We start from the raw sequence: 72089 nt of genomic DNA on the forward strand, positions 1-72089 counted from the left end.
TTTCAGTGGTTTTAGATGTACCGTCATTTAATTCTGTTCAAACCAGGATGTGTGTTACCCATCACCGTTAACAAGGTGCAACATGTTTAAGATAATTTCCAGCCCAACTTAAGAGCCAAAACAAAAAAGGGAGAATAACATTATACAACAGTTCTCACCAGTTCATTAATTTGATTGGTCAAGCATTGGACTTTTTCTATAACCACACTGGGACATTTAACTCTGTGTGTGTGTGTGTGTGATTTGTCCATGTCCACCATGTAACATTTCACTTTCAAGTTCGAAACAGGTACTACGGTACTATTAGCAACATCATCAGCTGACATGGCAATAATACTTTTCAGAAATCAAACTTTTTGCTTGAAATAGTAAAACTCTTTAGTTGAAGATTTGACCAGATGGAAGTAATGGAAATGGAAATAAATGGGAATGTACAAGTCAACATGAGCTAGCTAGCTAGCCAACTATCCGACGTATCATAAAGCAAGTGTAGCTTTTAGAGTGTAACAGGTAGGGCCAGAAATGTAATTTACTCAATATTAATTCCCTCTTTAAAGAATTGTTGTATAAAACTAATATCGCTTGCACAATTTTGTGGTTATACTAAATACTGGCACTGCGGTGATTATTCATGGTGAATCAAAGTCTGGAGTGAAAGTAGGTTTAAATTCTTGCCAGTCCTACCACCATAACTTTCTTTGCATCATATTGGTCACTTCTTCTTGGCTTCATGCAACCTAAAAAGTTTCAGTATATTTATATCCATACAAAGTAGAAAAGAAATTAGAAAAGTTTGACACTGCGTGTGGCAAAATATTAGATTTACTGGTTAAGGTGCAATCTTTAACAGGCTTATGTGAAAATTGACAAAATTAAGCGCACCCTTTTTACAGATGCTGTGTTTGGGATGACCATGCGCAGTCGCATACTGTTTCACAAAGAGTTCCTGTTTGTCACCTCACACACAGCTTGTTTGAGATGCTGTCAGTGTTGGAATAAAACAGAATATCATAAACCATCACAACGTATTCTGTTACACATTTTACTTGGGAGTTTTTGCTTCAGTGCGTTGGTGGAAACTTGTACTCGTTAACTAGCAGCAATGAAAGCTCAAAACACATCACGGATGGTTCCGAGGCAATTCAGGTCGATTTAGAAGCAGCTATAAAGTGTTGTCTAAGATGACATAACGTTATCAGATGTGTTTACTTTCTGAAAGTGTTTCAATTAGTGCTTTTGAATGTGGGTTTTCAGTACTGCGGTATGCAATACCAGACAGTCCTGGCCTATTTTCACCCATGGTCACAGTCATGCCGAAATTCAGTAAAGCTGCAGTCGTTCTCATGCAGTATTGCTTACATAGAAATGGCTCTGTACCTCAAAGGCACACTGCATGGTTATTTGCTGTAAAACATCTCGATGTTCACAGAAAAATAATGTTTCCTTAAACCTGTTAAATGAGGCCAATTAATTAATAGTAGTGCCAATAAATTTTGCACTACTTATTTTTGAAACCAATACATGTAGAAGCTTGCTACTCCATAACTGCACAATGTATTTGGAGCTCAGTGAGTTAGGGCTCGGGGTTACTGACCAGAAGGTCAGCAGTTCAAGCCCCAGCTCCAACAGTCTGCCATTGTAGGCCCTTGAGCAAGGCCTTTAACCCCGCCTGCTCCAGGGGAGCTGTATCATTGCTGACCCTATGCTTTGACCCCAGCCTCAAAGCTGGGATGTTCAAAGAAATACTTTTATTGTGCAGTGGGTTATATGTAAGAAATAAATGTTTAACTTAACTTTAAAGGTGCACAAATAAATGAAAGATTGGGCTTATGTCAAAATGCACCATTTTTCTAAACTCACTGGTCACGCCAATAAGGTAGTTATGTATTTATTATTTTTATATGAAATTTAGGTTGTATCCTTTATGCTAAAATGTATGGAAACATGAATGAGGACTTTATACACACACACACACCGATCCGCTATAACATTAACACCACCGTCAGGTAAATTGAAAAACACTAATCAAGTGGCAAGATCATGGGCATATAAGGCTCATCAATGCCTGTGGGCTGCAAAAGCCAGCCTGTCCAGTCCAGTTCCACAGAAAAGCCAACATGACACAAACTGCTAAATGAAAAAAGTTAACGATGACTATGATAGAAAGTTATCAGAAAACCCAGTGCATCACAGCCTGCTGCATATGAAGCTTAGCAGGCAAAGAGTTCAAGGTTATTGATCCAGCCTCCAAATTCCCCAGATCTCGATTCGACTGAGCATTCATGGGATGTGCCGGACAAACAATTCTGATTCTTGGAGAACCAACCTTACAGCACTTGAAGCATCTGCTGCTGAAGTACCAGACTGCACAGCACACACCCGGAGGTTTTGTGGGGCCATGCCTCGAGGTCCTAGGTGATTTTAATGTTAATATTTTGAATGTTATGGCTGATCTTTGTATATAGCTTGCTTTTGCTTCAAGATGGCACTGTGCCAAGCTGACTTGTGTCAATCTTAAAGGCCATTGCCTTTATAAGGGCTGAATTGAACTCGTTCTCACTCATCTTCTATACCGCTTTTTCCTGTATTCAGGGTCGGGGGAGGGCGGGGGACACCCTGGACAGGGTGCCAATCCATCGCAGGGAACACACACATACACACACTCACGCACTAAGGACAATTTGGGAGTGCCATTCATACTAACCTGTGGGAGGAAACCGGAGTACCCGGAGGAAACCCACCAAGCACGGGGAGAACATGCAAACTTTATGCACACAGAGACAGGAATCGAGCCTGGCCGGAAAACGAACCCGGACCCTAGAGGACAGTGCTAACCACTATACCACCGTGTCGCGCCAAATTTGCCTTATCGGTCCTAAAGCTCAAGCATTTGTCCTTAAGTGTCACTAACCTGAAAGTCTCAGGGATGTGTCAGTAGAAACAACATTTATTGTGAGCGCTGAAACAAAACTTGCTCGCAGTTCAAATCCTGATGGCAGAACAAATAAAAGTTGCATCTACTGTACGTGTGTGGAGAAATATCAGAGGAGTATGTTGCACTAATGAATGCTAATCTACTCATTATTTGGTCTGTGGTTTCAGCAAGATAAAGCGCACTGGCGCTCTAAAATGATTCAAGAAACGCTTATCCTTTCGTGTACAGATCACGCTTAAACTGTCACATCGTTATTATTGCATTTTGAAGATATCCAGTTATGTTAATTCAGCATCTGCCGCTTTCGATGTTGAATTGTTCTGGCACGATGTTGATGAAACTGCCAGGATTTGTCAGGAACACTATGCACGGTAGGGAGAAAGTGCGAATGTTGCAAAGCGAGTTTCATAAACACACGATGACTGTATTAAACGCTGAAGGATTATGACAAGTGGTGGAAAATGCAATCGGCGATGTTTTCCTACCTCCTGCGACACTGTGGTGAGTCCTCGCTCAACATCAAAAAACAGAATCCCGAGGCAAAATGCATCTGCCTGGCAGTTAATGTGGTGAAACTAATGCTGTATACCTGAAACATAACTATAGATCAGCCAAGACCTGCTGCGAACCACAGACTCATCCAGAATGATGTTTGCTGTGACCTCTAACTGATAAACTCATTAATGGCTCAGCTTATTATTCAGCTATTTATATTAACGAGTGCTATTTTAGGATTATAATGAATTATTCATTTACACTTTTGTTGGAATTGATGTCGAAAATTATTACCCTATAACTGTGGTGAAACAAATAGGAAATGTACAGTGTCCTCCACAATTATTAGCACCCTCAATAAAAAAAACTTACAACTAATAAATAAAAAGGAACATGTTCGAATTGGGTTTAATGTGGGATATTCCCCTCTTCTCTAATTGCTGTTTTAATAATAATCAACACCTTAAAATTAATATTCTGTTGGTCCTTCTCTTGAGAGAAGACCTGCGATTCCTGAGTCTCTTCCTGTAAAATTTAACAAGATTGAAAACACTTTGAAATGTGACAACCACAAAAAAAACAACAACAACAACAAAGTGGGTAAAATTCTACGAGTGGTGTTCAAGTCAAACTGGGACTTGTGAATAAAGGCGTAAAATCATGACACAATAATGAGCCTTTTAGCTGCAGTAAAAATATGAATGGTGCAAAAGTTTTCAAGAAGGTCATACATCCTTGCACGATCCTTTAAGCCCGATGCTGTCGTTCCACTTGAAAATTGATGGATAATTTGCAGAAGAGTTGCATCTGTTTGTGGGAACTGTAAATGCAATCATTGACAAACACTACTTGTGCATTACTCAGGTGGGAGGTATCACCACATCCTCCATGCAGTCCTGACCTCACTCCATTTTCTTTGGAGGCCAGGCAATCCGATCATGCCTCCGGCTTCCTGAGAAAACTTTCTATCTTGATGGCATCCAAGGACTTGTGAAACGCTGGGATAAGTGCACGAGTATAGCAGAAATAAAGGCAGCTTTTATTTTCAACTGTGTGCTGCACAATCAAAAGTCCGGGTTTGACTTGAATGTCCCTCGTATTATTGTGATCCTCGAGTACATTTTCCTTCCCTCATCATCCTCCTGACTGAGTGAGGTGACAGTGTGTGCTTGGCTCGCATTCTTGGGTAACTTCAAACACTTTCAGACATCTGAAACATTTTTATTATGACTGTAATCAAGTGTATGTGTATTTTAGGTGCTTAAGTGTTTTATATCCGTTACCTGATTTGTGTAAGACAACAAACAGTTGTCGCCTTCACGTTCAAGATCTTTGGTTTCCTCCCGTTGGTAAATGAATACGTTAGGGGATAAACAATATAATGTTCATACCACAGTGAAACAAAACATGATTGAAGACAAGAACAGAATTTCTGGGGGGGGGACTATAATAAAAAAAAAAAAAAAAAAAAAACAATAACAAAAAAAAAGTAACTGGTTTAAATTTATGTAAAAGTTTCCTTACTGCCAGAACAAATGTTTGAATAGAAACTTTGAATTACTGTATAGAAGGTTATTTTTATACAATCATTTCAGCTCAATTTAAAGAAGGGTGCCAATAATACTGGAGGGCACTGTAGTTATGAGATTTAGGAATATAAGTCTGAAGCAGCTGACACATTCTGAGAGTTTAAAGAGGTTACGTGTGCCCTACTTGCTCCGAGCAAAAGTAGACACTACATTCTGAGCCAAGTAAACTCAAATATCGGTGAAGACATCGCATGGCTGGTTGTTGTGTCTACAGTCTAATAAAAGCTGATGAAATGTTGATTATTTTGTCTTTAAAAGACTTCATGCTGGGTTAGGGCATCATAATGTATCAAAAGTCTCAGTGCATAGATGAAATATGTTAGAATCTGTGTTTTTTTATGGCAAGGTGTGATGGAACATTAGAAATGGAAGCATTCTTAACCCCACTAATGTGATGTGACGGGAATTAAAGATGTACAAGTGAGACAAAATCCTTTGCATAGCCCAGAACTACTTCTCCTACCCCAATGGACAGAGCTGCAGTTTGGATATGGTGACTCAAATGCTTTTCTTTATGATGATATGAAAGTGTAAACGTCCACAAAAAGACTGGTTTGAAATGCAGGGGGGGGAAATGGTGAAACCCAAAACCCGATCTTCATCACACGTCCGTCATCTCATCCTCGATATCGTCCCCTTCCGTCTCTCCCTCCGCCTCGTCCTCATCCTCAGAGGTCACATCCGCGTCGTCCATCTGTGCCATGCACTTTTGACACGAGCACACGAACAAGTAGTTTTCTCTGAAAAAAGTGGAGGGGGAAAAATAGATGTCTGTAGTGTTTTCATAAGCTCCTCAGGCATCCTAATGTACCAACAAAAAATATCTCCTAATAACTTGAGTATAAAGAATCTGACTTTGAAACTCATGGAAAAATCCAAGGTTCAACTAAAGATGCACTAATCCGGTCTTATTAGTATCAGACCCCTGATGCCCTGAAAACATCAGACTCAGATTTGACATTTTCTGACCCTTTCTTCTGCCTGCTTTTTTTTTCCATTCCCAAATTGGATGACCATTTTTATCTTTTAAGGCAGAAAGTTGAGTTGCTAGGGTTGTTATTATTTTCTCTCAACATTAACTGAAAGAAAATGTCAAATTATCCTGAGTTTGCTCTCTCAAACATACACCTTCTCACACACTTTTCAAACACAGATAATATGCATATGACAGATATCCTGAAACAAAAAAGTGTAACCAATCTAGCTGTAGTTTTAACCAAGTGGTGTACTGACATTTTTTTGTTCCTTGTTTTTCCCCATTGCCAACCATTTTTAAAATCAAGTTTAATCATTGGGAATTCCCATCCACTAGTGAGTTCTTCTCAGTTGTATGACCGCTAAAAGGGTAAGGACCAGCACAAGCTTTGTCTTTGCATCTTCACACACTGTTCCTCACCTTGCAACCAACTGCCCTCTTCCACATACTGTACATGATAGTTGCCATGGCAAGTGTTCTGCTAATTGACAGGGATGAGGAACGTCATCCTTCCTGCCAAAACCTAGCTCTAGTTTTTGAGAAATGTGTGGAACCATTAGGTTTGATCTCGCAAACTCCTAATTTTGGGGGATACCACAAGATACTGAAACTACATACAGATGTGTTGTTAAGGAATTTAAAGAGATCAATATCGTAAGCCTGCTAACCACAAAGATGTAAGCACACCATTGTCCAAAATGTCTTTGCATGCTGTAGCATTACAGCTTTCATTTACTATAAAACATTAGGCCAAAAACTTTTCCTGCATGCCAATTCGTGCTATGCATGAAGCAAGCTCCATGAACACATGGTTATCCAAGGAAGAGGTGTAGAACTTGTCCTACACAGATCCCTGATATGACCCTACTGAACACCTATGGGATAAACTATCTAAGCTGAGTGCACCACAGGCCTCCTCGCCCAACATTAGTATCTGACCTCATATGATCACAAATCCCTGTTGCAAGACTCAAGTATCTAGCAGAAAGACTTCCCCAAAAAATAAAGGTTATTATAACAGCAAGGGTTATTCTAAATCCAGAATTTGATGAATAAGTACATACGGGTGTCCATACATACGATGCTCCTGCTATATGAAACAAATAGTCACCTCATGGTTAAAGACATTGAGAGAGAATAAAGACACTACCTAGCCAGACACTGGATACACTCATTCGGGTGCTAAACGAGTGCATACCAAGGCACAGTGTTGCTTTTAGTATTTCAATTGAGAAACACCACACGAGCAAGAATGCATTTCTAATTTAGTGCAACTTCGAACTTTCTGAAGGTCTCGCAAACCCTGCAAACACATGAAGCATCAGTAATAAAGCAGTCAGCATTTGCTTGAGCTTCACAGCTGGAGACGTCGGGAGCGGCGTCTGAAGCCGAAGTGAGGCGTCTCACTGGGGGGAAAACTGAATATGTCTAAAATTATCTGGAATTTCCAAACTAACCCGCTTTATTTTCCTCCATCAAATAAACAGTCAATATATAGGCAGGCGATCAATATAGAGCAAGGGGTCCAAGACTAATCCCAGTTCCTGCGCTCTCACTAACACAAAGACACCGCATGGCAATTGATCCCTTGTGGAGGGACGTATGAATTCTTAAACAAGCTGTAGCATTCATTACCTCAGGATCCTGTGCCGGCTATGACGGCTCCTGTCTCGTTGGCAACAGTCCAAGTAGCTGATGCAGATTTCCTACGGGGCGCCGAAAAAGAAAGACTTTAATGAGAACAGAGTAACAGTCAATTACCAACTCGCTTTCCGACCAAAGTCAAAGTTAACTCAGGTGATGAGTAGCCATAAAGAGATTTCCGCAGCTTTCAGGCCTTTGGTTACGGCTCGGTTATAAGCCAAGAACACAGATGCGCTTTGTTGGCTCTGATCTGATCTGACTCACACTGAATGGATTGTTTTAATCATGGAAGGTGGAGGATGCAAGACAAAAAAACATCCACAGCACATCTGTCTGACATGCCACATCTAATCAGTGGAAAAAATGATATCATAATCAGTGTACACATAATATTCAAAATTTGGATACAAAATAAACAAAATCAAGATAGGTTTAAACATATTAACAGCAAACATCTGCTTCCTTTAAACATATTTCCTACAGCACCGTACAGTGAACTCAATTATAGAACCACTGGCCGGTTAATTGACCAAAAATTACCCACAATTACCTTTCAAGATAATAATTTCACATGCAATTAGTCAAACGTTTGCCCAGCATGAGGTTCATTTACAAGAGGTCTATAAAAAATTTTAATGTTATGCTAAAGATACGAGTGAAATCTAATCTTTAATCAACTTTTATTCAAAAAACATAAAACATGTTTTCATATATATTGTATACAGTACTGTGAAAAAGTCTTAAGCCACCCGTCATTTCTTTATTCCTTTGCTTTCAAGGAGCCAGCCTTTCTTGTTATTTGTTTATTTCTTTTTTTTTTTTCAATGTAGTCTTGAGGAACCGTTCCCCAGGTTTCCTAAAGGACTCTTCGTCTCTCATTCTCAGTCCAGTCCCTGTAACATGACCAGTTTCAGAGAAATGTTTTTGCTTGTTAAGCCAGCCAGTTAGCTGTGAATCATTCAAGCAGAAAAAACACCACAGGCATGAGCCAGTGAGTAACAGGTGCATTTGAAGACGGAAGATGCAATCAATTATTAACACACTGGTAATGCTAATTGCTGAGATGAGAGGGGAAATGAGGTCGCTGCTGACGTTGTTAACCAACAACCAATTTTTTTAAATGACATCTGCAGGCACTTGGCAGCTTAAAATAAAATTCCATTTCTTTCATTTCTAATTAACATGATTTCACTTAATTCGATAAGAGGGGTGGCTAAAAACTTTTGCACAGTACTCCATATTTAGAGGAATGTTAATGATTAATCATTAATTGCATTAACAATTAAATAATATTAACTAATAATGCTTGTTTTATATAATAATATTCTTCATAGCTCAGATATCTATTAACTTGTCATTCTGATAGAATGTAAATATTCAATATTGTATTTTTAGCAGCCTTGTTTTCCATAACTGAAGACAGAAGATCAAGAGCGGTATTTTTGACAAGGATTATTATTATTATTATCATTATTATTATTATTATGTTTACTTTTGTTTCTCACTTACTCATTCATCTTCTACCGCTTCATCCTGTATTCAGGGTCACGGGGGCCTGGAGCCTATCCCAGGAAGCTTAGGGCGGTGGGGTACACCCTGGACAGGGTGCCAATCCATCGCAGGGCACACATACATAGACTTATTTACACACTACGGGCAATTTTGGAACAACAATCAACCTAACCTACATGTCTTTGGACTGTGGGAGGAAACTGGAATACCCGGAGGAAACCCACCAAGCACGGGGAGAACATGCAAACTCCATGCACACAGAGACGGGAATCGAGCCTGACCGGGAATCCAACCCGGACCCTGGAGGTGCAAGGCGACAGTGCCAACAAGTAATTTGTTGGGATTGACTAACTAAAACTGTTTAAATAAAACTTGAACATGCATCTTGTTATAATACAATTAACAATTAATTAATCAATTTTGTGAAAAAATTCCAACCCTAATTATTGGAGATTAGAAGCAAAATCAATAGAGTTGCAATTATTTTGTGTGGCAGTCCATGTATTGCCACACTGAGTGCACAATATATGTATATTTATTTTATACATGTTTGAACTTGAGATTCCACCATTAATCTAACAGGGGGTGCGCTCTAAACTATTCACACATTAAATTGACATGAATGCCATTTGGTAGACTCTTTTATCCAGTGCGACTTGGATTTTTTTAAATCGAATTTTACATCTGAGCAGTGAAGGGTTAAGGGCCCAGCACAGTTGGCAACTTGGTGGTAGTGGGGTTTGGACTGGGATCTTCCGATCAATAGTCCAACGACTTAACCACTGTGCTTTCTCCTGCCCATTGGCTCTGCCACACATTGGCAGGCAACACTCAGGCTTTAAATTGTACTCAAATGTGAAAAAAATAAAAATAAATCGGAATATTTACAAAATTGTGATACTAACAGATTTGCAATACAAATCGAATCATTAATCATTAACCATACCTCCCCCTAGTAATTATACTGTATATAAAAAGAACCAAACTGTAGTTGTGTCAATTTCTATTCATTCTAAAGTTGGCATAAAAGTTAGGAAAATTCTTGTTTCATGAGAATGACAAGGTCAACGTGATGCCCGACAAAGATTAATGTGTTGTAGGTCTCGATGTTCTCAATCTTTACTAATGTTTCCAATCTAATATTCTTAAGGATACATTTGCTTTCTTACAAACATTTGCACCCAGGCTATCCCTCTCATTTGCTTTGACCAATAACCACGGGCGTACAGTACCACATAATATCATGTCGGAAAGCTGTGAAATTTGTCCTAAATGCTCCATTTTATGTACCGAATACAAATTTCCCTCAATTACATTAAATGATGATTAATGTATGAAAAGGGACCGCGTGAGTCATGGCTACATGCACCACCTTGCTCAGAACCTGCAAGTGACTCATTGCAAATAGAGCCCGTTTATCATAAACGATTATTACCAAGTCTTTATGAGAAAGTATAAGGATTTAACCAGTCATCTATGCCTAGCTATGTTTCTTTGGAACTCTAATATTAAATAATACAATGAGAAAAAAACAAGTTTTTGCTTAGGATTTCAGCTATTCCTGTACAAATGTCAGCTACTGATGTGCAAATACGAAGCTGAAAAAGAATTCAGTAATTCAAAAGGCAAGAAAGAATGGAGCTACAGTAACATGATTTACCAAATCTAATTTTACAAAAACCTTCGCCTTCATGAAAATAGGACATGGATGTGTCCACTCCTTTTTAAAATCTGGCACCACACACACACTGAATACGCTTGTTCGGTTTGATCTGTCATTTTGAAGAGACAAAAACCTAAGCTTTTGGAAGTGAACACCACACCGCTTAGGGTGGAGCACATCCCATCTCAAGGCACACCCCCTCTGACCTCGCCAGGGCTGATGTCACTCAGGGCGGTCAGGTGAAGCAGGAAGTTGTTGTCGGGGAAGGACGCCTCCGCGTTCGGTATGCAGCTGTGGTTGCCTTGACGACAAAGCACATGACTGGAAGTGACCTTTCGATGTCTTTACTTTTATAATAATGTTTGTGTAAGGTAAAGAGACTGAAAAAAAAAAAAACAATATTGGTTGTTATTCTTACATGAGCTCTGAAGAAGGAAGAGACCGGATCCTTCACAGTTGAGGAAATCGCCCGTTTCTGTAAGACGAGTCAAAAAAGAAAGGACTCTGTGAGTCTATGGAAAACCTTTCATTCATCAAACCTGTTTCACATTTAACTAGATCAATACATGCATTTCAAACATAGTATCAGGATCACAAATAGTGAGTGTTTCGATCTGGTCACATTTCCAGCAAAGTGGTGTGTGTGTTTGCTTATGTGCGTGTGTGTGTGTGTGTGTGCGTGCGTGCGTTTGTGTGTGCGTGCGCATGAAGGAAAAGTGACCTTTATCAATGTCCTTGTATAACTGGTCAATAAAAGCATCCAGCTGCTCCCTCTGCTGGTGAGGCAGCTCCAGCGCATCACACGCATGAACCCACTGGCTGAGGGAACTGAACATGGAACCAGAGATTAGAGACGGAAAGTGGAAAATCATACCATACAGCTAATACATGTACAAGCAAAAAAAGTTCTTAATCACCAAAAATCGCAAACACAATCACTGAACTCTATTTTCAGCATCATTCTCAATTCTGATTAGTCATTAGTTATCTGCACTTTTCAGTTCATCCGCACGACAAGGTCAGGTGTGTTCTAGCAACAATGACTACAGAAGATACACTACAGAAACACGTTTAATTAATGCATGGAATTGCGGATATGGAGGGAGTTTTATGTTTAGAGATGTTCATCTTGCATTTATAGAAGGATTCTTCAGTGTCAGCACTTTGTAACAATCAGAGTTTTACAAAGTCTTCAGGAGAGAGGGTGTTTTGGGGTTTGGGTTCGTTAAGAACATGAAAAATTCTGTTATTTTTAGGGTAATTTGCTTTGTGGGGGGTTAAAAAAACAAATAAAGATATTGGTAAGGGAAGTACTATAATGGAATGTAAATGATGCACAAGAGTTTTTGGACATTCCACATTGTTAATATAACTAGAAATTGATCAACATTTGTCATTTCTGACCTGGTTTGACAGATAAAGTGGGAAACTCAGTTAAGTGATGTGTATTCAATAATTCATTCATTCATTCAATTATTCAGCATTTCTTTATTTAATAGCTAGACAGATAGATAGATAGCTAAAATAATAATAATCATTTTTTTAGTCAACTTGGCTGATGATGATTATTTTCCTATAACAGCACACCCCAAAGACTTTTATATCTCGCTAAGCGTTCCGCTTGGTGTAAATAAAAGTATGAAGGAGATTAATTTGTTTTTCAGAATATTGTTTATAATAAAATATTTGTTCATTTAATGATCTTGCAGGATAGTGCACTTTCTTTTGATTTGCTTTATTTCCTTTTTTGCTTCTAACAAGCTCCCAGGGAAAAATAATACACAGACAAAGCAACATGAGCCACGGCCAATACAACCTGTGGAGATTTTTCTTCCTATTGAAATTAATCTTGTCTAAATACAAGGGCAGCAACAGGATTAATGGCGTTTAAAATGTTTTTATTAACCATATCTTGAAATTCCCATTCATCTTTTTCTTTAAAAAAAAAATCATTTGATTTCTTTTATTATTAGTCTTTGGAATCTCTCTCACAGGAAAACAGAAATGTTATTGCTTTGTATGTAAATAACCTGATGACATAAAAATGCTTTGTGTGCTTTGAGTACATCACCAAGACGGAAGGAAAGTAATCCGCATTGATTTCCTTTTCCTTCATTTCCGTGTCAATGCAAATATAGTGCATACTTTATTGTGTGTTTTTATGCACAATATCATTGTTTAGATCATAACGGTATACCGCGAAGCCTTCTCCCCACATTCCAATATTTGATCCAGAATCATTTTGAATACAGGTATGTGTTGCAGGTTCATAGGTCACATGTATACAGGTTGCTGTTAAATCATAGCGGTTCTTGATGCGTCTAGATAACTTTGTATAGTATGCTATATGCTGATAGCAAACTAAGAGATGTCTAAGTTACTAAGATAAAGACGTAAGATAAAACAGACAACACAAGTTTTTAGGCAGTTCACAGTAAGGTTTTAGCTTTACTATAGTAGGGGTATTAATTTACACGCACCTATTATAGTACTTTTGGTGTAGTGTCTGTTGTGATCCAAGTAAATACAGTCTAACTTTAACCATTACTAGGGGATTTTTTATTTTGTAATGGTTGAAAAAAATTAGATGAACTAATCTATTTACAACATAATTTAGCGTTACATCTTAACTGATCATTTGACGGTGAGAATTATTTAATTTCTGACGCCCTTTTTTTGACAGATGAAGAGGGAAAACTGGACGTCACCATGCTAGGAAGCTAACTCTGGTGAGTAATGAATGAATAAATGAATGAATTTACATCATCTAAACCGATTTATCCTGTGTACAGGGTCACACGGGGCCTGAAGCCTATCCCAGGAGACTTGAGGAACCGGGCGGGGTACACCTTGGATGGGCTGCGCAGGGCGCACGCACACACTCACATGTGCATTTACACACTACGGGCCAATTAGCCTAGTCTGCATGTCTTTGCACTGTAGGAGGAAACCGGAATATCCAGAAAAAACCCACCGAGCACAAGGAGGACATGTAAACTCCATGCACACAATCGCCGAGACAAGAATCGAAAACTGATCTTTGAGGTGCAAGTTGAGCGTGCTAACCACTAAGCCAATGTGCTGCCCTTGTGACGTGAATAGCCAATTTCACCAAATTCTCAAAAACATATTTGGCACTGTGGTTTTGGCAACTATTTCACTTCTCCTAATTCCAGTCCTAATTCAAAGATTTCACGGAGCCAAATGGGAACTTGAAATGACTGGAATTTCCTTTGTACTTCAAAAGAGATTCAGAAAAATTGAAAGCGACATGGTTCCGACCTGGTCCCGATGCCCTGCCCGTTGGTCCCGACGAGCGCGAAGAGAGAGCGAAAGCCATCTGGAGTGAACCACTGCAAAGCAGAGGACCAATAAAATGTTCATTAATTATTAATGCACACTTCATTATTAACGTTATTAATGTTATTAAACTTATGGCCTGTTATACTTGTTCCACTGATATGAATGTTAGAGTATCGTTAAGAAGTTACTGTTATTAATATTGTATCTTTTTTATAATAGGTATCCTGACAGTATTAGCATATTTCTACTGTATTTGCATTTTACATTGTTGCATTTTACATCGCCCTTACTAATGTTCACACCTCTTACACTGTTATTACTGTTACAGGCTTTCATTATTTTAGATGATTATTAACCTTATATCCTTTTACTATAGTTACTATGCAGATATTTACATTACAGGCCTCTGCATTTGGTATACAGGTGTTAACGGTAAATACTTTCATACTCGCTGTGATATAGTGATATTATTTACTGTTTCAATGCAATCACTGCATCTAAGAAATTTAAAAAATAAATAAATATCTAAATAAATAAACACTTTTACATAAGATCCAATAAAATGAAAAAAAAAAAAAAATCCGCATGATGTTAATTATTTCAGGAAGGCTTTTTAAAAACTTCTCTCTTATATATGATCGAGGATTAGCCAGCCATTTATCCACATTATAAGTGTGTCCTTTAAAAATAATTTATTTGTCCAAGGTCTTGTTAGCACTGAAAGCAAGTGGGGATTCTTTGTAAGTTCATTAGCTGCTGAAAAGGAGACTTTACATTTGATTACAAGCTGGATGTCTAATGATTTGAATAACAGTCGTCTGGATTCTGACCTGACTGAGGTGATCGTCGTAGAGTGCTGTGGTAAAAAGGTTCCGCAGCAAAGCCAGTTGGCCCTGAGGGAAGGGGAAAAAAGTAAAATGTATTAAAATGTTGAGAGAATTACACACAGACACAAGTGGACATACAAAAAGGTTAAAGATTTAAAACTCTTAAATTCTACCTCGGAGAATCACAATACAGTGGAACCTTGGATTACGAGCATAATTCGTTTTGGAAATGGGCTCATATTCCAACACACTCGTAAACCAAATTGAAATTTCCCATAAGAAATAATGGAAACTCAAATTATTCCACAGCCCAAAAAAAAAAAAATATGCAAGAATAATTAAAAATAAAACAAGTTAACCTGCACTTTACCTTAAAAAAAAAGTTTTAAAAAATCCCAATACTGTGTGTGTGTGTGTGTGTGTCTGTGTGTGTGTGTGTGTGTGTGTGTGTGTAAATCTAAAGTAAGATCCCCTCTACCCCTTTTCGTCTTACACAGTTACCCTTCCTCCACTCTTTTCACACACACCCGCACACAACGGAAACACTGTTTTATTGAAAAAAAAAAAGAAATCTCTCTAATGAAACTCGATTGAGCGACACACGAACTAACGGAATTACTGCGGTAAAGTAAATGCACTTTACCTTTGAAAAGAATCGCGACAGAGCAGTATTTCTGTGTAGAGCAGAGAGAGTGTGTGTGTGTGCCTGTGAAGGCGAAAGTAGGAGGGGTCTCCATTTTCTCTCTCTGCACTCACTTCAGCAGAGAGAAAAAATTTATTTTTAACATTTCTAATTAAACTTGCTTTTGCTTTACACGCACACTGTACGCACATACAGACACAGTGGTCACAGTGGTATAGTAAACAGTACACACGTGCACGGATGTTGATTATCAACCAGTAAGAGACACGCACTAAGATTCAGCAGAGAAGACGATTACCCACAATTCCGCAGCGCAAGAGAGAGAAAAACAGTTGGCTCAGTTGTGATCACGTGACGCTCAGCGTCAAAACAAGAAGCGTATGCGTGATGCATGATACTCGGTACTCATAAACCAAGACTTACGTTTTCCAAGTCAAAATTTATTTCAAAAATTTTTTGGCTCGTCTTGCAGAACACTTGCAAACCGCCTTACTCCCAATCCAAGGTTTCACTATAAATGTATCACCATTTTGATGGCTGAATGTTAAATCGATTACTCAAGTTTTTTTTTTTTTATTTAAAGTTTGTGTACAACATGACAAAACCCTCAATTATAAATGCGTTTTTCAAAAATAGAAGGGGAGGCATCAGTATCCAGCCGATATGATATTGATTTTGCTGATTCTTTTTGTATTGTGATTCTGTTAGTATCATGATTTCATAAATAGCCTGATTTGACGTTTCAATTTTAAGTAAACTTAAATAGTTTGATCATTATTCACAGAAGTGCTATAATTTCACAACACATGTATTACTGTATTACAGAGGAACAGCAACATTTTACCACCTGAAATGTAAACATCACTCACTCTCTTACTTTACTGTCGATTTATCCTGAATACGGGGTGGCGGGGGGGCCTAGAGCCTATTCCAGGAGACTTAGAGTATGAGGTGGAGTACACCCTGGACAGGGTGCAAATACATACAAACTCCATGCACAAAGACCCGGAGCAGGAATCTACAGTAAAATCAACAGTGCTAAACACTAAGCCACCGTATCGCCTAAATGCAAACTTACTGTATATAAATACAAGATTTATTAACATACAGTATATAAATAAAACATTTGATTTTGGAGTTAGTGTTGCGATACAATTACCCAAAAAATCGTGATACCTGACTGAATTAATTTGATCCTCCCAGTCCTTATTTTTTGCTGTGGCCATTTTTTTACATGCATTTCCCGACAGGCATACTGTACTTAATCATTATAATATTAAAGGAAGGAACTTCCTGATAGTTGTGAACAAAGGAGACAAAATAAGAAAGGTAAAGTTCAAATACTTTTAAATCAAATCAAAGTAGAGTTCATACAAGAGAGCAGGGGTAGCTTAGCAGTTAACGCATTGGACCACTGATTGTCAAAATCAGTGGTCCAATTTACTGATTGGTAAAGTGCTCGCCCTATCATCCGGGGATCGCTGGTTCGAACCCCGGGTGATGCTGTTTTCCTCTCACAGCCGGAGGCACAGAGAGAGCTGATTGGCCGAGCTCTCTCAGGGGGGAGGGATGAGAGGTACTTGCGCTCCCACATTAATCACGGCTCTACAGCCAATCAGGGGCGTCTGTGAGCTCACGCACGCGGAAGGAGCGGCTAGCGCTTTCCTCCGAGTGTGTTACTCCGCCCCTAACGGTATATGAGCAAGCAGTTCGAAAAGATGCGGTTCACGCGGTTCGGAGGAAACACGGGATAGTCTTCGCCCTCCCAACTGAGTGGTAGTAGTAGGCTTAATGTGGGAGCCCCCTAGTGACGGGGAGAAATTGGCTACGATGACTATTGGGGAGAAAATTGGAAACCCCCCCCCAAAAAAAAAAAAATCCAAGTTGCTCTGGATGAGGGTGAGTGCCAAATGCCATAATGTAAATGTTGGAACGATAGCGATCGTGTAACCCTTTACATGAATAAAACATGTAAAATGTCCATACATCTTTGCACAAAAACATGTTATGCATCTTATTTGACATATACTGTAAGTGAAAATCTCGAGAAGATACACAGAAAACATCTTTAAACAACCCATTTTTTATACCTGAAACTTCTCTCCTAATAGTTTGTGTGCTATTTCCTCCTGCTCGTTGGCTGCACGGCTGCAAAAGTGAGAAAACAGCCTCTGCCAGCACCCCTTGTCTTGAGACTGATAATCAAAGACCAACAAAAAAAAATCATCATCATCTGAAACAAGCACTGAAAGAAAAGTTGAAAGTTAGGAAGCAAATGGATGATTTGTCTATAGCAAAAGCCATTCTCAGCACTCTCAGCCAAAAAACCCTTCTCCACAATCAGAGCTATTACTCTGAAAAGGAGCAAAAAGAGAAAGACAATTACCTGCTTGACAACAGCAACCATTTTAGCCATTAGCATGATGCTGGAGGTTTCTGGAGGGTAGTGTGCACTCCTTAACAACAAGACACGTTTGCACGCACACACACACACACACACACACCCACACACACACAAATATATTAAAGTTCCTGTCAAAAGTTTAAACACACCTTCTTGGTCAAAGTTTTTATTGATTTCTAACATTTTCAACATTGTATATTAATGCTGAAGACATTGAAATTATGGAACAATGTAGTCAGCAAAATCATATTAAAAAACATAAAAATGTTTTATCTTTTCGATTCTTAAAAGGTAGTCATTTCTTGCTTTGATGACAGCTTTGCACACTCTTGGCCTTCTCTCAGTCAGCCGCATGAGGTAGTCGCGCTGGATTGGTTTCTCAGATGTGTTGTGTACTTTTTGGCTGCTTTTCAATCACTTTACAGTCCATCTTATCCCAAACCAGTACTCAATCACTCTCCTTCTTGGACAAATAGCTCTTGCATGACCTATAGGTGCGTTTGGAGTCATTGTCCTGTTGGACAAAATGATGGTCCCACTAAGTACAAACCAGATGGGATGGCACATTACTGCAAAATGCTGTGGTAGCCATACTGGTTAAGGGTACCAACAGTACCACCAGCAAAGCGCCCCCACACCATCACTTCTCCTCCTCCATGCTTTACAGTGAGAACCACACACACATCCAGGAACATCTGTTTACCCCGTTCAAACATCTCAAAATTGGACTCATCAGACCAAAGGACAGTTTTTCACTGGTCTAATGTCCATTCATTGTCTTTCTTGCCCCAGGCAAGCCCCTTCTGCTTGTTGATCTACGGAAGTAATGGTTTCATTGCCACAATTTGACCATGCAGGCCTGACTCACTCAGAAGAACATTAGATGTTGAGATAAATGCTTCTTGAAGTTCTAATCTGTGGGTTCTAATCTGAGGTGCTGTAAACTGGTGGTTTCTGAGGCTGGTCATTCTAATAAATGTATCCATTGCAGCAGAGGTAGCTCTTGGTCGCCTGTTTCATCATAGCATTTGATGGTTTTAGGACTACACTAGGGGATATATTCAAAGTTCTTGAAATTTATCAGATTAAGTGACCCTTATATTCTTAAAGTAATGATATGGTGTCTTTATTCTTCTTGTCATCACTTGGCACAGTAGCTCTAGTAGCACTAATAAGGCTATTGACTCTGTACCCATCTCTTTCTTTGCACAAGACAACTAAAAGTTCTAAAGCACCTTAAGAAATGTCACGAATTAACGCTCAACAAGGCACACATGCGAATTGAAACTCATTTAAGGTGACAGCCTCATGAATCTGATGAGAGACTGCCATGAATGTGCCAAGCGGTCATCAAAGTTAAATGCAGTTACTTTTGACAATCTAAAATATAGAACCAAAAAAACCACTCTTCTGTTTATGTTTAAGCATTCTTTCATAGTTTAAATGTCTTCATTAATAATGCACAATGTTAAAAATATTAATAATAAAACTAATAGAAAGAAAAATACTGTAAAAATATAATATAAAATAAATATAAAATATATATATATATATATACACACATATTATAAAGGTAATGATGCCGAAGGATAATCATCATATTTACTTAATTTTAAAAACTTTTTTTTAATCAATGCAGTAACTTTTTTCACTTTAGCACAATTCTACATTCTATTTCGCACTAACATTACAAGCATAGACATATTTTTGGCACATAAGATTTTTTTTTCAATTGTCTTTAGCAATTTTTATAACAGAGATGACCTTACATATAAAACATAGCTAAAAAAGAAATTAATACAAAAGTTTAATTACTGACAATATTTAATGTCAGTCAAATGGTGCTGATTAACTGACAAGAATTTAAGGAAAAAAGAAATTATTGTAATGACGATCATCCTAGACATACTGTAACAGATGTCTTATAGCAGCACTGTTATTTATTTATTTTTTACATTTTGAAAGGCTTAATCAGTTCACAGCATTTAAATCTGGATTATTACGTATATCTTTTTATTTATTTATTCATTTATTTTTTTCAGTTTCTCACCTCCATGCATCCTGCAGCTTGTTGACTGGATGATCAGGATCATTATGTGAAGGTCCCAGACACAGGACCTGGTGATATTGATCCCACGCAGCCTGCCTGCACTCACTGCTACAGTACATCACCTACAGGAGACAGCAAACATAACACAGGGATAACCAACGAGAAGCAGAAACACAGGAGTAGACAGTTTATTACCACAGACCTAATATTAACATGATCAATCACACACAGGAGGCTGCGAAGCAGAAGAAGGATGACTAAGCAGACACATACAGTATATGAGTGTGGTGGTTGATTCTCAAGTGGATCTGGTGCTGTAAATCTGTTTGCTCCATTGAATAGATTTTTATTTTACCAACAGTTTTTAACTATATAGTTAAAATGGCCCTGCAATGACAAATTGACATTTTGTGTCACAACAAGATTTTACATTCAGTTCTTATATCTGAATCCGAAAAAACGTAAATGAAAAAAACTAAAATGAAAAATAAATACAGTCCCCCGACTTACAAACGAGTTCCGGTCTGGAAGAACGTTTGTAAGTCAGATTCATTCGTAAGTCTGACAAAGCGAGTCTTATACACTGTTCACACAAATATACAGCGTAAAGCATACATGGGTTTTGGACCGGGCCTCCAAATTGCAAGGGGAATCTCAGTGACACAGCAAGGTCAGCTGATCTTGTTTAAAGGCAGTCCAAGAAGACATCGCGGGGAGGACAACACTACATGGTGTTTACTGCATGCTTGAACGGACTATGTACGCTGTCTCATTGAGGTTTTTCCAAAATTGGGATTATTCACCATCAGGACAGCCATTTTCTATCATCGTGCTTCCAGACTGATTCATTGAAAAAGTGAGGCCGACTCATTTCTCCCGCACGGAGAAGTAATGACTGTTCGTAGATCCACTGTCTGTTCGCACCTGCGGAAATTCTTTAACTCAAATGTTCGTAAGTCAGGGATTTACTGTATTACCAAAAATAAAAAATAAAAAAAAATTTTAATGACGTAATGAGGTGTAAAAAGTTGGTGTGTCATTAAAACCGATAAGCAGGAAGAGTAAAATAATGATGACTTAAGAGACATGATTTCCGTGTTTCAGCCCTGTATGTAAATATTTTGAACAAGTAACGGGAATTCCGTCTCTTTTTGTTAAGTCATTTAAAGAAACAAAGGTTTTTCATGATTTAATTGATCTCCTTTTTTGTGATTGTAAAACATCTGAATTAAAACTTAATAAACATACTGTGTTGTATTAAAGAAGACAAATATCATAATGTTTTACCCTCACCCCTACAACTAATGCACATTTTCTAAGATATAGATGCCCAAACATAGCCTGTCTACCATAATTCTGCTTCTTAGAAATCATAGGCATAATCATAATATCCTAATCCCTCTGTCATTACTCAGAGTATCTGTATTTGTTATATTAACACTTAAAGAGCTTGTATTATGCAAAAATCTGCTGTTAGTCATTTTCAGATATTAAGAATGGTCTGCAGTGTGTGTAGCAAACCACAAATATGATACCATTCCTTCCTTTTGTCTATTGTTATATTTGCTGGGGTTTAAGCCAGCCAAATAGATTTTCAACCTATTGTGACCTCATACAAGAAGAGCCCCTCCCACCTATTTGTTGAAGAATGAAAAAATGCATTATATGAGGGGTATTTCAGCAGGAGCATTAACACACACACTTTCAGGAGAAAATAAGAACTATTAGGTGATGGAGTTCGGTACCTGGCACTGTGGGCAGGCCTGGTGCACCTCGGGCCGGACCTTACACAACTCAGGATGGGGCAGACTGAGGGCAGGCAGAGCACCGAGTCTGCGTGCATTTTCCTCTGCCGTCTCCAGAGCCCGCAGACAATACTCACACGCTGCAGAAAGAAACCATTAACTGATTAACAAAACAACTCAACCACATAGAAGTCTGAATCAATTTTAATAGCCAAGTGTGCCAGCATATACATTAAATGAAGTGACTTGGTGTGCCTTCACAAAATAGTGCCAGCTACTATTGCCACATTTACTGGAGACAGTATTTAATACATGAAAGTGTCCATTCAGCTCTTATGTATTTGTTTTGTACATATTGTACATTATGTGTAAGTATTCACACCACAACATTTCTATAGTTTAAAGTGTTACCTGGAAATAATATGAACCTTTACCAATAGATTGAACTGATACAGTATGTCTGCCTTTTAAAAAACTCAATACTTACAGTAGGTGAGACACAATACATCATTAATAAGATTAAATATTCAAACATCATATAAAGCTAATAAATATTGGTTTCTGTATGCTAATGTATTAGATTATGCTTCATGGCCAAAAATAAATAAATAAATTTAATAAAGAATTATATACCATTTCAAAATTTCAAATTATCGACTTTTACAAATCAAACAAAACCTTAAAATGACCAAAAGTGGGTTAAGATCTATCCCACAAGTTATATAAACCTGAAAGAATGGTGCTGAAAAGAAAGAAGAGGTTAAGAAGAGGTTTGAATAGAGATTCCTTAAATGCTTGATTAATTTTTAGCACTTAAAAATAGATCACAGCTGCATTTATTTATCAAGTTACAGCCACAATGCAATGGGTGCATCAGGGTAAAAAAGGAAGCGCATCATGCACAGTGCCCACTGTACAAGCCTCTGGAGACAGCGTTATGATCTGGGGTTGCCTAAGTTGGTCAGGTCAAGACTCTTCAGCGTTACGTGGCAATAAAATAATGTCAGCTGACGACCTGAACCAGGTAATGACATCTATGGAGTTATTCTTCCCTGATGGCACAGGCATACAGTGGGGCAAAAAAGTATTTAGTCAACCACCAACTGTGCAAGTTCTTCCACTTAAAAATATGAGAGGCCTGTAATTTTCATTTAAGGTATATCTTAACTATGAGAAACAAAATAAGAATTTGTTGCCCTGGCGGTGTGTTTGGGATCATTGTGATGCTGAAAGACCCAAACACGTTTCATCTTCAATGCCATCTTCATCTTCAATTTGAATTTGAATTTGCTCTTGCTGATGGAAGAAGGTTTTCACTCAAAATCTCACAATACATGGCCCCATTCATTCTTTCCTTTACATGGATCAGTCGTTCTGGTCCCTTTGCAGAAAAACAGCCCCAAAGCATGATGTTTCCACCCCCATGCTTCACAGTAGGTGCTCTCTGGATGCAAGTCAAACATATGGAGTTTTTAACAAAAATTCTATTTTGGTTTCATCTGACCATATGACATTCTCCAAATCCTCTTCTGGATCATCCAAATGAAATTCTCTCTAGCAAACTTCAGACGGGCCTGGACATGCACTGGTTTAAGCAGGGGGACGCGTCTGGCCCTGCAGGATTCGATCCCTGGCGGTGCAGTGTGTTACTGATGGTAGCTTTTGTTACTTTGGTCCCAGCTCTCTGCAGGTCATTCACTAGGTCCCCCTGTGTGGTTCTGGGATTTTTGCTTACAGTTCTTTTTATCTATATAAATAAAAATTGAGCTGAATTTTGACCCCACGGGATGAGATCTTGCGTGGAGCCCCAGATCGAGGGAGATTATCAGTGGTCTTGTATGTCTTCCATTTTCTAATAATTGCTCTCACAGTTGATTTCTTCACACCAAGCTGCTTATATATTGCAGATTCAGTCTTCCCAGCCTGGTGCAGGTCTACAATTTTGTTTTTTGGTGTCCTTTGACAGCTCTTTGGTCTTGGCCATCGTGGAGTTTGGAGTGAGACTGTTTGAGGTTGTGGACAGGTGTCTTTTTAAAGATAAGGAGTTCAAACAGATGCCATCAATACAAGTAACGAGTAGAGGACTTAAAGAAGTTACAGGTCTGTGAGAGCCAGAAATCTTGCTTGTTTGTAGGTGACCAAATACTTATTTTACAGAGGAACTTACCAATTAATTCATTGTGATTTTCTTTTCTTATTTTGTCTCTTATAGTTGAGGTATACCTATGATGAAAATTACAGGCCTCTCTCATCTTTTTAAGTGAAAGAACTTGCACAATTGGTGGCTGACTAAATAATTTTTGCCCCACTGTATTCCAGGACACACATCGTAAAAGAGTGGTTCTGGAAGGATAAAGAATCATTTGCACACATAAATTGTCCAGCACACTGCATGACGTGATCAAAGATGAATTCAGACAAACAAAATATTAGTGTGTGCAACTTGTTTCTTTTGGACATGCAAGTCAGTATTGGATCAGTATTATATGTTGACCAAGTATTGTTATCAAAAATGGGCAATCTGCAATCACTTTTGAAGATGAAGTACACCGTATCATTCCTGAATGCTTGTATGGATATATGGGACTTCCTGAGGCAACTATTTGCATGCTGACCAACACCACACTACTCACCTTTATACTTGTACAAGGCATTCCACAAGAACTGGGCAGACACAAGGGGACGCTCAGTAAAGATGGTCTCGCCTTTTTTGAAAGGTCTTTTGGCAAACAGTCCTTTACCCTAAAGAAAATGACAGAAAATGGAGTACAGGTTTAATGCTGTGTGACTCAGGCCTGCTTTAAGGCACTGAGACCAAGTAGCACTAATCGATTTAATCTAGAAGCAATATAACTACAAAACGATTACAGTAATAACGTCTCAATGACTGGCAAGTGACTGGTCTAATATTCTAATATAAAATTTTTGTAAGGTACCCATAGATCTCCGGTTTAAAACATTTAGGAGCTTGTCTATAAAGAACCGCTTGGCAAAGAAAGTCAGGAATGTTAGTGTGAAGCAGATTTATTACAGATACCCACCTTGACATTGTCGATAAACCGGACTTCAACGCAGTTAATAGTTTTACCGGGATCAACGCATCGAGAAAACATGTCATCCAAGGGAGCCGCCATGTTGGAAATCACGTGTCAACTTTGACCTCTGTACGGATATCCAATCGGATGCTTTTTTTTTTTTCGACGGGAGTTGACGTCAGACACGAACACATAAGGAAATGTTTTATATGCATGAATAATAATTACGAAGGTTTATATGTTTCATTCAGAAAACATTTTATAAAAGTTTATACATCCTTTTTTAAACATTTTAATTGGCGAACAAAAAGGGGGGTGTAATCGGTGTTGACGTCAGCAGATGAGGGCGGGACATGTAAGAAGATTGACCAATAAGAGATCAGGGCGAGTTTTTAATATTTCTTTTTCCCCGAAACAGTCAGCTGCTGTATTTCTGTTTTGTTTTGTTTATTTGTTTTTATTATTGTTTCTACATTATTTTAAAATGTACATAGTTTATTTAATTTAAGATACATTTTGTTAAACGGAAAGGGGACGGGTCAGAACGCTTCTATAGTGGGCAGGGCTTGTTGGTGTTTGACCAATAAGCAGTCAGGACGACTTCTTAAATTTTTCCGGGGCAACCAGCTGCTGTGTGTGTTGTGTTGTTCTGTTTTATTTATTTATATATTTTACTATTGTTTAATATTTTTACTATTGTTGTCAAGCTCTAAAAACGCGTATAGAGTTTAACTTTCGGTTGTATTTTTAATTTATTCTGTTTAACCGCCGGTTATTTCGGAATGTTGTTGGAGGACGTGAGGAAGCTGAAGGTGGCCGAGCTGCGGGCCAGCCTGCGCGAGCGTGGACTCGACTCCAGAGGGCTGAAGGCTGAGCTTGTGGATCGCCTGCTGTCAGCCATTAACACTACACAACATGAACAAAGTGCAGATTTAAAGCATTTAGACTCTCAGACTGTAGAGGAAACATGTCAGGCTGAGGTGGCACCTGAGACAGCTTTAAGAGACAGGGTGCTAACCCTGGAGCAAAACCAATCACGTGTAGGAGATCAAATCTGGACAGAAACGCGGTGTTTTGTCGATCAGAGCACACAGACAGAGAATGATTCAGCAGTCTGCTCCAGGTGTAAGAACAGAGAAGAAGAAGAAAAAGCAGTGCAGCTCAAAGCCCAGGGTGTCCTCAACAGCTCTGATGTCCATCAGGAGACAATCCAGTCCACACCATTGTACACCAGTCCTCAGTGTAAGGAAATTTTTAGATCATGCATAAACCTTTATCAGTTATGTTTATTTATATGTTTATTTACTATTGCATAGTATTGTACGAGGTGGTATCAAAAGGTTTCGTGAAACACGCCAACAGACGGCAGCACCAGGCTGCACGTACCGTCACAGGGACCTTCATAAGTCAGTTTGCCAAAAGACATTGTTCTGTTGCACATCAAGAGCTGACCATCTGCATTACCGTACTATGTCCACTCTTTCATCATGGATGCCAAGTTAGAAAAAAATCTTCGTCTTACGGCTATTCCCTTTCAGGCGTCGCCACAGCGAATCATCTGCCTCCACCTAACCCTATCCTCTGCATCCATAAATCTCCTCTTTGGTCTTCCTCTAGACCTCCTGCCTGGCAGTTCCAACCTCCGCATCCTTCTATTAATATGCTCACAATTTCTCCTCTGAACATGTCCAAACCACCTCAATCTGGCCTCTCTGACTTTCTCTCCAAAACATCCAACATGGGTTGTCCCTCTGATGAATTCATTCATGATCCTATGTATCCTTGTCACTCCCCAAGAGAACCATAACATCTTCATCTCTGCTACCTCCAACTCTGCCTCCTGTCTTTTCTTCAGTGCCACTGTCTCTAAGCCGTAGAGCATCGCTGGTCTCACCACTGTCTTGAACACCTTTCCTTTCACTCTCGTTGATGCTTTTTTGTCACATAACACACCTGACACTTTTCTCCACCCATTCTAACCTACCTATACCCGTTCTTCTGACACTCTCTGTTGCTCTGGACCGTGGACTCTAAGTACTTAAAGTCCTGCACCTTCTTTACCTCTGCTCTCTGTAGCTTTACCATTCCACTTAGGTTCCTCTCATTCACGCACATGTATTTGCCAAGTTAGAACAAATAGCAGACATGAAATTCTGCATAAAACTGGGCAAATCTGCCGCAGAGATGTTTGACATGATTCGGCAAGTTTTTACGGGCGAGCTCAATCCCCAAAAATGTCAAATGTTTAACAATTTGTGCATGATGATCCTTAGAGAATGATCCACAACCTGCTGCCATTGTTGCTGTGTCATACGGAACTGTCCAGGCAATCCTTCTGTGTTGATTTGAACACGTGTCGTGTTGCTGACAAGTTTGTCTCCAAGTTGCTGACCCAGGAGCAGATGGAACATCATGTCGCAGTCTGCCAAGAACTCTGTCAGCATGCCATGGATGATCTGTCCTTCCTGTCGAGGATCATTACTGGTGATAAAACTTGGGTGTACAGCTACAACCCTGAGATGAAGCAACAGTCTTTTGACAGTGAAAGAGCCTATCATCTCCATGACTGAAAAGGCGAGGCAGGTCCACACCTTGATCGGCATTGTGCATCAAGAATTTGTCTCCAGTGGCAAGATCAGGTTTTAATGTTTTGTTTTTTTGTTTTTTTTTTATAAAAGGTTCCAGTCTGTGGAGTTTGCATGTTCTTGACATGCTCAATGGGCTTCCTTGTGCTTCTTCAGTTTCTTCCCACATTCCAAAGACATGCCTTCTACACTGAGAGAGAGAGAGAGAAAGAGAGTGTGGTGTAAAAAACGGTGTCCTCAGCAATGTATCTTCCCCTTACAACAATGATCAGAGGCATTAAGTCATATTTCACTGAATGCCAAATCAATGAATCAAATAGTTGATATACTGTTTCCATGCACACTTATATAAATGTAATGTAATGTAAAATTACTAATCATAGCCTGTGTGATTTTCTTCGCCTAGTGTAAAGTCACCCTCATTACGCCACCACTCACCAGGCTATTTCTGTAGCACATAAAACACTTCTCTGGATTTCAGTGTGTCATGCGTTGCTGCAAGTTCAGCTAGGTTTAGACTGTGGAACAACCACAGTGTGAAGATTAGTTTTTCACATTGTATGAAATGATACCTGTATTACATTGCCTGAGCAAAATCACACATGAAGATTTAGCTTTGATTACAGCACACAATGTGGTGCACAGCTCATGTGTAAAAATGGTTCTTCATGTTCCCAGAACCACTTTTTCACACTCTGAGCTCTGATCATAACAGTGACTCCAGAGGCTTGTACACTGGGCACTATGCATGATGATTGCATCGCTTCATGCGTTTCCTTTCTCACCCTGATGCATCGATTGCTCTGGAATAGGCTCCATCTGGACTCATCAGACCAAATGACCTTTTTCCAAAGTGCAATCTTTATGCTCCCTAGTAAATTGAAGCCTTTTTTTTATTAGTCTCAGTAACAAGAGGTTTTTCTTATGGCCACACAGCTGTTTAGTCCCAACCCTGTTCGTTCTCATCATATTATTTGTATAGAAATGCTCTGACTTATACCAAACATCTTTTTTTTTTTTTCTTGTAGATTTTTCGACCATGCCACTTCAAGTGTTCACAAAACCATTCATGATTTTTTTTACCCCCAGACTACATTTCACAAAGTTGACCTTTCAGCATTATCCTTCCAGGTTTTGATCATGTGTTGAAGGTTTCTCAATCCAGTTCCAGTAATTTCAAATCTCCCTAGTTGTTTTCTTTTCTTAAGTCAGCCCAATCATTTTACCCTTCTAGAATGACAACCTTTTATTTTTGGTTGTGCAGTGTATATTGTCTACATTAAAGTAAGAATATTTTTTTTTGCTCTCACTGATTATAATCATCACCTTTCACGTTTCACAACTGATGCTCCTGTATTTAATTTAATTTTTTATGCCGGTGTGTCCATTTTGTGCTGTCATAAGTCATCTTCCTATGAGTCGCTTTTGGACGAGTTCTACTACAGCTGGCTTTAGTTCTGTGGTTGAGATGAGAAATAGTTTGATACCAGACCAATGTGGTCAGCAGTAGTCCTGTGGTCAGTTACTGGCACTAGTGAAGGAAGTGTTTAAGGGCAGTTTTAATAGTGCTCATTGAAATAAGCTATTGTTTCTCATTCTGCATCTAAAAAAGTAAGTATATAAGATAAAGTGGGCTAAAGATTAGGAGTGTGCAGTGCAGTGTGCTCCACCTACAAGGTGTGAGTTTCAGTGCTGTGAATAATCCACCTCCCATTTAAGATCTGTTAAGTGGTTCTCCATTTCAGTTGACGGACAGGGTAGAGGGGTGCAAATGAGAAATACTGCACCTACAGTGCGACCTTAGATGTGAGACGCGTCTGATAAAATGAAAAACCATGATGTAAAGAGATTCTGTCATGTCTGCCATTTCCCACAGCTCCTCACATGGCAGCTGTCATAGAGGAGACAGGAACAGAACAGCAGGACGAGCCTAGGAATGTCAGCTCGCCCACGCCCCACGCAGAGAGGAGCCGGGATTATTATGAGTTTAAAGAGGAGATTCAATATAAGAGGTATAACTGGAAAGATCTTCTCAGCCGTCTATATTTACTTGCAATTGTTCATGTTAATGTCAATGATTTTTTTTTTTTTTTTTTTTATTATAACCGCTGTACTGTTTTTGTCATCAGAGCCAAAACACCAGAGCCTTCTCCTGCAGGTGAGGATGAGATGGACATCGATGATGACACAGTTCGTCTAGATCCATGTGAGTTTCAATTTAAGAGTCGCCATGGGATTATATATTATACATTATTTGTGTTGTCGTAATGATGTAATAAAACAGTTTGATTATTTATTTATTTAAATGTCCCTGAGCTATTGATCCATTTTGATTAAGCCTTTAAAAGTAATGAATAAAAGAACTATAAGTTTGTTAGTTGTTTGAGGTATCTTCAAATCAAAACGGAACTTGTGATGAATTTTTCTCGTGAATGAAGCTGTAAAACCGACTTCAAGCACAGTACGGTGATGAGACTCTTAACCACAGTAAAGCATTTGAATGGTGCAAACGTTTTAAAAAAGTCCATTTCCATGAGCATTCAGCGACTGGAAGGCCTGATCTGACATCTGTCTGTGGGAACTGCACACACACTCATTCACCAGCACCATTTGCACATTAAGGGAACTAGACTGGGAGTTATTGAGCTTTTGACTATTGATTTTTTAGGTCTTGACAAACATGAGTGTCCACAGACTTATTGATAGAAAATTAAGCATCATGTAACTGGAAGGAGTATGTGTGCTTCAGGTGATCTGCATGCGTTGCTCATCTTCATGACCTTGTAAATGGTAATGTTGTGTTTTTTTTTGGTTTGTTTTCTTTGTTTTTAAAGACAACAGCGACCTGCATTTTGAAGTGGGTACAGATGGGAGCAGCGGTCAGCCTTTACTCAGTGAGAAGTTTCCTCTGCTGCATTCAGGGTGTAGAGTGACTCATGGCTTTACTCGGGGAAAAGTAGGATTCGAAGTTAAGGTGGGATTTTTAGGTCTTGACAAAGTAAAACACCTTAGAATTCCAGTTAAATATTGAATAATATTTAGCATATACAAATTGTTAGGTAGTGAGAGATTGGGAGTGGGCCTGGGCAAGAGTTGTTAACGTTATATAAGCATTCTAAGTACTTTCATAACTCTAACCTGACAGTAATCAATAGTTCATTGGATGTTCAAATGGATTTGTGTACCATGTTTCTTTTCACATATGCTGTCATGATATTTGGATATCAAGATGTGTATATATTTATATCTTTAGAAATTGTCGCAATTTGATATTTCTGCTATTTTTCTTACCGCTAATCTGGAAAAAGGGATTGATATTCAGCTTTTTCAGTCTTGCTGGTTTGTGGCTTTTTCTCTGTAGTATGTGAAGAGATTGTCAGCAGCTACAGTGACAGCTGTCGACCCTGAGCCTTATGTCCTCAGAGTGGGCTGGTCTTTGGACGGCTCCAGCCTTCAGCTTGGTAAAAAAAAAAAAAAAAAACTTTCTTTTTTGCTTCACTGTCAACAGTAAGAGGCGCTTGGCAGATGATGCCTAAACCTTGTAACTGTTGATTTCTGCAGTCTGTCAAACTTCTAGTTATATTTGTGTGTCTCAGGAGAGGAAGAGCTCTCGTATGGATTTGATGGATCAGGCAAAGCAGTGACACGGGGAAAGATGGAAGAATTTGGCGAGCCGTTTTCAGAAGGCGATGTCATCGGCTGCTATGCGGTATGATGTACAGTAAAGAGTAATGCAACACTAAGAACTAGATCCTATGTAGATCAGTGTAGTCTTCCCAATCAACCAAAATTCAGGTTTTTACTTAAATTGTGGTGGATTTAGTTTTTTCACCAAACCCAAATTATACATGATGCATTAGTGCTAAAATTGCATGTTAATGCTTACTGTTTGTCAAAGGATCTACGATCCTCTACATAAATTAAAGGCAAGGCAATTTTATTTGTAAAGCACATTTCATACACAATGGTAATTCAAAGTGCTTTACATAAAAGAAAAGAAAATAATCATAACTTTTTAAACTATTTCAATAAAACAATTAAAAATAGAAGATGTTATACATAAAATACAGTGCAGTCAGTTTGGACACAGCACAGTGCTCATTCAATAAATGCACAGCTAAACAAATGAGTTTTGAGTCTAAAAGAATGGTTTCGTCTGTACATTGGACAAAACTCGCTCTTTTTTAATGATATTACATTTATACATTGTAGGACCCAAAACCAGTCTCAAACAATTGTCTGTTTGTGTGTAGGTTTGTATATCTCTCTAGGTGATTTTGTCACAGCATCACATAAAACTGGCTAGACAGAATTTAATACAATTGTGACATAAATCTGCGGCATAAATAAAATCAAAATTTTTGAAGTTTTGAGGCCGAATACATCACAGCAGCCAGTGTCTTTTTGGACGAACATAGTGCTTTTTCCCCTTGAGGTGGGACTGGCTATACACGTCACTCAACAGAGCCAATGAACATGAAAGTTTAACATAAATTTATAGCATGGGGAAGACGTAGAAACGACCATAATGTTCTTAGGAAACAGAAATGAATGCATGACACAGCATGGCTTACACTGAAAAAGGAAAATACATTATAAAAACTGAACATTCAAAGATGAATGGAAAGCTCAATGTATGCTTATTCTTGCTGCTGGATTTTTAAAAACAGTTTGACGCATATGTTCTGAAGACGTAGTGATAATAAAAAGCAGTCATGTGGAGCGCCACTTTAAGATAAAACATGGGTCATTAGAGCAAATGTATCCATAGCAGTCCAAGGTAAGGGCGTGTGTAAAAAAAAAAAATAATAAAAAAATAAAATAAAATAAAAATCTGGAATTACAGCATACTATTATGTCCTAAAATCAAAATGTTGAGTAAAAGTGACTTTATGAACAGTTACAGTATGCGCCAAATTTAATAATTTATTGGAAGAGTATTTGGCTGACGCGTGCAACTTGGTGTAAACAAGGCGTAAAAAATACGCAACCTTACAAAATTGTATTTCTTTGTATCAATAAGACAGGCATGTATGTGTGCTTCATGTGAGCTAAAAATATCTCAGAATGCACATGTCAAACATTGAGGCAGAAGGGCTACAACAGCAAAATGACATGTCAGTTTCACTTCTGTCATCCAAGAAAAACAGAAAGCCGAGGCAGCAGTGGGCACAGGATCACCACAACTAGACAGTTAAGGGCTAACAACTGTAAATCTTGATTAATGCTGAGACACACTGATGGTAGGGTCAGAATTTGGCTAGAATCCATGGAATTAACCTGCCTTGTGTCAACAGTCCAGGGTGGGAAAGGTGAGGTAATGGTGTGGGGAGTGTTTTCTTGGACCACCCTAATAAAGTGCTTTGTTTTTTCACTTTCAAAAAAAACACTTTCAGATTAGTTTCTAATTTAAATGTCCCCTTTTTTTCCCTAGTTCATCAGTGACAGTGGGGAAACCGAATTATCTTTTTCCAAAAATGGCCGATTCCTCGGGGTGGCGTTTCAACTCGCTGACGTCACCCTCGCGGGTCGTGCTCTCTACCCACACGTCCTGTGCAAAAACTGCTCTGTTTCCTTAAACCTGGACTCTCAGGGTGGGACATGGTATCCCGGACCTCCTGGATACTGCCCATTACCAGAGCTTGTATCTGTACATCGAACTCAAGCTCCACTTCCTCCATCACATAGGAAAGACTGCGAGGTATGTTTTCTGTAATTCTATTTAGCTTTAGCTCTTTCACTAAAATCATGTAAGAAAGTAAACGATTCAGGTTTTCCAGATCATTTTATTGCTTTTCCATTTCCATTCCCTCTCATGTTCAGGTGCTAATGATGGTCGGCATGCCAGGCTCTGGAAAGAGCCACTGGGCTGAAAACCACATCGCCAAGAACCCGGAGAAACGTTACAATGTGCTGAGCACAAACTCCATCCTTCACTGCATGAGGGTGAGCACAAATCAGAAATGACACTAAAGGATTGCAGTTGCTTTGTTTTGTCTAATGTCAGTAAGTGTTTACCTGCACCATAGTTTCCAATCTTCACTCTTTATCAGATTGACACAGTTACTGTATCTGACATACAGTAAGTCCCTGACATATTAACGAAGATCCGACCCAGAAGCATGTTTGTAAGTCAGATTCGTTTGTAAGTCTGACAGAATGAGTCTTGTATACCTTTGACACAAATGTACGATGTAAAACACAAATACAGATTAGGTGTTTTGGTTCTGCATTATACTCTTGCGAGACTGCGCCTTTAAATCACGAGGGTAATCCCAGTGACTAAGATGGGTCTCGTTTAAAGGCAGCCCTGGAGGTTTACTGCATGCTTGAATGGACGCCATTTTGTCTCAGAGCTGTTTTGGCCTGTGAACTCTGTCTCCTTGACGATTATCTGAAATTAGGATTATTCACCATCAGGATAGCTTTACAGGACAACCATTTTCTATCATTATGCTTCTGGACTGATTCATTGAAACCAGTAAGGTCAGCACATTTCTCCTGCAACCCCACACGCACACAAATACAATATACCAGACTTAATTCATTTTATAAATTTAATTACACACTGAAAACATTGTATTCATGTATTTAATGTACTTAATTGTTAATATTGGTATCTGGTGCACTGCAGTTTTTAATTTTTTTTTTTTTTAACACAATTTGTTTACATCTACAAATGTTTGTAGATCTGCGGTCCGTTTGTATCTGCAGAAATTCAAAACTCGGTGTTCGTAAATTGGGGACTTATTGTAGTTGTGTGAACTGCATGCCATCATTTAATATAAAGGCTTTGCTTGTCAGTTTTTTTTAATGCAATCCAATAGTCACCTAAATCTTATTCCAGTAATTACTTTATTAAATGCACCCACTAGCCACTGCAATTTGAACACTATGTACTCCTACACATTCATATTTATACACTTATCTAATCAGCCAATCATGTGGCGGCAGTGCATGGCATGAAATCATGCAGATACAGTTCAGCAGGTTTCAGGTAATGTTGACATTCTACATCAGAATCTGTGCTGATCCTTGAAGTGGATGAGCTACAACAGAAGACCACACCAGGTTCCAATCCTGTCGACCAAGAACATGACTCCGAGTCTATAACGTGCACAGGCTTACCTAAACTGGACAGTTGAAGATTAGAAGAAGAAAACAAATATGTCCTTAATCCAGGCTATTGGTGTTTTGTGTGTGTAGCTGCCGAACCCAGAACACAAGAATCTGTTGCTGCAACAGGCCACACAGTGTCTTACACAACTCATCAGAATAGCAGCAACCAAGAGGAGGAACTTCATCCTGGACCAGGTGTGTGTGACTGTTATGTGCCGTATACACAGATGCCGTGCTGCCTTAGAACGACTTATGCAACCCTGCCTTGCTGCTTAATTTCCTCTTCACCTAGGCGAACATTTACCCATCTGCTCAAAGGCACAAGCTGCTGAGTTTTTCCGGTTATCACAGAAAGGCGGTGGTACTCGTCCCATCGGATGAGGAGTGGAAGAGACGTCTGCAGCAGAAAGCTCAGAGGGAGGGTGCAGTGCTGCCTGAAATATCACTTTTAAAAAGCAAAGGTCAGTTCACACATACCCTTTTACCTTTTAATGTGCTTTCCATCTAACTCTCAAGGCCATGCCCTGATAGATTAGTTTTTTGTGCTTGCTTTGCAATAACATGCCTGATTTAACTCTAGTAAGGAAGTACTGCCCTGGACCATGCTACTGATTTCTGGGGTGGAGAAATAATGCTAAATGCAGTTATAAGAGTAAAACTTACTCTTATTTCTCTCTAAAATCCGCGGCTACACTAATGCACTTATCCTAGCATTTCACTATGGCACAGATACCATCCAGGCAGAAAGTTCTCTCAAAACGCCACTTCACGTCTGAACGCTGGCCTCCCAAGAACTCCTGTAATGGAACAAACTAGCGGTGAATTCGTGGAGGTTATTACTGTGAGGTAAATACTCTAAAGGAAAATGCTATGAGGTGTGTTCAAGTCAAATCAGGACTTTTGATTGTGCAGAATAACAGAACACAGTTAAGCAAGTAAAAATTACATTTTATTTCTCTATATAAACCCCCTCCTACACTAATGCACTTTACTAGTGCTTCAATTCTATCCAGGTAAAAGACGTTTTCTCAGTATAAAGGAGCCATGATTGGACTGCCAGCTTCATTTCTAAAACGCTGGCTTCTCAGGAACTCCTTTAATGGCCCAAACAGGTAGAAATGTCTTGGAGTGAGGTCAGGACTGTACAGAGGACGTGGCAATAACTCCCAGCCTAGTTCCTGTAACGTGAAAGTGGTGCTGGTGAGTGATTGTGTGTAGAGTTGGTGACAAGTTATTCATAGATTTTCAAGTATCAGGTGTTCTACTCGCTGATTTGTTCACAAGAACAAAGGACATATGGCTTTTTTTTTTTACATTAGCAATGTTAAAATGTTTTACTGCAGTTAAGAGTCTTATCACTGTAGTGTGCTTGAATATATTATATGCATATTATTCTAAAATTTTTACAAAGCAGCTTCGCATCAATAAAAATTCTGAATATAATTAATAAAAAAAAAAAAAAATACAGTTATAGCTTTATCAGTTTATCCCTAATAAATTTCTAAACTAGTATCTTACTCACTCATCTTCTATACCACTTTATCCTGTATTTAGGGACCAGGGGACTTGGAGCCTATCCCAGGAGACTTAGGGCACGAGGCAGGGTACACCCTGGACAGGGTACTAGTGTCTTATTGCTTTAAAAAAAAATGCATTTAAGTTTTAATAACCTGAGATTGGCATTGATTAATTTAGATGGTAATGGATCTGTAATGGCATGTAGCCAAAGACATATAAACATTTGCCCTACATTTGTTTTAAAATTCTTGTTGCATAAAATGTAAGCTTTCTGAAAAATTCTTGCAGTGCTCCATAAACAAACAAGTCAGATAAATTGGAATAGAATAGAAGTAAGGGATGAGCAAAAACACAAGAACATAATCATAAAAAAAAACATCTATATGATCCACAAAATAAATAAGTAGTAAACAAGTCTATTGAGCTATACAATATGATATATGAACTGTAGGAACAGCGGCGATCTATGAAGATAACAGTAAGGTAATGTGTAAGTGTACTATCTTCACTTTCTGTTCTCATAAATCACACAAAGCTGTGAAAAGACGAAATGTATATTATTTTCTTTACTCACATTGTTTTTGTAGCTCAACTTTACATTGCATACAGTCCTATAAATTCAGATTTTTTCCCCTAAGAACTATAAAAGACACAATACATTTAAAAATGTAACTTTAACCAAAAATCTGGTTATATGTGTATAAAGAAATATGGACTATTGGACTACATTTTACCACAACTGCAAAAGGTTACAGGACTTTCTCCGGGTTACTGGTTAGTGCTTCCTTTGAGACAAGAGCTTCTTGAACTGCTGCAACCACACAGATGGGAAGGGGTATTAAGCATAGACACACATGATTGCACACCCGACCCCCTGAGAACTTCCAGCTACGGATGATTGTAGAGGAATTTGAATTTAAAATCACCACGTAGCATATAAAAGATTTTAACTGAACTCTTTACATGAACACTGATCTGATTTAAATGTGCTTTTACATGCATCAAAGCATGTAAACAAATCAAAATTTTTTCATGTACAAAGTGGTTCTGCTCCCTGTAAAGTGTTTAATTGTAATTAGCTAAATATCTCATAAAAAACTTTGAGCCAAGGCTCACAGTCTTTTTTGATTGATCACACCTTCTGCGTTATGATTGGTTACAAGAATTCAGTTTCGTCTATGATTGGTTAGATGTGAAATGGCCAGGCAATCAGGGCCTCTTCCTCAGCCAATGATTGAGTAAATGTAAGTCTGAGGTAAAGACTGATGGGGGAGAGTTTACTGATTGGAAATGAAAGCTAAATTTCCTTTCTGTAAACTAGTGTTGATTTGGTCAGCTATTTTAAATTTTAGTCCTAGTCCTGGGATGAGTGTCCCTGTTAGGATAAGATTGACCAAATATGATAAATATTTTTGTTTAGTCAAGTTATAGTCGATTAAAAGTCTGGACATTTTAGTCTAGTTTTAGTCAGAGGAACCTTTTAAGTATTTTAGTCTAGACAACATTTTAGCAATAAGATTATTAATTTACCCTACAGCCAGTCTAGTCAAAACAATTTTTTTAAGGTTTTTCACAAAATAATTATCTTAACATTCAAAATGTATGCTTTTATCTTTCTTTTAACAATAAACATGTATAACAATTATATATATATATATATATATATATATATATATATGTGTGTTTATTGTGGAACTGTGCAAAAGTTTGGGCACCCTACATAACATACATATTTACAGTAGTAACACCTCCTCTGACCGATATTACAGCTTGCAAACGCTTTTTATAGCCAGCTAAAAGTCTTTTAATTCTTGTACTTGGGATTTTCTTCCATTTTTCCTTGCAAAAGGCTTCTAGTTCTGTAATATTCTTTGGTCGACTTGCATGCACAAATTGTTTAAGATCTACCCACAAATTTTCAAATGCTGTTTAAATCTGGGGACTGTGGAAACCTATATCTTGCGTCTCTTGAGGTAATCCATTGTGGATTTCGAGGTATGTTTAGGATCATTGCCCTGTTAAAGAACCCATCCTTTTTTTCAGCTTTACCTTTATATATTGTGATATACTGTGTGATATTTGCTTCCAGAATTTGCTGGTGTTTAGTGGAATCCATTCTTCCCTTCACCGTGCAATGTTTCCTGTGCCACTGGCTGCAACACAACCCCAAAGCATGATAGATCCACCCCCATGCTTAATAGTTGGCAAGGTCTTCTTTTCATGAAACGTTGCTCCTTTTTTTCTCTAAACATGTCTTTGCTGATTGTGGCCAAAGAGTTCTATTTTAACTTCATTAGCCCACAACACTGGTTTCCAAAACGCATCAGGCTTCTGTAGATGCTCTGTTGCATAATTTTGACGTTAGTTGGGACGCAGGTACGGTTTTCTTCTGCTGACTCTTCCATGAAGGTTTTGTCTGTGCAAACATTGCTGCACAGTGGAACGGTGCACCACCACTCCTGGTGTTGGTTTTTTCTTTCTGACCAGCGTACGATCAGTTCTCTCTTTGAGAGTTTTTTGGTTTTCCAGATCTCATCTTGGAAAACCAAAAACTCATCTGTGACCTCCACAGTTCCCCTGAACTGCCATCTCTTAATTACATTTCTCACTATGGAAACTGCAAGCTGACAATGCTTGCTATCTTCTTGTAGCCTTCTCCTGCATTGTGGGCATCAATAACTTTCGTTTTCAGAGTCTTAAGCGGCTGCTTAGAGGAACCCATGGTTGTTGAGTTCCCGCAAGTGTGTGCACAAGGTTTAGGGGTCTAAGTATTTGTAAAGCGTTGAAATTGGCATTAACTAATGAATGGCTAAACTTTTGCATAAGACTGGATATGTGTATATATGAATTTCCACACTAGGAGGGATGCTCCTATGGGTCACAATCATTTGCTAACCTATTAGCTTAATGTGTTTGGCAACGGTTTAATTATGAAATACAATTACATACATCACATCATAATTATCTTAACATGTGGTAACATAATAATCACAAAGAGCCTGTAAAACTGAGTGATTATTGGTGCCTTGGTGCATCTCTTCGGTTTGTGGTATCTTTCCCAGCAATTGTGTGACCACACTGTTTTTCCTATTACTAACGGTACACATCAGCTTTTTTTCTCCGGTTCAATATAAAGAAAATGGGACCAAATATCGTCTCTTCTCTTTCACCCAAATAATACTGCTGTCATGACGAAGAGCTAAAGATGACTGAGCTTGTAACGTCTGGTCACTGAGCGTGCAAACTACTCCTGATATGACGCATGCTGTGACCTGGGAAGCACTGCTGCTCTTGCCATAATAAATGAACACCGTATCACGGTGGATTGTGACAGAAATTATATGTTGACAAAAATAGACAGATGTTTTGTGAGTTACATTTTTTTAACCCATATTTAGTTTCATCTTTTTTCGTCAACAATATTGCATGCTGATTTCGTCACTGTTCATTGATATTCCTACTGTCTCGTTATTGTCTCGTCTTAGTCACAGAAATAAATGGTTAAATATTTTTCGTCATTATTTTTGTTGACGAAAATAACACTACTGTTAACTCGAGTCACCTAACGTTAGCACCACAGTGGGTTAACATGTACAGAAAGAATATATGAGGGTGACTCAAAAATTTTCCGCACTCTGGCTGTAGAATTTGTTTTTTATTTACGAAATACGAATACATCATTTTTGACAATCTCCTTGCTTTTAAATACACCATTTGTCCATTTGTCAACAAGCTTTCTTATTCACCCAATAAAACAAATTTTAGGCTGAGCCATGAATTCACTGTAAACAGATGAATGTCCGATTGAGCAAGATTAGGACTACGGGGAGGATGCTTTAACGTGTGTTAAAGTGTGGACAGAAGTGTGCAGACGTGCATCGTCATGTGAGATCACAACTGCCTTGGATTGCAGTCCTCTGTGTTGAACTTTTTTTTTTAACTGATAATGTTCCAGTACTGGCCCTTGAGAATCCCAGAAAACTATAAGCATCTATGTTCCAGCTGATGGTAGACTTTTGAACTTTTTCTTTTTGAGGATGTTTCCGTTACATACTCTACTACTCTGTTCAAGAAACTTTTACCTTCCCTTAGAGTACCGGTCCAAATATTGTTTGCAGAGATCCAAGTAAAGAAAGTGTTCAGTAAATAATGTCAACAGGTATACCCTCAGACCAGAAAAACCAATCTCTGCACGCTGCTTTTTTTTTCATGCAAATCACAAGTGAGGCATCCAGTTTTGCTTGCACCATCGCTACAAATGAACTTTTGCATCATGCCCACCCGCACAGCAGTGAGACAGTAGACTTGAACGAAAAGTACTGATAAACTGCGGCTAACAGAAGTTTTAATATAACTGTGATTGTAGATCATTTTTGACTGGATTTGTATTTATTGCAACAAAAGCAAAAATTATCAGATTAAGTGTTTACGTGGCTAATGTTTACACACTGAACGGATTATCAAAGATTTACCCAGATTTGATATTCCTCTGGGCTATTATTCCGATTATTAGGGTCCATTTAAACGCACCTACTCGGGCGAACATACACGATTGGCACAGAATTGGTTATACACAAAACTGATCTTTGATACCAAAGGTTTTTTTCTGTTGTTTCTGCCTACAACACGTCAACTTCTAGAACTGAATGTTCACTTGCTGCCTTGTATATCTCACCCCTTTAACAGTGCCATTGCTAAAAAGAATTCTCAGCTGTTTATTCTCCTTGCAGTGAGTTTCACGCTCCCAGAGCAAGGCGGTCTGCTAGAGGAAGTCCTGTTTGTCGAACTCTGCCAAGAAGAAGCCCAGAAACTCCTCTCGAGCTACAAATTGGAAGCCACACGCCTCCTACCTACACCTGCCAAACGCAAGAGGCACAACAAAGGTCCCCATAAACATCACCCTGATGCACATGGTGAGGGAAAAACCGTACAGAACACAGGATCAGATGATAATCACGTGTGAAACCTAGATTTGTTGCTGCAGTTTAATGATCATCACACAGATGGTCGAAAAAGTAACATCTGCTTTGCCATAATTAGATCCTTGTAATTATTACGTTGTGTTTAATTCTGTTTATTCGTCTGCCAGGATCGAGCCAAAGCCGCAGTCAGTATGCACAGCAGTCACAGTGGGGATGCCATAAACAAAACGTGAGTTTATTCTGCAGCTTATTAGGCCCAATGTCTTGTGCTGTTTACATTGTAAATAACCTACATGCAGTAACTCTTATTTTCTTCTATTCAGGGATGGAACTTTTATGCTTTTTCACAACCTTATGGCTATAACAGTGATCCACAGAGGTACAGAGATTACTATCAGCCCTGCACAGAACAGGTGAATAACTGCATTATTTACATTCACACCATTTACACCTCTCCAGAGTAATGTGGTGTTCAGTTAAAAAAAAAATTATGATGCTCTATTCAGCCATACTAACAAACCGTGCTGGTTAACTTACGTAAAATCTTAATAGATAATAAATTATCTATTTATTTGTATTTTTCGACTATTAATGTATGTTAGCTTGGTAGTAAAGACTTGCACAGTTTAGTTTTTATGACTTTCTTTGTAATTCAGGAAAAAATATATATAAACTTTTTTTCCCTTTCTTTTGCAGTGGAACCTGGCTAACCAGGATCAGAGCTACTATGGCAACCAGAGCTATTATTATGCCAACCAAGCCTTTTGGTAAATCATAACAGCGACCCAATTAAATTATATTTAGGTAGTGGACTTTACTTGGAACAACTGCTTTTGAACTTTGAATCTACAAAGAAGTAAACAAATATTATGGCTCTATGCTGTTGATTTGTACAGAAAGTGTAAAAAAAAATTTTAAAAGCAATTGTTTTATATACATTTTCTACAAAAACACTTCCAACTTCTGTACCACATTCTGATTTTATTACAGTATTCTAAAGTGTGTTTACTTTTAAATCAAAATGCTCAGTGTTTTTTACTGTCTGAACACCTACAATTTTCTTAAATACGTGGAGCGTTCAAGTCAAAACAAGACTGTCATGAATGAATGCGTAAATCTTCAGGTTCATCAACATTTACAGATGATTTTAAGCACAGTACGGAGACCGGACTCTTAGCTGCAGTAAATGGTGCAAACATTTCTAAAAAGGCTCTGTCTGTAAATGATTTGGTTAATTTAAGATATTTCCACATTTGGGACATTCAAGGAGTTCCTGGAAGGCCATCGTTTTAGACATGAGGCATGCAGTCCTTTTGACCTTGATGTTATTGAGGCGCTAGTAAAACACTGGGATAAGGTACACTAGTGGAGCAGGGGATTATATGGAGAAATAAAGGTAGTTTTTACTTTCATAACTGTGTTCTGTTATTCTGCACAATCAAATCTTCCGGTTTAACTTGGCGCCCATGTATATAAATACACTTGCACATATATGACTCATTCAAACAAAATAAATTTTATTAATTTCCATGAACATACAATATATTGTGATTAAAAATAGGTCACATTTGAAGTCTTAATAAATTCATACACCTTTGACAGATTAAGCTCTAAAAATACAATTTTGAATACTGTTTAAATTGAACAGATATCAGACCTTTTACAGTTATAAAAATAAATAACCCATTTGTGGTTTTGGAGCCCTCGTCTGGCCGAAAAGTGAATAACAATCCAGCCTTATTTTCCCTTCTGCCACCTTCACTTTGCAATGGGAAAAAATGTAAACAGAAGCATAAAAACAAAACAAACTTTGCAGTTCCTTAGCATGGCAATGATGTGAATCACAGTATTCTAACATCACTAAAATAATGAATGTTTATTAAAAAAACCTTAACAAGCATTACACCCACACATCATGCTGCCTCTTTAAGACTGGTCAGGTCTCACTAGTTGGTAAAGCAGCACTGCTCCTTTTGAAGATGGACACAGTTCTAACCACAAGGGCACCTTCACATCCAAACTCAGCATCTCCTATAATCAGTACAGTGATTTCAACATGTGTGCATCATTTTTAAAACTTTAGGAAACAGCTTGTGGTAAAGTGTAATTTAATTATATTTAGTATTAAAATATTTAATAGCGTTGGTATATTAATGAATGGCCTCACCGATTGACTCAGAAACACTATGTCTGTAGACTCATGAGCTTCAGGGCCTCCGCGCCAATAAAAATCCTTCACCTCCTCAGTTGTCAAAGAACACCTGTCAGCAAACAATTCCATAATAATTATATATTATTTAAACAAATGTCAGAGTGGGTTAAATCATGTTTGGTGTTTGACATTTGCTTCTTCAGTTCAGGAGTGAAAGACAGTAGTGGAAATTTACAATTAATGAAAGTCTGATTCACCTCAAATCTATTCCATCAAAGAAATTCCTAAAAATAACTGGTGCTTTAATATTTAATTCAATTCCCATTAGTTTTAATTATGTTGTACAGTTCATGTGTAAAAATGATTTCTCATTCTCCCAAAGCCACTCTTTCATAATTTGAGTCCTAGAATGTAGCCGTGCCATCAGGGAGGAAAAGAAATGCATAGATGTGATAACCTGGTCCTTCAGTACATTCAAGTCATCAGCCGACTTTATTTTATTACCTCATAACGTTGCTGAGTCTAAACCTGACCAACTAAAGCAACCACATATCATAACCCTGCCTCCAAAGGCTTGTACCATGTCCACTATGCATGATGGGTTCATGGCTTCATGCACTTCCCTTTTTATCCTGACACACCCAACACCCTGGACTCATCAGACCACATGACGTTTTGGCATTGCTCCAAAGTCCAATCTTTATGCTCAGTTTTTCTGATTATTCTCACTAACAAGTGGTTTTCTTATGGCCACACCGAAGTAGCATAATCCCGTGAGGTTTTTATTACAATGTGTGTGTGTAGAAATTATTTTATTTCACTATTAAACATAGCTGTAATTTATACTGATTTTCTCTTTTTTAATGGTACGACTTCAAGTGTTTAAGTGATCATTATATATTTACAACATTTCCTATTTGAAGGTTCAGCACAATTCTTTTAGGTTTTAATAATAAATTGGAATGTTATTACAGCAGTTCCAATCATTTTAATGATTTATTTTAATTATATGATTAAAGGCAATAATTTAACCCTTCTGACACTGCAACACTGTCCAATTTGGTTGTTCAAAATAGCCAGGATAACTTATTCATGTAGATTCAAGTAGAATTTTCTTAGCTTTAATAGCCATGTAGCTGTGAAAAACATTTACTAGTTGAAGTGAAAAATGTATTCCTTATTAATCCTTTAATGGTAACGTCATATTATTTCTTCCCTTTTTTTTACCTCATGAAAAATTCTGCACTGGGTCGTCCTGCGCTGGTGTGGTTTAACGCTATTCCCATCAAAACAGGTGCGCTGAGAAAGTCCAGTGGAACATTAACCTGCAGAAATTTGATGCTTGTTAAAAATCTTTTCCATTCTGTCTTCAATAAATTAAGAGAAAGTAATAAAATGAATGAAATATTCAGATTCAATTTATTATAATTTATAAATTGTTCTTTTTTTATTATAATATACAACTTTCTTGTTTTAGAGACACAGACTTTTGAATACACTTTTTTTTTCCAATTTCCTTTTATAAAAAGTCCACCAAAAATGTCAGATTTAATGTCACCTTTACCAGAACCCTGTTAAAGGTTTGCATCAGCACTGACCTCTAAATAGATTTTATATGAACAAAATGTTAAACTAATGTTATGTCCAATCTTTATGCTTAGTTTTTCTGTTTATTCTCACTAACAAGTGGTTTGCTTATGTTCGCACAGCTGTGGCATAATCCTGTGAGTTTTCATCACAGTCTGTGGAAATTATCTTATTTCATTATTGGTGTGATTTCTACTGCTGATTTTTTTTTTTTTTTTTTAAGATACGACTTATTTAAGTGATTATATGTTTACCACCACATTTCTTATTTGAAGTTGCTGGTACAGCACATAGCCATCATTCTTATAGCAGTCATTTTAATCGATTATTTTAATTGCATAATTAAAGTAAATAATTTAGCCCTTCAGTTTTCTGGAATTCTCAAGGGCCAGTATTGAAACATTATCTGGAAAAAGGTTCAACAATCGACAGTGCTCGTTACAGTCAGACGCTTATTGAAGAGCTGAAGCCTTCATATTAAACACAGAGGACTGCTATCCAAGGGTGTTGTGATCTTACATGACAGTGCACACACTTCTGCCCACACTGTCGGTATTCTGCAGAAACTTTGTTTTAAGCTGTTAAAGCATCCTCTCTATAGTCCTGATCTTGCCTTCACCTGTTTTCTCCCCTGAAAGCAACTCTACGAGGATAAAGAATCACCGATTCCCTAATAAAGAACTGCAGACAGCTGTGCATCCATGGCTTGCAGCTCAGCCTAAAATATCTTTTAATGAGGGAGCGGGAAAGCTTATTGACAGATAGACAAAGTGTCTTGGAAAGCAATGTCCAAAGATTTGGTATTCGTCTCATCTGAAAGTTAATTTAAATAAATTCTAAAGCTAGAGTGCAGATCAATTTCGACTCACCCTCATACGTTTATTTATCTCGTTCCAAATAATAATGAAAATCTCGCTGTATAAATTCCACACACCTCATCTCTGACCTCAGCGCACACAGATGAGAAGATCTCCGCCACGACAGCTCTCTCGTAGCCCTGCATGAGGTCAACGCTGATGTCGTGCTCACTCATCCCCTGACACACAGCCTGAGGAAATAAACCAACACATCTATTAATTTAGACTTGGTGCGTTCGTTAATTTTAATCTACGTAAAGTGTTAAAGACTATTAAACACCACTGTGCTTGCTCAAGAAAGAAGAGGCAACATGCTCATGCTGTCTATATAATGAAACATTTACCCCTTAATCATCAAGCTTTTCAAATCCAAAGATGACCTACGGGTTATGCATGTATCAAAAACATCCTGTTTCATTCCTTACATCACCTTAGGCTCGGGATGCCCACCGGGTATGTCTAAAAGCCCCGCCGCCTCTGCGACTCTCTGACTCCTTCTCAGCATCACCACATGTCCGTCTGAAGTCAGCAGGACAGCACCGACCCCTAGTGGCTGCGCCAGCAGAGCCTGGGGATCTCCCAGCTCCAGATGTCCACGCTGCTGTAGGTTCACAGCTTCATGTGACCAGTTGGTCCCTAGGAAGTCTTTATAACACGTCAAACCCAGCTGCAATCTGAGGATCACTCCGTTCGCTTCTGAGGGTCTTGCGTCTTTCTGGGGTTCTCCTGAGGCTTGATGACAGCAGCTGCTATTCTCTTTATCTGATGAGGTGTGCGTTTCTGTCAGACATGTGCATTTCTCTCCTTCACTACAGTGTAAAGTAATATGATTTGGTCCTGAATGGTTTCCAAGCTGGTCATCACCCTCGCCTGAGCCTAAGGGGTGTGAGGTAGTTTCTTGAGCCTCAGTGCACAGGAATGGAGATGTCTGAGAAGGTGTGTAGAGCTCTGCTGAGTGCAGTCTGAATTTCGCCCCATTGAAAAGCCATGGTTCTTTGGTCACTCGCTCATTCCACACCGCCTCGATGTGCATCTCGATCTCAGGAACACTTCTGCGGTTGAACCTACACACACAATGTGACATACATTGAACAGCCATAACCACCCTCCTCCTTCACCAATCAAAACAAGCTTCTGACACCTTTCTAGTGGAACCAGAATTAACCCTTTCCTTAATTTGAGCTACACTAGAGCTTCTATTTGATCATGTGCATCAGTGAGCCTTGGCCACACATGACCCTGTTGCCAGTTCACCAGTTTTCCTTTCTTGGATCACTTTTGGTATGTGCTGACTATTGCAGACCAGAAACATCACACAAGAGCATCCTCAAGTTGAGGAAAAGATTACCACACACAGTGCATCAGGACATCAAGGGAACCTACTCAATATTAGGCAGGTGGTCATAATGTCATGTCTGATCAGTGTTAAGTATCTCACATGCATATCTACAGTATTGTTTTTTTTTTACATATGAACAGAGATGTTACCTGTTTGAGATCTCCACTTGTATTTGATGCTCCTTTAAGCCCTGAGCAGGAGCACAGTGCAGCATCACAGACACCTCCGAGTCCATCTCAGTGCTGTGCTGCTTCACAGACACCTCAGAGTCCATCTCAGTGCTGTGCTGCTTCACAGACACCTCAGAGTCCATCTCAGTGCTGTGCTGCTTCACAGACACCTCAGGCTTCTACAAACAGGAAACTGGAGGAAAGCAGAAACATAGATGCAGCCAGACAGTTGGGCCAAGTTGCTAATCACGTTTAACGTTTACACAGCCATGCGTTTCATTTAGAGAAGAAAACAAGCAAATCTGCTGAGATTGAGAGCCAGGCTCAAAAGTTTAGAACCGGCCAACTCGCTAACGTCCAAACTTTTCTGTATCAGCGTCACTTCCGGTTACGACACAGAAAACCTCGGATACGACAAATAAAAACATTAAAATAATATTAAAATAAAAACATTAAAATAATATTAAAATAAAAACGTTTAAATTATATTTCCACATTTTTATTATTGGCGAATTAAAAAAATCTATTTGTATAAATTAGGTAAACCGCATTAATTATTGAACAGGTGAAAAGGAAGCTACAATGTTTTTTGCTCCATCATTAGCAACACAAACCGGAAGTTAATTTGTTTTTCTGAAAAATACAATAAATTCAATTGGTCTCTACGTCACTGCATGTATAGACAAATGACAAACGAATATATACACAAATGTACATACAGTTATGCATTGGTAGTTATACATACTGTATACCAATTAATAAAAAAAAAATTATAATAATATATACAAATAATAAACGTTGGTAATAGTGGGGTTTGATTTCAATCACTGTGAAGTATATTAAAGAGCTAGTTGATTACATTATATTTACATTTTCAATTTTACATGGCTGTACACACTTAGATTTTTTTTTGTTCAAAACTATTTTAATTTACATATAATTACATTATAGATACGAGCACAACATCATGGTTAACGAAAACAACAACAACAATAATAATAATAATAATAATAATTATTATTATTATTATTATTATTATTATTATTATTATTATTAATTATTATTATTATTGTTGTTGTTGTTGTTGTTGTTGTTCATATTATTATTAATATTATTATTCAAATTATTATTCTTTATTTTATTATTATTCATATTATTATTATTTTAGATGTAATAATGTTACAAGGATAAAACATTGGTAATAGTGGGCTGTGTTTGCAAACATTGTGAAGCATAGCATTTTTTCTTACCTTTGATTTAGTTTTTTTTTTTTTTACTTTTTTACATGTACATTAAAGCCCAATCCCAATTCTACCAATTGAATTACAGAATTACAGATGCGAACAATGCTCCACCCATTACATGATGCCTCAAACATTTTTACAACAACAATAGTAGTAGTAATAATAATTAAATATAAGATTTATTTTTAAATCTTAAAAAATAATTGAAAATAATGAAGTAATGTTAATAAAAATGTATGACTATTTAAATTAGCCAAAATAATTCCTGACCTAAACACATTATGACCTGTTCATATTATGGAGGAAGTCAATAATACCATGACGTTATAAATAAACTTTAGGCATTGGCAACTTGTGCATTTCCACAAAGTCAGACCTTTATTTTAAAATGTCATGACAAACCCGGAAGTGTATCTACAGTTGTTTTCACACGCCGCGCTTTTCACGTGGGGATGCTGAACGTGCATACTGTAGTGTGTTCATCTAGTATATAGTGTAATAATTACACAGTATATATATATAGACATAGAGTTATGGACATCATACACTCTTGTTTTAAGGCTCAGATAGGTGAGGTAGTTTTACCCGGAGATGTTTTCCGGTTTGATGTGTCCTCTGTAGAGGAAGACAGCAGCGTTAGAGCTGAGAAGATCATCTGCGGACCGGGACTGCGCCGAAACGGGGACGAGATCCTGGTGTATAAAAGCGGCATCCTCCGCCATAAACAGCCCAACCTGTACTGGACTGACTCCCAGCAGAAACGAGTAAGAAACTACCAGGGATGGGAATCAGCAGTCACCTCCCGATACGATGTTATCACGATACCTCGGTGTCGATACTATAAATATCACGAATTTATAAATGTCCCCATTCGATATTATATTTCCTCATAATAAAATGTAATAAATAATGAAATGTAGAGCGTTCCTTAAAACATTCATTTTCTTACTTAAAAAAATAATAATCAAGTGTAGCGTTTAAACAATACAAACTAACTTCAGATACAAGAGTTTAACCTTTAACTGAGCGGCACATATCTCTGTCATCTGCCATAATTGTTATTTTCAAAAAGAAAAACCTATAATGCAAATATGTCACTTCTACCACACTGGATGCAAATGTGTAAATAGTTCAGAGTGCACCACCTCAAATTAAAATCTTATTTGCCACATACACTGTACGATTTGCAGCGAAATGCTTAAACGAATGCCCGTGACCTTAAAAATGTAAAAACAATTAACAAGAAATAAATAGTGGAATAAAATAAGAATAAGTTTAGCTATAGAAACCTATCTGTAAAAAATAGAACAAAATATAAAAATATATATTTTTTAAATATATAAGAAATATAAAAAAAAACTTACATATAATATAAAAATATTCAAATAAAAACTCTAAACCATGTAGAAAAAAAATAGAAAGTAGGATTATAAAGAAACTGCAATGTTTTACCTCCTCAAGCACCTCCAAATTCCCAAAACTTAACTTGACACTGAGCGCTGAGTGGTGCGAGTAAGGCCCGTGATTTTTGACTAATGGTGCTTGTGGTGTTTTGAGACTGGTGTAAGTGTGTGTAATGAGTGGGTTTCAGACAAATTTGGTTAGATAAACCAGAAGGCTTTGAACGCACAAGACTTTTGTCTGGTCACAGCCAATCAGACTGAAAACCAGTAACTTTTGGTCACTGGCTGGCTGATCAACCGGTTCATCTCTGTTATAAACGTAATTTTTATAACAGCAGCGCCACAGACTGATCTCCTTCTTGCCACAGCGCATTGTTGCAGTAATTCCTGCAAAGTTTCAAGTATTGGGTGCTGTGCACGTTCATACTTTTTAGTAGACCAACATTTTTGTGTTAATCTGTTTTTATTGGTCTTAAGTAATATGTAAATTTATTTGAGATTCTGGCTTTTGGGTTTTCATTAGCTGTAAGCCATTTTCACCAAAATAAAAGAAAAATATATAAACATATTAATTATACGTATTACACAGTCTGTGTGAATGAATGACAATATAATGAGATTCACTTTGTGAATGAAATTACTGAAATAAATCAACTTTTTATTGTTATTCCAAATTATAAAGATGCACCTGTATATGATGTATTGTTAAATTGTCTTTCGTTAATACTATATGGTATTTATGCCGTATTGTGAATTTTGCTTCAAAAAGGAACATTCAGCTTTTCTGTAAAATGTCTGATTGGTCAAGTTGGCCTGGCTATTGCAGTAAAGAGCTAAGCTAAAGAGTTGAGTAAAAACTTGGGTCACATTACCAAAGTTTGTTAATAATCTTTAATTATTAATAATAATAATTAATAATTGTGGTGATTCCCATCTCTACTAAATATAAATAATAATAATAATTAATAATTATTTATATTTAGTAGAGATGGGAATCACCAGGGACAACTCAATATAATATTATCACGATACATGGGTGCTGATTCCACTTGTATTGTAATTCTGTTGGTATCACAATTTAACGAATATCCAATTTCTATATTACTTTTTTCCTTAATTCTAAACAAATATAGCAAATAAAAGGATGCTGTGGTGCCTGCCAGTGTGAGACTAGTTTAAAGCACACCACCTGTAGGATTTTAAAAAACCTGCAATATTTTACCACCTCAAATGGAAACGTATAAATCAAAAATGAACTTTAAAAATAGATTTTTTTGGGGCGTCAGTGTGCTGATGCATAAATTGCCAAACAACAGAATCGCGATATAATAAATTGTTCTTCATTATTTAGTAGTCAGGGTTGAAGGTTTCAGCTTTTAAGTTTAGCCCTATGGAGTTTAGCCTTATGCTGTACAAGCAACTGCGACTTGTATAGCTGCTAAATTGTGATGTGGATGTGTTTATTTTAAACAATTTCTCAAAAGTATGTTCCAGTTAAAGGGGAGAGTGTGATTGGCATAGTGACAGCAAAGTCCGGGGACATCTTTAAAGTGGATGTGGGAGGTAGTGAGCAAGCCTCGCTGTCCTACTTAGCCTTTGAAGGGGCGACTAAAAGGAACAGACCCAATGTACAGGTACACGCCCATCACTGCCAGTTCTTATTTACATGTCATTGTGTTTTTAAATGAATTAATTTATTTACTTACTTATTTATTCATTCATTTTCTCTTTTTTTTATTATTATTATTAATTTATTTATTTTATACTACTGTAAAGGTGGGGGATCTGGTGTATTCGCAGTTCATCATCGCAAACAAGGACATGGAGCCAGAGCTGGTGTGTATAGACAGTTGTGGCCGGGCGAACGGGATGGGAGTGTTTGGAGCAGATGGGTTTCTCTTCAAGGTGTCTTTGGGATTAGTGCGCAGGTACACCGAGATTAATACTGTGGCTCCAAAAGCCTGAATTTACAAGTGAAATTGCTTGTTTGGCGCTTTTTGTGTTTTTTTTTTCCTTTCAATTTAATACAAAGAATTTCATTGCAAATATTATTATCCATAACTTGAGTAAAAGGTACAATCTTTAAATAATTTTAATACTTTTCAAGTATTAATAATGATTATTAATTATAACCATTAATTACAAATATATAATATTTGTAATTAATGGTTATAATTAGTAACATATACACAAAATTAATTATTGCTTTAATAACCTTCTACACTTGAGCTGACACAGACTATAATAGTTTGTGTTAAACCTGACAATCTGTGTTTTATGAGATCCATTGGTGTGTTGTATGCAAACATGCTTTAGTTAAAGGAATAAGTCTCCTAGTAAAATTCTGTCCTTTTGTACAAGTTAGTTGATAGGCTCAATATCTCAGTATCAATACATTTGCTTTAAATTAGATTTAAATAGGGAACTCGACATTGTTAAACATCTTGAGTACTGAATAGTCATCTTTTACATTTCACATATTCTTTCTTTTGTTTCATACTGCATTGATGTATTTTCAAGTTTTAAATGTATATATTTTTTAATTTTAGATTTTCACTGTCCACTGTATGTGTATTGGACTGAAAGGAAATGTATCTCTAATGTGCATTTACAGAATTTTAAGATTCAAAACTTTCTTCTTCATGCACAAAATATATCTTTAATGATCTACTGAGAATTTTATAAAAATGACCAGATTATATAGTCACATTCTTTAAAATACATGTTTCTGATTTGCAAGGATTACAAAAGATCTTGAGTTTTTTTGAAAAAAAATAATCATTCTGGTAATCTGCAACTATTTGTCTATCTCAATCTCCCATTAAATATGATTAATCGTTCAGTCCTAACACTGACTTCCTTGGAAAAGCGCTTCACACCTATTGACAACAAGTTATGCCTGGTGTTCATTTGGATAGAGAGTGTGTTAGAGGATATGCATTATTTTCACTCAAGTTAAATTTTAAGAATTCCTGTAATGGAAATGATGTATGCACTTCAAGGTTCATTTTGGGTTTGCCGTGAATGTGACTGTTTGCACACTCGATTATATTGATTCCCACACAGTTACTGTATAATTCATAGTAGTTACTGAATATTATATTTTAAAATGAATGACTGAGAGTTTAAGGGTTTATGTAAACTAATGGTGGATAAATAAGCTGTGACTTCCTGGTTTTCTTTCCCTCAGGCTCCTCGCACCTCAGAGCGAGATAGTGAAGGATCTTGAGAAGATCTTCCCCTTTGAGATGGTGGTGGGTTTAAATGGCAGGGTGTGGGTAAAGGCTAAGACCGTGCAGCAGACTCTGATCGTTGCTAATCTTCTGGAGAGCTGTGAAAACATGACGGCACAGCAGAGACAGGCTCTGTTCAAGAGAGTAGCAGAGGGTGCCCTCTAGTGCTCAAGCCGAGTGCTGGTTTCCATGGTAATCCCTCATGGACACATCAAAACAAGCAAAATGTGGCTCACAGGATGGCGCGTGACTTTTTTGTGCCCGGGATTTGAACTTTTAGTTCAATGTGTTAATAATTTTTAAAAAGTGCTGTAAGAGTTGTATACTTAAGCGGAACTCTGGATGGACTGCACATCTGTAATGTGGATGAATTGAGCAGCACTTTTGTGATGCAGGTACATTAGCTCACAGTCACTATTTCTGTACTAACATATGTTTTTTTTTTTACTACTATATTGATTAGTTTTTGTATAAATAAAATGAAAAAATTTTTGTGAGGTATACATAAAGGTATACATGATTCCTGTTTCTTTGTGGTTGAATGCTACATGAGATAAAAACGTTGAAGATTCCTAACAGTTTGTATGACTCACATTGTATGAAAAGGTGCAAAGGTTAAAGGCGCAATAGTGATTGTTTTGTATGACTCTGGAATAAAATCTGGAAAATAAGCAAAACGTTATATAAAACATTTTCCGAACAAGTTTATTATGTGGCTGAGAAAAACATGTTAGGAATCAGACTTCATTAGGTGAAGTGGCCAGTGATTGTATATTATACAATCACTGGCCACTACCCTTTGGTAATACTGGGTTGGACCCACTTTGTTCTTCAGAACTACCTTAATTCTTTGTGGCATTAAGGTGCTGGAAACATTCCTTAGAGATGTTGGTCCATACTGACATGATGGCATCACACAGTTGCTACAGATTTGTCAGCTGCACAAACCAGTTTAAGATGATTTAAGCTTTGTTACATGGTGTAATACTCTGTGGTCATGAACGGATAGATGTTTTTTTTAGTAACAACAGGTAGGCTGTGTAATTTAAACACTACTAAAAATATGCTAATGGGGCCAAAAATGTGACAAAAAAATATTCCCCTGTAACATTACACCACCAGCAGCCTGAACCATTGAGACAAGGCAGGATGAATTCATGCTTTCATGTCATTTAAAACAAATTCTGACCCTACTATCTGAATGTCACAGCAGAAATTGAGACTCATCAGACCAGACAACTTTTTTTTCCCCAATTTTCTGTTGTCCAATTTAGGTGCGCCCATGCAAATTATAGCCTCACTTTCCTCTTCTTAGCTGAAAGAAGCGTCACCCAGTATGGTCTGACATGGCATTTTTGACCAGAGTATTGTAACTCACTGGAAATTTTCTTTTTTTTAGACCATTCTCTGTAAACCGTAGAGATGGTTGTGCATAAAAATCCCGGTAGATCAGGAAAATCTTTATGTGCATGCTTAGCTCTAATATTGACTAATATTGACCAATTTTTCTTTTCTTTATACATCCATCTCGGAAACTCTGTAGTCCAATTAGGGACCGTGGAAGTCAGTGATGACCATTGTATTTATCCCCATTTTGTACGACCATGGTAGGACCTCCGGTCAATATGCCATGCACATTTACACACTACGTGCAATTTGGTAATGCCAATTAGCCTAATGCATTTCTTTGGACTGTGGGAGGAAACCGGAGAAGCCGGAGGAACCCACCAAGCACGAGGAGAAAATGCAAACTCCATGTACGCAGATCTGACATGGGAATAGAACCCAAGACCTGTTGACAACCAAGCTACAGTACCATGCCGCTATTTTACTTAATGCACCTTTAAACTTGGGGGTAGGATCTGTTAATTTATTTGCACTAATTTAACTTGTTACAGACTTTTCCTCCTAAACAAGATGATTCACATATCTTCAGTAACAAATTTATCCTGGCCAGGGTCTTGGTGAATAGAACACCAGCCTATTACAGAGCATCATGCAAATGATGATAAATTCATATACTCATTTAAAATTAAGGCTAATTTAGCAAAGCTTAGTCTGTCTGATGTCATTTTTCAGTGAGATTAAGGAAAGTTACACCCACAATGATGATTTAAAACCGCTAGAGCTGTGAGACTGCAATGCTGCTTAATAAAATATCTATTATATTATAATGTATTATATAGAAGTTTCTTCTAAAGACTGAGAACATTCAGAAACTAAATGTTCCTAGATATGGAAATGGCATAAACTATGGTGTAATTCAATTTAGCAAAAAAATCTTATTCTAATTTTTCCATTAGAAAATGTTCAAAATACCACACAAAATTTTGCTAGACGGGAGTATTAGTCAAGAAACTTTGTCTTCTGTACATGACCTTCAGGAAGCACTCAGGCAGGCATGCGCTGATGGTGACACCAAGACTAACATCTTGTCCAGGGTGTATTCCCAACTTGTCACTGGTGTTCCGGTAATAAACATTAGATTATCTTTTTCCAAAACAATTTGCTTATAATACTTTGTAAGCCGCTGAATGTGGTTTACTGCATAACTATAAACCAGCTGTTATCTCAGTGATGTTTGATTACATTGTTTGGAATGTTTTTTTGTTTGTAACCATACAATTTAATTGAGTTATTTATATAATAATTATTATTAATTATTAATTAATATTTTTTCATATATATTTTTTATAAAACTATAGTTTTATTTTTATTAGTTATCAAGGTTGTTCAGAACAGCGAATGGTATCATAATGAAAAGTGACACATGTTAAAACATGGTTATAAATTACCAAGAAATTACTTAGATTGCATCATTAGAACTTTTATGAGGCAGTATTGGAGCGTATAAAATGACAAGGATTTATTATCATCATTATTAGCATACAAATATTTTGAAGTTTAGTTATAATGGCTTATGGATATTGACTTTGTTGAAAACTGCACCAGAATTTTTCCCCTCTTCTTTTTTCCCTCTAACCTGCACTATGTGCCATAAAAGTTCATTTGATCATCTATAGAGGATGTGTCTCAGATAAATACTGCAACCTTGTGGTATTCTACAAAGAAATCTTAGTACATATTACAGATCTGGCGCTCTGTAAATTTCCACAGAAAAAGTGGAAGACTTGTTTCCTGCTGCAACAGTGCAACCTGCACACAGTTTAGAGCTTGATGTTCTGTAGATTTATGAATAGTCCTGTTTCCGGGTGAGGATGCCAACAAACAAAACACAGGACAACACAGGATGAATATGTATCAGAGTTTTTATGACTGATAAAGCACATAGGAGATAATAATCAAGGCCGGGCTCACTTTTGGTAAGGCAATCTAAGGTCATGAAGGTGAATTAACTTGCCATGATTGTTATGAAACAACATGAAGCATGTGGAGCTGTTGTATGATTGTATGAAGTTATGCAAGAAAAACAGACATGTAAAGCTATTGTAGCCAGAAGTATCTCGTCTGGCTATAGTATCCTACCTATAATTGTGAAATATCAAAATACAATGTATTATATTTTAAAAATATGTTTTTTTTATATATTTATAATTGTGTAAAGTTTAAATTTATCTTTAATACATTAAAGTAACCGACAAGCCAAGAAAATAAGGTCTAAGGTCAAAAGTGTCAGAATGGAGTGGTACATTATCTTTACAGCCCATTATCACCTCATCCAAAGCAGCTCTTTACTGTTTCCACATGGTTAATGTTTGATGCATTACCAAACCCTACACTAAGCCTTTCTGTTTTCAACATTGTTCCTGTAAACAGCCATTTTCATATCCGCAAAGAAAAAGAAAGCGGATACAACGACCATTGTACAGTAGAAGCGTACACACTTGCACTAAAGAAGTACAGCAGATGAACCACATGAACCTAAACTGCAATGTACAGCTTATGTACAGCTTATGTAATATACAGTGCTGTATGTAAGATGTACATTTTAGATATGACAATGTGACTTAAAAAAAAATCCAAATGATGCATTTCACCTGTACACAGGCCTGCAATACAGTGTGAAAAATATCTAAAAACAAAAATAATTATTAGAGTATTCATGTTTGAAAAATGGAAATTACATTTTGAAAAAAAAAAAAAAAAAAAAAAATATATATATATATATATATATATACACACACACACACAAACACACTCACCTAAAGGATTATTAGGAACACCATACTAATACGGTGTTTGACCCCCTTTCGCCTTCAGAACTGCCTTAATTCTAAGTGGCATTGATTCAACAAGGTGCTGAAAGCATTCTTTGGAAATGTTGGCCCATATTGATAGGATAGCATCTTTCAGTTGATGAAGATTTGTGGGATGCACATCCAGGGCACGAAGCTCCCGTTCCACCACATGCCAAAGATGCTCTATTGGGTTGAGATCTGGTGACTGTGGGGGCCATTTTAGTACAGTGAACTCATTGTCGAACATGGAGTTAGAAAGTGACCCCACCCTTTTAAACGGTAGTGTATATATATTAAGCAAACAAAAAAATGGAACTATTGCCATGCCCCAGAGGCGATTCTAGAAACTTTTGGGGCCCTACGCCAAAATTTGCAGGGGGCTTCACCAACCAGCATTCATCACTAATATCTTATAAATAATAAATAGGTTTGTCAGCCCTCAGGGGCCCTCTACTGTCCTGGGGCCCCAAGCTGTTGCTTGTGTTGCCTGGTCACAACAATCAAACAGATGAGCCAACACAAATCTTTTTTAAGAAAGGCTTTGTGTGTGCATTAGTCAGAACTCGCACATTTGAATATATCTTTGTATTTCATACATTGTAGAACCCGAAACCAGTTTCTCTCTGTTTGTCTGTCTAGCCAGATTTTGTCACAGCATCACACAAAACTGGCTGGACAGAATTTAATGTAACTTTGGGAGTACTTAGGTAGTTTAGTCATCTGAATAGTTTCTTCTCTTTCTATTCTCTCAGACTCATGATACTTGATGATGATACTTGATAGAAATGATACTTGGATAAGTAAGAAAAAATCTTAAAACAATAAAAAAAATTTTTTTTAAACTTCCAGAGAACTTGAATAACTGAGAATCTTCATTATCATCTAGACTGGGATGCTAAAAACACCTATTTTTAACAATTCGTTCTACAAAAAAGTCCAACGTTTGGCCAGCTACTGTAGCCTAATGATTTGTTAGCATGTTAGCTGTAAGTTTTTCTTTTATATCTTCATAGATAATAAACCACATTTGTATATTTGATGATCGATGCATGCCTAACACAGAAACTTAGTCACATTGACTGTTCAGACACCCCCAACTAACACCTCCAAAAAGTCACTGGGTCAAACATGGTCACCCTGTTGTTAAAGATCTAATCACACTCCTTTCTCTAATGGTGTACTGTAATTAATAACCTTTGTATCACACAGTATCAGCTCTAAGTTGTTATACACAGTATGTAGGTCAGTCTTGCTACTGTTTATCATTTTGCTCAGTCATTTTGGAGATCATTGTCTAGTTATGAGATGCTGACCTTAATAAATGAGTTTAGCTTATTTTCTAGTTAAAAATGTAATGGAAATTTATTTTATTATTTTCCTCTATGTATAGCACTGATTATTATAGGCAAACAGTAAAAAGGTGTTTCACTGGCAGCACTGTGGCCTTGCACTGCCAGGATTGAGGGATTGTGTGTGTATGAGCATGTTCTCTCTGTGCTTGATGGTTTTCATCTGGGTATTCCAGGTTTCCTCCCACAGTATAAAGACATTCAAATTAGAGTAATAGCCATTTTCAAATTGAAAATAAGTAAATGTGTGTGTGTGCTCGTGTTGCACTGCTTCCATGGTGTATGTATAATGCCTTGTGCTCCTAGTCTCCAGGCTTGGGACAAGTGGTAAAAAAGAGAGAGAGAGAGAGAGAGAGAGAGAGAGAGAAAGAGAGAGTGTGTGTGAGTGAGTGAGTGAGTGAGTGAGAGAGAGAGAAAGTATGGGTCATCTGAACAGAGAAACACTCCTTCAAAAGTCTTGTGATCATCTGCATATTCAAGCAATAGCAACATACACCATTCTTAATAATTCACATCCTTACTTTGGTATCTGATGCTTTCAAGTTCGTCTGTTTTTGTCTTGGGGTTCAGCTGAATCATTAGGACCAAAGTTCATTCATCTTCAGAAGTCACCATGTGCCTCTTTCTATAATGACACACTGTCTCTGTTCAAAACAATTGGCTATTTGCATACAGTTTATGGTAAATATGCTCTTAGTACTCATTTGATCAGTCATTTGGAATATGCTCCTAAGGACAAACCACATTGATGTTGTTCAGATCCTTCGCTTAGGTCTTAGCTAAGTTGTTAGAATTTTCCCAGGCATATCAATGGCAAAAGGCTACCACTTTAAGAGTAGGCAGTTTTAGAACCACTAGTGAGCTCCTAATTACAATGTCCAATTAAAAGCTTCCAAACACATCACACCAACTTTTGGAATCTTCCAGACAAATAAAAGAGTTTACTTGAAGTTAAACATTTTCTGATATAATGCAAATAAATCTAAAAGAATGTATATGGTTTTTTAAAATTACAGTTATCATTGTTAAAAGTATTCAATTGTGCAATGTAATATTGTTACATTCGCTTTTGAAGCCGGCATAAGAAGAATAAAAAAGTAAGGTTAATATATTAAAGACTGTCACTGATTACTTCTAGAAGAGTCACTTGTGTACAAGAATGAGACAAACTCTAGAGTAGCACCAAGTTTCAGCAAACTCACACACACCCATCATCCGGGGAGATCCCTGGTTCGATTCCCGCGTGATGCTGCAACCTCTCGCAGCTGGAGGTCTAGAGAGAGCTGATTGGCCGAACTCTCTCAGAGGGGAGGGATGAGAGGTACTTAGTGCTCCCATATTAATCACGGCTCTGCAGCCAATCAGGGGCATCTGTGAGCTTGTGCATGCGAGAGGAGCGGATAGCGCTGTCCTCAACGGTGCATGAACAAGCAGTTCGAAAAGATGCGGTCGGCTGGCGTCACGTGGTTCAGAGGAAACACGTGATAGTCTTCGGCCCTCCCGACTGAGTGGTAGTAGTAGCCTCAATGTGGGAGCCCTTTAGTGACGGGGAGGAATTGGACACGACTAAATTAGGGAGAAAATAAAAAAAAAAAAACACACGCACACACCCAAAATGCTATATGGTTACAGTGGAAACCAGTAGCACAAACAGAAAGAATATATATATATATATCTATATATCTATATATATAAAATTACTAAATATTAAATACCACATTCGACGTTTAGAGCCACGAGCTTAAATAAAAAAAATAAAATAAAACAAAACACATTCTAACTTTTGGTCTGCAGGCAGTCTAACCATCTTCCATACCGCTTTATCCTGTAGTCAAGCTAACCGAATAAACAAAACGAAAACCAAATCAAGCGCAGTCAGACGAAAACAATACACAAAGAGAGAGAGAGAGCTTAGCGTAAAACACACCAACCACAAATCACCGCAACGATATTCGAAACACCGGAAGTATATAGCGTCACCGTAACAATATACAGGTCCTTCTCAAAAAATTAGCATATTGTGATAAAGTTCCTTATTTTCTGTACTGATAAACATTAGACTTCCATGTATTTTAGGTTTATTAAACACAACTGAAGTAGTTCAAGCCTTTTAATTGTTTAAATATTGATGATTTTGGCATACAGCTCATGAAAACCCCCATCTCAAAAAATTAGCATATTTTATCTGACCAATAAAAGAAAAGTGTTTTTAATACAAAAAAAATCAACCTTCAAATAATTATGTTCAGTTATGCACTCAATACTTGGTCGGGAATCCTTTTGCAGAAATGACTGCTTCAATGCGGCGTGGCATGGAGGCAACCAGCCTGTGGCACTGCTGAGGTGTTATGGAGGCCCAGGATGCTTCGATAGCGGCCTTAAGCTCATCCAGAGTGTTGGGTCTTGCGTCTCTTAGCTTTCTCTACACAATATCCCACAGATTCTCTATGGGGTTCAGGTCAGGAGAGTTGGCAGGCCAATTGAGCCCAGTAATACCATGGTCAGTAAACCATTTACCAGTGGTTTTTGGCACTGTGAGCATAAAGCTTTTCAGCAGATGGAAGCATGAAGTGCTCCAAATTCTTCTGATAGCTAGCTGCATTGACCCTGCCCTTGATAAAACACAGTGGACCAACACCAGCAGCTGACATGGCACCCCAGACCATCACTGAATGTGGGTACTTGACACTGGACTTCAGGCATTTTGGCATTTCCCTCTCCCCAGTCTTCCTCCAGACTCCTTGATTTCCAAATGACATGCAAAATTTGCTTTCATCCGAAAAAGTACTTTGGACCACTGAGCAACAGTCCTGTGCTGCTTCTCTGTAGCCCAGGTCAGGCGCTTCTGCCGCTGTTTCTGGTTTAAAAGTGGCTTGACCTGGGGAATGCGGCACCTGTAGCCCATTTCCTGCACACGCCTGTACACGGTGGCTCTGGATGTTTCTACTCCAGACTCAGTCCACTGCTTCCGCAGATCCCCCAAGGTCTGGTATCGGTCCTTCTCCACAATCTTCCTCAGGGTCCGGTCACCTCTTCTCGTTGTGCAGCGTTTTCTGCCGCATTTTTTCCTTCCCACAGACTTCCCACTAGGTGCCCTGATACAGCACTCTGGGAACAGCCTATTCGTTCAGAAATTTCTTTTTGTGTCTTACCCTCTTGCTTGAGGGTGTCAATGATGGCCTTCTGGACAGCAGTCAGGTCGGCAGTCTTACCCATGATTGCGGTTTTAAGTAATGAACCAGGCTGGGAGTTTTTAAAAGCCTAAGGAATCTTTTGCAGGTGTTTAGAGTTAATTAGTTGATTCAGATGATTAGGTTAATAGCTCGTTTAGAAAACCTTTTCATGATATGCAAATTTTTTGAAATAGGAATTTTGGGTTTTCATGAGCTGTATGCCAAAATCATCAATATTAAAATAATTAAAAGGCTTGAACTACTTCAGTTGTGTGTAATGATATATGAAAGTCTAATGTTTATCAGTACATTACAGAAAATAATGAACTTTATCACAGTATGCTAATTTTTTTAGAAGGACCTGTATATGAATGAAAGAAAGAAGCCGCGCCGCTGGCTGCGTCACTTCCGGGTTCTTATATTTTCATGGCAAATCGCTGTCGCGCTGGAAACAAAGATTGACAGGTGAGATGTCCAATCCCAGGACCTGAAAGACATAGGAACGAAAACATAAAGGAAAATACCCGAAAATACTACGGGACGTAACAAATATAAAATCAGTTGTTAAAAACTGAAATTGAAAATCTTTAACCTTAATGTCTGGATTTCCCTAAAATTGCTTTGACAAAGAACTTTACAGGTAAATCTGAATTTTAATTAATTTTTTTTCTCGAAAATCAACTATTATAAATTTGCAAGTGTGAATGCACATTTGTTTGGAATTTCTAGAATGTCTTATGGCTAGAATCTTTTTATAGTTATAAAAATAAACTTTATATAATCTATTTAAAATTATATACTGTATAAATAGGATAAATTCCACATCACGTCCTTTACAATATCAATATGAAATGTATTTATTTACTGTTATTACTGTAAGCATATTGCATGATTTTATATTGTAAAACCTTGGGTTTGACAAACATATGGATATCTTTGGATATCTTTTTTTTTTCTTTTAAAAGTTTCAGAATGTCTAAAAAACAACAACATTACAGAGGATAAATCCAAATGTATGATCACATCTACACATTTTTAACAAAATGACAGACAATGCAAAGATCCAGCAATAATAATAACAGAAAATAATAATAAAACATGTTTATTGACACAAACCAATTAACCAAAAATTAATCTTTGTCCACCTGCTCTTTACACTTCATCTTCAATAAAATGTCCTTGTGCTGTACAAATTATTATTATTATTATTATTATTATTATTATTATTATTATGTACATGACATCAGGAGCAGCTGAATAGAAGAATAGGGGTTTTATCATTTCGGATGCAATGAAATTTTAAAGGTAACATGCACAATTAACAAAAATAGAATTACCGTTTATCATCTTGATAAATAGATTCTTTTTGCAAACTTTGCACAATATACAGTAAATCATGTACTTGCATTTGTTTCTCTTAAAACTAAATGCACAATTTGGTCTCAGGTTAACCTTTATCTCCGTACACTTTATAATCCAATACACACAAGACCACATATTGCAAAGTATGCATTGATGCAGAGTTTGTGTCATTAAAACATCAATCTTGTATTTCCAAATCAAAGGTTGATTTTGTTGACGTGCCATCATGTGGAGCCAAAGGCAGGAAACTATCACATATCTTGTATCTATAATTGAGATGAATCATCTGACTATGAAACGATGCAAGCAACTTTGCCCACACCACACCCAGAATTTAACGATCAACAGGTCAAAGTTACTCCTTCTGCTGAAGGGACATTCCTCCATAACCTCATTATCCACAAAGCAGGTGTTCAGCAGCCAAGTCCTCTCACATGACAACTGTGCACTTATTTACAGTTGTGGCAACACCAAATGAGACCACGTACACCTATAAAACATGACAGGTCCCTATGCTTTTCCTTAAAAAATACAGAATTCTCACGTTTTTGCAACATTAACTTTTTATTCTGCATAAAAAGATTAATCTATTATATTTATAGTTTATGAACTTATTCCAAATAGTTAATAGTCTCATTGGTTTGTCACACCATACAAAACACTTCACACATACAGTTTAAACAATATTTCAAATATAGACTAAATTGTCTAAAAAGGTACATAATCAATGACTGGCGAAAGCTTTAAAATATCCTGGAAGCTTGTGGTTCTCCTTAATCACAATGACAATTTCTGTCATAACTCAAACACAATCAAAAATACTGTGCTTCATTTGCTCTTTCTTGTGTAGTGAATTTCCGTGTTTGTTTTTTAATGTTATCGCTGAGAGTGTAATGTAAACGTTTGGTTTCTTTAGTTTAACGTGCACGTTGCATGTTCCATTTCTGCTATCAGCAGTTTTTAGTATTCTTCTTTAATAACCGTAGATAACGTGTCTGTCAATAGGCTGCCGCTGGTGCTTGCGACTATAGCAGCGTTTGCATGCATATCGACCGCTGGCGGAGTGGCCGTGGTGGTCGAGGCCTGCTGCGACTGCTGGATCTTCTTCCTGTTCAGCTTCCTCTCTTTAGCACGTCTGTTCTGAAACCAGATCTTTACCTGTTCAGCATAAAAGATTAAGAGGAACAGAAATGAAGTTATCACAGTACAAAACAACATTTCCATCTGGTCTACACGTAAGCATAAGAAAATGTGATTTTTATAAATATAATATAAAATATTCCAGGACAAAGGACTCAGTTATGTTTGGAAAGTTCATAGATATTTACTGGTACTGAAGAAATAATAAAACAGACCAAATGAAGCTATTAAAAATACTTAATATAATAAGCCTTGTAATTATAACCAGATAAAATGTAACATATATCATTTAGGTTAACAGTTATAAACATATTCATAAAATGTTTGTCACTCCATAATTAGGTCAGTGTAAGCTAAAATTAAAAACTACAAGTAAACTAAAGCAAATCCTAACTTTGAACCCTAATTAAAATTAATCAAAATTAAAGGTGGGCTTAAACAATTCTGACCTTTTCCATAGAATTAAAATTCCATAGGACTAAGAGTGAAAAACAAACACTAATGCACACAGCTACACTATAGATTACACATAATACTTAAATATATTAAGGACTCTTTCTAGATGAAGAAAAAAAAATAATAAAATAATTAACTCTTAAAAAATCAACATGAATATAATTAATAAGTTCCATGATTTGTTAGCTACAATAAGCTCATGGTTTCATAGAAATAGTAGTTTTGTGTTTTGGTTAATGAATAAATGAATGAATTAATTTTATTTAATTTTTTTTTTTTTTTGCCAAGATGTCACAAGCTTCCCTTTGGATAAAGATATTCAGGGCAGTTGTGGACATGCTCACCATTTTGAATGCCAAATAATATTACTGCTAATGTCAATTTATCAATAAAATTTTAAAAAATCCTTTTCCATCCTCTGTAAGTAGTAAAGTTTCACCCACCTGGCGTTCGGAGAGGTTGAGAGTCACGGCGAGCTCTGCCTTCCGTCTGATGGTGATGTAGCGGCTGAAGTGGAATTCTTTCTCGAGCTCTAGGCGCTGGTGGTCACTGTACACCACCCGGTACTTGTCCTTTGTCCTTGTCTTTCCTCCTGTAGCGGGAATGGTAATGTTAAACAATACAGTAAAATCTCACTTTTTAAGAATTTTAATAAATTTAAAAGATTAAAAAGTAAGTTTTAATATATTGGAGGGTAGCAGTTCACACATATGTACATCTACTTTACTAGAATTTTTTCTTTTACTTAAACATTATATCAAAACACTTCTCTATAATGACATTTATATTTTTATAAGTTAATGTTAACAGGTGTGACTGATCTTATTTCCACTTTAATTTAGCTATTAAGACCATTTGCATTGTGAAAATTTGGTATTAGCCTTTAGTTTGAATTGTGGTGGTGCTTGCTAATGTGAAAGATTTAGGAAATAAGGCTGTTGTTAAATACAGTTAAATAATTTTTTATTAATAACAAAAATCTAAATTTGAAATTTTTAAAAAAGTTGCTAATTAAATGTGTATACTTTTCTACTTTAGTCAGAGAGTATTATTTTAATCTATCGTACCATTTACAATAGTATTTATTTAGTTGAGTAATTTGGGGTCAATTTAACAACACTGTTCTCATGCATTATGCATTAAGTTTTGATGTCAAACATCAGCATTGCAATTCACAGAATCCTAGACTCGTTGATTCAGGTCAAAGCATAAGCTCTTGTGCATGCCTCTACAGTAAAGTATGATGATGGACATTGCATTGTGTATTAATATTTGCTTATGACAGAGTAATAACACGACGCACAAAAAAGACTGTGTGTCTAGAGGAGCCAGGCAATGTGTCTCAATTATTAACTACATTATTCTGATTAAAAATTAATCAAACCACTGAGAGCTTTGTTTAATCCATGTGTAAATAAAGTGCAATATTTGATTAATATATTTTATTTCATATTTATATTCTATCATTATATATAACTGTGGTCACTGTAGACCTCAGTTTTCCTTCTTGTCCTCAACCACTTGTCTTAAGAAAGGATACAAATACTATCTGTATAATCACATTTTTACATATAGGTTTAAACATAAACTGTGTTCTAAAGCATATAAAAATTGTTGTTTTTTGTGACAAATTAAGCATTTAAGACAACTTGTGCTGAATATGACATGAACAACTGAGAAATTAACAACTAATCCTTAGCCACAGGAATTTATTTTGACAATTTGCAGATAAATCTTGAGGATGGTTAAACCCATAAAATGCTGTTCGATTGTTTCTTAAGTGTTTAAATTAAGCTAAATATGTGTGCACTAATGTAGCAATAAAAAAAATAATAAATAAATAATTTGTATAACCCACACATGAGAAAAGTCATTGGGATACAATTTATAATTAGAATTCTTTTAACCCCTAAAATAGCACTCTATAAAATATATGGAAATTCAAAATATGTATATTTATGTGTACAAAAAAAATATATTTCTATTTCCAAGTATCTCAATAAGTGCATTATTAAGAGATATGGTTCTTTCTCTATCTAGGGTAATAGTTTTGCCAAAATGTGTATATCTAAAAGGACAAAAATTAAAATGCAGATAAACTATAAATACATCAAAAAATTAAATTATATGAAATAAATTAAAATCCCATGGAAGTTACCAAATGTATCACCTAATAAAGTATTATTATTATTATTATTATTAACATTATTATTATTATTATTATTATTATTATTATTTATTTATTTATTTATTTATTTATTTTTTTACCACCTATTAGATCCCTATGTAATGGATAAACACTTTGTTGTAGGTTACCTACGTTCTTAATTGTTCCTTAAGGGTTCATTGAATAAATAAAAGCCTTTCTCACTTCCTAAAACGTAATTTTTTACGGGCTCCATAAACACTAGGCCAGGTTTTTGTGGTAAATCTTATCAAATCTTGTTTGCATTGTAGAAAAAACAGGCCAAAAACAAATATATACACCCAGTGCTTAAGCTGGTGTAGTCACTAATGGAATTGATCTTGAATACGTCCAGACAAGACGCTAAGCTAATGATATATTGATAGAAGTCTTACCTATTAGATAAGACATGCTATTATGGCCATGTTAACCTAAGCACATGGACTCAAGCACAGATATATAAAGTATACACAGACTCTAGTACATGTGTTATATAAATATGTGTGGTATGAGTACCATTGATTCATAAAGGCATGGGGACAATAACAGACAGTAGAATGAAGACTAGGACAAATGTATTATACAGTATATTTGATTTTAACTCGTAACTTATAACTTTGCCAGTAACCTACTCATCTGTACAGTGCAAAAAAAAAAAATCACTGGTATTTCCTCAAACTGACTAAGCATTCAAATGTTCCAGATAAGAACTGGAATATGATTACATAAGATTAGAAATTATGTATGTATTTCTTCTTAGTTTGTAATTGCCTGAGTTGCTACATTGAGTTTCTTGATATCTCATCTCAGGCAGTCAAGATCTCTCTCTCTCTCTCTCTCTCTCTCTCTCTATACACACACACACACACACAAGCACACACACTCACACTCTTTGGCTATCTCTCTCGGACGCACGCACACACCTACACACATGCACCCCTGTCAGTGTTATCAGCGTTCATGGGTTCCTCCTGAAGTGGACACAGCAGGGTGCGGCCTGCATGTCATCAGACAGCCTGGCTTCTGCTGTTAGCTTTTCAGAAAATCTTTCACCAGGAGACAGGCTGCTGCGTTCAAGGACGCCTTGTGCTTTGACCCAATGATGGATAATACACTAATGTTGGGCAACACTGCACCACCTTTGGACACGCAACTTGACTGTAGTGTGGTGTATATGCATTCATCTTTCGCATAACTTTTTTCAAAACAATATGACATTTATATAAATATAACTAAAATGTTTCTATTAATGAAATGAAATTATATTTTTTTTCCTTTTTTTCCTGTATGTGAAGGGTAACCATTTACTATTTTTTTTATCCTGTTCATACACATTGCTAGTCTCAAATCATGTTTTGTAATCAAGTCATGTTTTTTTTTCTTAACTTTTCAACACTTGTGTTTCTGGTTACTGCTTCTTTCTTCTTCAGTGGACTAAACTATAGAAGCTTCAAATCACCATCAAATCTCATTTTTACCCCACATACTTCACTACTATTTTTTAGAGAACGAGCAGCTGACAAAGTTGTACTTCTTAGTCACGTAATAATATTGGCTGGTGGTTACAGCACCGACTCAGGGACGCCAGTGTGTTTCTTCTAGCAAGCATAGAACCTCCTGACTACCAAGCAAAAGTAAGCATGAGTTAAAATAGGAGCTTGGTGGAGATACATAGTGAAATGAGGCTGAGATCTGGTAAGATAATTAGTAAAATTAGGAAGTGTAATGTTTGGTGAGCACATGTAACTGAGAGACATCACCTACATGCTATGCATCAAAAGGGAATTATACAAAGTTTCTTTTTTACATGTTTGTAGGCATTTTGTAAAGGGTTCACTTTGGGTTCTTGTTCACAGCAGACTTCCTAGCACTATTTTCTAACATACAGTTCTCTGGGTGAGCCAATGAAAGATTATAAATTAATAATGCTCAGAGATAATATAAAAATATAATAGGGCTAAATATTTAGAAATTCAAAGCTGGAAAGCAGCCCACAAATACTGTAGTTGGATGATTTAAGGTGAAGTAGGAAGCGGGTTTTAACTTTTTTTTTTCTTAAAAAAACAAAACAAAACAAAGGATCCAGGATTTTTAACCTCAACCCAAAGTTTTAGAGTTATAAATCTCTGAGTTGAACACTTTTGAGACATAATTACTAGGAATTAAAAACATTACTAGAAATCAAAATCTTATTCATATGACTAAGTGTTTGCATGCATACTTCAACAACTTTTGTTGGTATTTTCCTATGGCTCTGATACTTATTGTTCACAGAAGTTTTACAATTATTTTACCAGTCGCCTAATAGCTCATTAACACAATCTGTAGCTCATGGATAGAGTAAAATAGTGCATGTCAATAAAATGATAAAATACAGTAGTAAAGCTTTAGTTGTGCAGTTAATTGGTAACGCTCGCTATATGAGGTCTCAAACCTCATATACTACTCGGAAGATAACCCCGTTACAGGTGTTATAAAGTAGGCTATATGGACACTTAAGGTTATAGAGACACACTCCAGTAGCCTCTAATAAATGAATAAATGCATAAACAAATAAACCAATTAGGTTAAATAAACACAAATGTAAATACTACCCTACAATATCATTTTAAAACATTTTATATGTATTAAATTGGCCAGAGGTACTGTTTGTTTACCACTTTTCCAACTCCTGCAAGTAATTCATTTTGTCCTTGCGTTAGCACAAAATTTGAAACAGAGCACTTAAAAAAAAATATATATATATATATATATATATATATATATATATATATATATATATATATATAATGTACAGCGACTTTAACATTCACAAAGTTGCTTTTTAATAAACGACAGAAATAATGAGTTTTAAAGTTTATAGGCTATTTTGGTATAAAAGTGGCCTTTTGGAGCCACATAGACAAAACACAACATATAAGAGGATCGCTTTTATCACCTTGTAAACTCTGAGCCTTTATTCTACACTGATGTGCTCAGAGAAAGGTGCTAATAATGTGAAAATTACATGGTACACTGTGCCTCAGGACACCATGAGATTCTGTGAGCGATTTAATAAAACTCTCTTTTATCTTTTGTAGCAGACAGTCAGATGAATGGATTTCAGTTTCAGTTTAGTATAAAGGTTATTTTGACTTTTAATAATGAATTAATAAACAATAAATAAATATTCCTTACAATTGCCCTCTATTATGGTAGAAACTTTCTTGAAGAGCTTTAGGGGAACATCCTGTTGCATTGAATAAACTTCCCTAGGAATCTTTACAGATGTTTTCTGAAACATGAGTAGTTCCTTAATTAAACCTTACTGAAATAATAACCTATTGCATTAAGTTTGGCAACATATGTTTGAACCCTTGGTGTTTTATGTCCTTTAGTCTTGAGGAGACCCAAGAATATTATTAGGTGATGGGGTCAAAGGTAACTGGAAACTCCATTAATTATAATTAGAGGGCTCCAGGATATATATATATTTTTTTTTTAATTAAAGGTGTTTGCTGTAAAGACTTAAAATGATCTCTAAAAATGCTGATAAAGATTCAATAATGCTGTTTAAAGCGCGTGGAAAACTCGCCTGTGCTCGCTTGTGATCCTGTGCGCCTGGCCCACTCGGCCTGGTCCCTCTCAGAGATGGGGGACAGCTGAGGAGGACCGGGGACATTGGTCAAGCTGCGTTGCTCCTGCGGGGCCACCAGGCCGCTGACGTTCCCCGCGTTCACTGGCCCGAGGCTCGGGAAGGGCGCGTGCGTGGCGCCGTGCGCGTAAAGCGGCCACTCGTCGTGCGCGGGCGCGTAAACGGGATTCCACGCGCCGCCGCTCTGCGCTCCGTGGTGGTGCTCGTTCCCCACGGCCGAGACGTGATGGTAGCCGGTGTAGTCCGAGTACGGCGGCGACGGGTACACGTTCTGGTGGCCGTAGCCGAGGTTGACGTGCCGCGTGGGGTTGCTGTACATCGCGCCGCCGCCGCCGTCCCTTTCCAACAGGTAGCTCACGGACATCCTGGCGAGCCGACTGCTTGGTACATAATGGCCCCCGGAGCCTGCTGTCAGCCGCCGCGGGGCAAAGGCGAGTTTTACTTTAACTAAACCCTCACCTTCCTGGTAAAGCTCACCTGTCCGCCACACGGCGGATGACGTCGTGTTTGCTAAGTACCTGGGAAGGGGGGGCGGTGTGGGAATTATACTACAGTAGCGTATGATTTTACTGCCCTGGCACCGGCACCGACACCTCATGAGAGGGGGGTTTTATTGGTGGGGTGGTGCTCAACAGGACAATGGCCAAAGATCAGATAGAGAGAAGATTTTCCTGTAGGTGTCTTGCCAGGGAAATCTAAACTTAAAAAGAAATAAAAATAAGAATACTATTTTTATAAAGTGGCTGCACGGTTTTGGTCAGCAAGAGTTCAATCACTATTCCATTTAAATTAAAATTAAATTATAGAATAGAACAGAATAGAAATATATGTATACTAAAAGGCTAAAAACATAATGTTTTATTCTATTCCATACTTACAAAACATTTCCTCAGATTTACGTTTAATACATTTTATTTATATTCTAACTGCACTAAAAAGAGATGTTTCAAAATTTTAGTTTTAGTTTTACACATTATACACTCTAATGCACAACTGGATGAATACTGTCACTCTAATAATGTAAAATAGCCAGAACATTAAACCCACTAACAGGTCAAGAGAATAATATTAATTATTTCTTTACAATGGCACATGTCAAACGGTGGAATTTATTAGGCAGCAAATGAACATTTGGACTTGATATGCTGTAGGTAGGACAGTGTAAGGATTAAGTGTAAGGATCCGAGCGACTTTGACAAGGGTCTGATTGTTAGACAGCTGGGTCACAGCATCTTCAAAATTGCAGGTTTTGCCCCCAGCTTGCTGTCCACAGCTGAAAGTGCCTACAATGGACCTGGAGCAATAGAAGACTTATCTGATGAAATTTGTTTTGTTTTATGTTATGGGGATGTGTGGATGTGTGTCAGTTACCTGAAGAAAAAATAGCACCAGGATGCTATAAGAAAAGGAAGTAGGCTGTGATTCTCTGGGCAGTGTTTTGCTGAGAAATCTTAGCTCCTGGCATTCATATGTTTGTGACTTTTGGCTTGTACCACCAACCTAAACATTGCAGACCATGTACACCACTTCATGACAACATTATTCCTAATGGAAGTGTACTGTATGGCCTTTGTCAGCAGGATAATTTCCTCTCACATTGGGAATGGTTTAAGGAACATGACAAATAGTTCATGGTGTTGA

At 37.3% G+C, this 72089-nt stretch overlaps 5 protein-coding genes across 5 annotated transcripts; 2 read left to right on the forward strand and 3 right to left on the reverse strand.

Moving 5' to 3' along the window:
* Positions 1 to 4887: 4887 nt before the first annotated feature.
* On the reverse strand, positions 4888 to 24926 carry smyd5 (SMYD family member 5). The gene is made up of 13 exons (XM_053481912.1): positions 24828 to 24926; positions 24420 to 24528; positions 21787 to 21926; positions 20042 to 20163; positions 17974 to 18043; positions 17678 to 17782; positions 14948 to 15010; positions 14097 to 14167; positions 11536 to 11642; positions 11233 to 11289; positions 11021 to 11115; positions 7631 to 7701; positions 4888 to 5759 (listed from the first exon to the last, which is right to left on the reverse strand). Exons 1-13 carry the CDS (start codon positions 24918 to 24920, stop codon positions 5621 to 5623), a joined length of 1242 nt encoding a protein of 413 aa, XP_053337887.1. The 5' UTR covers positions 24921 to 24926; the 3' UTR covers positions 4888 to 5620.
* A 517-nt stretch (positions 24927 to 25443) lies between these two features.
* Positions 25444 to 41933, forward strand: si:ch211-107m4.1 (heterogeneous nuclear ribonucleoprotein U-like protein 2). Its single transcript, XM_053484070.1, has 14 exons — positions 25444 to 26063; positions 29283 to 29418; positions 29536 to 29612; positions 30241 to 30380; positions 30768 to 30867; positions 31003 to 31115; positions 32841 to 33107; positions 33230 to 33352; positions 34613 to 34720; positions 34818 to 34986; positions 40774 to 40956; positions 41133 to 41194; positions 41289 to 41378; positions 41662 to 41933. The coding sequence occupies exons 1-14, from the start codon at positions 25604 to 25606 to the stop codon at positions 41734 to 41736; spliced, it is 2103 nt and encodes a 700-aa protein (XP_053340045.1). The 5' UTR covers positions 25444 to 25603; the 3' UTR covers positions 41737 to 41933.
* A 529-nt stretch (positions 41934 to 42462) lies between these two features.
* nudt22 (nudix (nucleoside diphosphate linked moiety X)-type motif 22) lies at positions 42463 to 47467 on the reverse strand. Its single transcript, XM_053484083.1, has 6 exons — positions 47050 to 47467; positions 45992 to 46625; positions 45639 to 45752; positions 44345 to 44442; positions 43133 to 43226; positions 42463 to 42996 (listed from the first exon to the last, which is right to left on the reverse strand). The coding sequence occupies exons 1-6, from the start codon at positions 47211 to 47213 to the stop codon at positions 42892 to 42894; spliced, it is 1209 nt and encodes a 402-aa protein (XP_053340058.1). The 5' UTR covers positions 47214 to 47467; the 3' UTR covers positions 42463 to 42891.
* A 1275-nt stretch (positions 47468 to 48742) lies between these two features.
* Positions 48743 to 53574, forward strand: LOC128544952 (exosome complex component RRP40-like). Its single transcript, XM_053515268.1, has 4 exons — positions 48743 to 49078; positions 51202 to 51351; positions 51494 to 51645; positions 52908 to 53574. The coding sequence occupies exons 1-4, from the start codon at positions 48848 to 48850 to the stop codon at positions 53113 to 53115; spliced, it is 741 nt and encodes a 246-aa protein (XP_053371243.1). The 5' UTR covers positions 48743 to 48847; the 3' UTR covers positions 53116 to 53574.
* Positions 53575 to 62757: 9183 nt separating this feature from the next.
* cdx1a (caudal type homeobox 1a) lies at positions 62758 to 70919 on the reverse strand. Its single transcript, XM_053488073.1, has 3 exons — positions 70389 to 70919; positions 65073 to 65221; positions 62758 to 64191 (listed from the first exon to the last, which is right to left on the reverse strand). Exons 1-3 carry the CDS (start codon positions 70810 to 70812, stop codon positions 63994 to 63996), a joined length of 771 nt encoding a protein of 256 aa, XP_053344048.1. The 5' UTR covers positions 70813 to 70919; the 3' UTR covers positions 62758 to 63993.
* Between the last annotated feature and the right edge of the window lie 1170 nt (positions 70920 to 72089).

This window comes from Clarias gariepinus, chromosome 2 (assembly GCF_024256425.1).
Source record: "Clarias gariepinus isolate MV-2021 ecotype Netherlands chromosome 2, CGAR_prim_01v2, whole genome shotgun sequence".
NCBI lineage: Eukaryota > Metazoa > Chordata > Actinopteri > Siluriformes > Clariidae > Clarias > Clarias gariepinus.

Bases quoted from the DNA above. Each gene is read 5' to 3' on its own strand.
- smyd5 (XM_053481912.1), bottom strand. From the start codon at position 24,920: ATGGCGGCTCCCTTGGATGACATGTTTTCTCGATGCGTTGATCCCGGT. The intron at 11,290-11,535 runs GTCACTTTTCCT...CTCGTCTTACAG, and splicing joins ATACAAGGACATTGATAAAG to AAACGGGCGATTTCCTCAAC. The intron at 11,116-11,232 runs GTAAGAATAACA...TTTGTCGTCAAG, and splicing joins CTTCCTTCTTCAGAGCTCAT to GCAACCACAGCTGCATACCG.
- si:ch211-107m4.1 (XM_053484070.1), top strand. From the start codon at position 25,604: ATGTTGTTGGAGGACGTGAGGAAGCTGAAGGTGGCCGAGCTGCGGGCC. The intron at 30,381-30,767 runs GTGGGATTTTTA...TTTTCTCTGTAG, and splicing joins AAGTAGGATTCGAAGTTAAG to TATGTGAAGAGATTGTCAGC. The intron at 34,987-40,773 runs GTCAGTTCACAC...TTCTCCTTGCAG, and splicing joins ATCACTTTTAAAAAGCAAAG to TGAGTTTCACGCTCCCAGAG.
- nudt22 (XM_053484083.1), bottom strand. From the start codon at position 47,213: ATGGACTCTGAGGTGTCTGTGAAGCAGCACAGCACTGAGATGGACTCT. The intron at 45,753-45,991 runs GTGATGTAAGGA...TTATTTCCTCAG, and splicing joins GTGGGCATCCCGAGCCTAAG to GCTGTGTGTCAGGGGATGAG. The intron at 43,227-44,344 runs GTAAAAAAAAGG...GTTTGCTGACAG, and splicing joins AGTGCAGAATTTTTCATGAG to GTGTTCTTTGACAACTGAGG.
- LOC128544952 (XM_053515268.1), top strand. From the start codon at position 48,848: ATGGACATCATACACTCTTGTTTTAAGGCTCAGATAGGTGAGGTAGTT. The intron at 51,352-51,493 runs GTACACGCCCAT...ACTACTGTAAAG, and splicing joins GGAACAGACCCAATGTACAG to GTGGGGGATCTGGTGTATTC. The intron at 51,646-52,907 runs GTACACCGAGAT...TCTTTCCCTCAG, and splicing joins TCTTTGGGATTAGTGCGCAG to GCTCCTCGCACCTCAGAGCG.
- cdx1a (XM_053488073.1), bottom strand. From the start codon at position 70,812: ATGTCCGTGAGCTACCTGTTGGAAAGGGACGGCGGCGGCGGCGCGATG. The intron at 65,222-70,388 runs GCGAGTTTTCCA...TTCCCGCTACAG, and splicing joins AGGATCACAAGCGAGCACAG to GAGGAAAGACAAGGACAAAG. The intron at 64,192-65,072 runs GTGGGTGAAACT...TATGCTGAACAG, and splicing joins TCAACCTCTCCGAACGCCAG to GTAAAGATCTGGTTTCAGAA.